General features: G+C 42.3%; 7 protein-coding genes and 1 long non-coding RNA gene across 13 annotated transcripts in view; 4 read left to right on the top strand and 4 right to left on the bottom strand.

The window, feature by feature from the left end:
- Nucleotides 1-1,671, bottom strand: part of LOC8075464 (jmjC domain-containing protein 4) — a 6,158-nt gene extending 4,487 nt beyond the window's left edge. The window contains exons 1-3 of one of the 2 annotated variants that reach the window (XM_021455384.1): nt 1,266-1,671; nt 1,037-1,183; nt 1-161 (exon numbers count right to left, since the gene is read on the bottom strand). The exon at nt 1-161 is cut by the window's left edge and continues 2 nt beyond it. In XM_021455384.1, coding sequence (XP_021311059.1) covers nt 1-161; nt 1,037-1,183; nt 1,266-1,493 — 536 coding nt within the window. In that variant the 5' untranslated portion in view covers nt 1,494-1,671. The remainder of the gene's footprint in view (nt 162-1,036; nt 1,184-1,265) is intronic. The other variant, XM_021455383.1, reaches the window with a different exon arrangement.
- Nucleotides 16,686-19,839, bottom strand: LOC8074994 (pentatricopeptide repeat-containing protein At5g40400). Of its 3 annotated transcripts, none has more exons than XM_021457385.1 (2): nt 17,045-19,839; nt 16,686-16,899 (listed from the first exon to the last, which is right to left on the bottom strand). In XM_021457385.1, the coding sequence occupies exon 1, from the start codon at nt 19,806-19,808 to the stop codon at nt 18,087-18,089; it is 1,722 nt and encodes a 573-aa protein (XP_021313060.1). In that variant the 5' UTR covers nt 19,809-19,839; the 3' UTR covers nt 16,686-16,899; nt 17,045-18,086. The 3 variants fall into 3 exon arrangements, with proteins under 3 accessions (XP_021313060.1, XP_021313061.1, XP_021313059.1); XM_021457386.1 differs by having other exon boundaries at nt 17,819-19,839; XM_021457384.1 differs by having other exon boundaries at nt 16,688-17,312; nt 17,819-19,839.
- Nucleotides 19,886-21,177, top strand: LOC8074993 (pentatricopeptide repeat-containing protein At4g38150). The gene has a single exon (XM_002457939.2). It carries the CDS (start codon nt 20,032-20,034, stop codon nt 20,998-21,000), a length of 969 nt encoding a protein of 322 aa, XP_002457984.1. The 5' UTR covers nt 19,886-20,031; the 3' UTR covers nt 21,001-21,177.
- Nucleotides 30,358-34,396, top strand: LOC8075463 (WAT1-related protein At5g64700). The gene is made up of 7 exons (XM_002457937.2): nt 30,358-30,773; nt 30,890-30,952; nt 31,663-31,779; nt 32,465-32,717; nt 32,824-32,982; nt 33,790-33,938; nt 34,053-34,396. The coding sequence occupies exons 1-7, from the start codon at nt 30,601-30,603 to the stop codon at nt 34,180-34,182; spliced, it is 1,044 nt and encodes a 347-aa protein (XP_002457982.1). The 5' UTR covers nt 30,358-30,600; the 3' UTR covers nt 34,183-34,396.
- Nucleotides 38,776-42,023, bottom strand: LOC8075462 (lysM domain receptor-like kinase 3). Its single transcript, XM_021456221.1, has 10 exons — nt 41,606-42,023; nt 40,890-41,093; nt 40,661-40,800; nt 40,504-40,593; nt 40,298-40,403; nt 39,846-39,997; nt 39,675-39,772; nt 39,433-39,587; nt 39,231-39,319; nt 38,776-39,157 (listed from the first exon to the last, which is right to left on the bottom strand). Exons 1-10 carry the CDS (start codon nt 42,021-42,023, stop codon nt 38,993-38,995), a joined length of 1,617 nt encoding a protein of 538 aa, XP_021311896.1. The 3' UTR covers nt 38,776-38,992.
- On the bottom strand, nt 45,462-47,345 carry LOC8075461 (putative pentatricopeptide repeat-containing protein At1g64310). The gene has a single exon (XM_002455720.2). It carries the CDS (start codon nt 47,277-47,279, stop codon nt 45,582-45,584), a length of 1,698 nt encoding a protein of 565 aa, XP_002455765.2. The 5' UTR covers nt 47,280-47,345; the 3' UTR covers nt 45,462-45,581.
- LOC8074990 (ATP-dependent DNA helicase PIF1) lies at nt 63,303-67,889 on the top strand. 2 transcript variants are annotated; one of them, XM_002457936.2, is made up of 4 exons: nt 63,303-63,635; nt 65,581-65,705; nt 66,693-67,653; nt 67,741-67,889. In XM_002457936.2, the coding sequence occupies exon 3, from the start codon at nt 66,738-66,740 to the stop codon at nt 67,647-67,649; it is 912 nt and encodes a 303-aa protein (XP_002457981.2). In that variant the 5' UTR covers nt 63,303-63,635; nt 65,581-65,705; nt 66,693-66,737; the 3' UTR covers nt 67,650-67,653; nt 67,741-67,889. The 2 variants fall into 2 exon arrangements, with proteins under 2 accessions (XP_002457981.2, XP_021310957.1); XM_021455282.1 differs by having other exon boundaries at nt 65,581-67,653.
- LOC110434086 lies at nt 68,059-69,397 on the top strand. 2 transcript variants are annotated; one of them, XR_002451565.1, is made up of 3 exons: nt 68,059-68,753; nt 68,839-69,033; nt 69,121-69,397. It is a non-coding gene; the product is annotated as an uncharacterized LOC110434086 (long non-coding RNA). The 2 variants fall into 2 exon arrangements; XR_002451566.1 differs by having other exon boundaries at nt 68,818-69,033.

The following is a 70,859-nucleotide window of genomic DNA, read 5'->3' as shown; positions in this document are numbered from 1 at the left end:
TTTCCCCCCATGTAAACAAATCGATAATCAGAACAGTTTATTTCATTTTTATGATTGGCGATGTCAGAATCTCTATGTATAGGGTGACTGTCAAGATACATATTGAGCCAATCGTCAACAAAGAAGGTTGGTGTGGTATATGCAATATAATCAGGGTACTCCTGAAAAGTTAAGTTAAAAAAGCAATTACAACCATGTTGCTGTTACAGCAGGAATTGGAATATCAATTGCAAAAAGAAAGAGGCGCCATCTGCATAATAATATTGTGCTCCAAGGATTACTCAATCTTGTAGTTGTAAACATAGGCACAAACATTGTTGTTTTCAAAGTGAGGATCAACTGCATAACACAGAAGTTATGGCGAAATCCATATAATCCAGAACTCCAGTATTAAAAAAATTAAATAAGAAAACAACTTGGCCCTTAGTACTCATATAGTCATATGTGGATTAAGACAATGTTGACAATGTAGGAACAAAACCTTGTAGCTAGCCAATTATACTTATACCAATTAATACGTTTGAGCTATGCCAAAAAAAAAAGAAGAAATAAAATCAGTGGGCATACAACTTGCGAGAAGACCATGCTGCACACCACAATTTTCCTCCAACTTAAAATAATATTGAACATATGTTAGTTTATAAAGTAACACGTTATACCATCTCTGTCAGATATTCCAGCTTCACCTAAGCACGTTGTATAGAAACAAATATAACAGTGATCATGGTAAAATACTACATTATTACCATTTTTGTTTTAGCAAAAATTAGGAGATACAGTAAAGTGACTCGCTGTTTGTTTTGATTTACCATAAACCTAAGAATGTAGTGCATCTACATGTTTATCAAGTGTCGCACCCACTAAGTTTTTTTGATGAAGACTGGAGGGGTCGCACCCACTAAGTCAAACACGTCAACACTAAATCACTGCATCATTTGATCTGCATAACTGATGAACCAGACTGCAGGAGCACCAAAAAATACTAGGCAATGTTATTGCTCAGCGAAATTAAGTGAGCAGGGCACTGGGAACATACCTTAACGAAGTGCCAATCTTTCAGGTACAACAGAGAACCATCGCTTGAGCCACGGTGAGCACCCCTAACCCAGTGGTCTATGAACTCCTGCATGGACATCTCAAGCCGCTTCTGGTCCGTGAAATCCCTCGAGGAGCAGTCGGCGACCTGCGCAATTGATACCGCTGGGTACGGGTCCTCCATTCGCGTAGAAAGTACCACGGGCCGTCAGCACGGATGAGGAGGATACCTGAACGAGAGGGGAAGGGAAGTTTTCGGTGAAGAAGCCGAGGTTAGGGCGGCGGCGGTCGCCGGGCCCGGAGAGCGTCCAGTCCTTGCAGGCCCGCCAGGACGAGGTGAGCCCCGTGAGAACGACAGGGCGGTTGGACGCCATGAAGCGGCGGACGAACTCCGCGTAGGATAGCGACGCTCCGTCCACCCGCTCCACCTGTCCTACCACCTTCACGCGGCAGGCCATCTGGTCGACCGGAGGGAAGAGAAGGGAGGGAGGGGGGCCGGTGAAGGGACGCTTGCTGGTCCTCCACAGCTTCGCTGGGGCGACGGCTGTGTAGTTGGAACTTGGAAGTGCGCAGCCGCGGAGTCGCCGGAGATCGAGGCGACAAGCCGAGCAGGCTGCAAGTCTGGTTCAGTTGCGCTTCCGCACGAGCCGTGAGTTGGGCCGCTGGCGTCCCCCGCGCCTGTGGGCTGCCTGAGTTTGCACGGCCCAGCAATCTCAACGGGCGAGTTTTCTGTTTTTCCTTTTTTTTTTTATAAAAACTAGGTAGCGTGTCCGTGCGTTGCTATGGGATAACTAACATTTTTTATTTAAAATTTACGGATCACACAATAAGATAATAATATTATAATAAAACTTAAATACCAACTATAAAGTTACATTTGACTTAAAGAAACAAAGTTCGTGAAATCAAACATAGTTACGAAGAGCACGATGTTATAGGCTCACAAACTCTACTTTATAGATCTTTCCGTGATACGGCTAAGATAATGTTTAATATCGACAGGAAGATATCTCCGATATCTATTTCTTTCGTGTGCCAGTAAATCCACAAATAAATTTCGCCGCATCTCCGAACAATCCTATCACACATTCAAGTATATATGTAAAAATTAGTGTGTTGCATGGGTAATACTACATTTTGTTAAAAAACTTTTACAAAAACTTAGACAAAGTGTTATACTCACGGTATAAATATGTGTGGCTTTTGGTCTATTCCATGTAGACATATATTGTAGGATGAGAAATCCACTTAAGTACCTGTAGCAAGATTCATGATCAGCAATATATAGAAATAGTTAAATCATAGGTATTTCTTATTGCAAATGACGGTGATTTTGAGTTAGTTACCCATCTACGTCATCTGCAATGTTTTCTGCTCGTTTAAATTTCCATTTGAAAACATCCTCATCCCATCCAGGAATATGCAATCCTGATTTACGGAGAGATTGCACATAACAGGTTGTTAACTTGTTATATAAAGGAATACACTATTGATTAGAAACGTTAATAAGAACCTAGGAAAATTCAAACCTGAAGTAAGATTTTCAATCGTTCGAGTGGACCAACAGCAGTACGTGACCTGTGCAAAACACAAATGAAGTAATTTAGAGCATGCAGTGACACTAATAGTTATCCAGATTCCAGGCCAATAGTTTGTTTAATTTACAAGCCAAAATGAAGCACATCAATAAGCAAAGACCATTTCATCAACATATCATTAAGATATTCCTAGTTCCCATCTGTGTTTTCAGTGTGCATCATTTGAAAATGACCAAAACGAATTAAGTAGAAAAATAGTTTAGGCTCTGACTTCAGATGACTATTAAAGCATAATTTGGCTAGTCCTAACAAAGTAACAACGGAAGACAAGATCAAGTCGCCATAGTCTTCTACCAACCAAGGACATTAGATAAAGTAAACACTGGTAGGCCTGCATTGTTGCTGATGTAGATGATATGCAGTGATGACAGATGACAATAGGAAGAACAATATACTACTCAAAAATGCTAAATACATCTAAACAATTCCAAATAACGAAAAGTGGCGAGAGGCTGGGCAGAGACATCAATAGTAAAATTATGATACATGAACTCAGTGACGAATCGTTCCTTTTTAGGTAGATTTGTCAGTTATTACTAAACAGTGAACACTAACCAAACCAGAAAGACAGCTCGCTATGTCTATCTAGAACACAGTTTTACTATTTCCTTAAAAAACAAATCCATCCCCGGACGAGCAAACTCTGTAGAGCACTGGACGCATCCCTAGCAACAAACTACTGGGATTTAAGGTCCAAAAGAGGACCATTATGGCAACTGGGTCATGAATAACGACCATGAAGGAAACCGAGGATGATTGGGATTGGGAGGTTTGTGTTTGACATTTTCAAAGTCATCTGTCAGCTACCGAATTCGATGCTGGTATGCTAAATTTGTTGGAAACTGTGAAAAGTTGAACAGAATCAGCATGGTATTTGTCATTTCGAGGTGTTTCTTTCTTTTCGTGCTTATCATGAAACAATCATCTCTACAGTCTTATAATAAAAACTGGGATGACAGTGACTTAACTACCATTAGATGAGAGTTCTATAATGGCAAAGTAATACTTGTTCCTGCAAAAAATTGTATTCTACATTTCTGCATAAGCCATAGTAAGTTGCAGGCACATGGATTACATAATAGCGCCATACTTTAGGACCTTGTAGGCCGCCAATGCTATCTTCTTCCATCTCACACATTGTAGGTAAAAATAGCTAGTGCATCAGCATGAAAATTGTGAGTGAAGTGTTAATCTAAATGTCAATGGACTTGGGTTGGACTTTACTTTTTTGGGATGGTAAGATTTTAGTAGTGTTACATTTAATCACTCAATTTACAAATATTGAAGTAGGAAAAACCATAGTAGTGTTACATTTAATCACTCAATTTACAAATACTGAAGTAGGAAAAACCATAGGCATAAGTACAATATTCCTGACATTCTGGGGAATCAATTTTGTAACTTGTAAGTGATAAATTCTGTAGACTTTTCTTTCTGTAAATATCACAATCATAACAGGAATCATCATAACTAATTCTCAAATCCCAGACTGAAGTGGTCCCAGATTATGGTGCAGAACCTAAGCACCACCTAACTTTAGTTATGATTTGATGCTTGGGGTGACATTATTATTATGTATGCACCAGTGACTTAAGTAGTTGCGTGCCACTCAAGTCGATCTGTATCTCTGGGTAGCCTATACAACAACAAAATCTTAGAAAGCCGAACCCAATCGGTAGCCTATACAACAACAAAATCCCAGAGCCAAACCCAATCAGGGAAACCCACACCTAGAACAACCGAACCGGAGCAGGGGAGAAGGCGAGTGAAGGGAAGGGGACTCACACTCCTCCCGCGACGCCACCGGCGACGAGCGACTTGCGCAGGCCCAAATGAGATACTTGCGCAGGCCACCGGCGACGAGTGACTTGCGCAGGCCATCGGCGACGAGCGACTTCTCCGAGTCCTAGCCAGGCGAGTCGATGCGGATCACGAAGCCAGGCGAGGCGGTGCCGATGCGGATCACGAAGCCAGGGGCGAGTCGATGCGGATCACGGAGCCAGGCGAGGCGGTGCCGATGCGGATCACGGAGCCAGGCGAGGCGGTGCGGATCACGGAGCCAGGCGAGGCGATGATGCGGGAAGGGGATCGGGGGTATTCGGTCTCTGCTCACAGTGGAAAGGGGAAGGGGAAGGGGATCGGGGGTCTCTGGTCAGTGCTCACGGTGAAGATAGGAAAGGGGGAGGGGATCACGGAGGGGATGGAGGTTTCCAAGTTTAGCCGCGCGCAGCGGACGCACGATGGGCTACGGCAGACGGACAAAACCAAAACCACACCAAAAAAATGTCCTTGTTTTAGTCTTTTTAGTTGTAGGAGAATAGTGTAGTTCTGGTACCCATGTAATATGTATGATGTGTAGTGCTTCATCTGACAGTATGATAATAGAACCTGTAAAGAAACACCCAGTTTATAAGTGAAAATGGTAAAATAAGTTTTAAAATGAGTATACAGAACAAGTCTTTAAAGTTCTACAATCTGAAATATTGTACTCCATGTCAGGCTAGCATTCAAGCAATTTTGCCAGTTTTTTCTGTCTAGCTTGCCACATCGTCGCGAATCTCGTCCAAACTAAGATATGGACTGTTCATTTTGCAAAATTTAGAATTATTTTTTATATACATATACAACAAGAGAACAATTATATCAACTTACGTAGAACTTGAGATTCATATAGTGGAATTTGTCTTGTAACCATAACAACGCTTTGTTGCAGCAACCATCCAAACCCTCGTGTTGAAGCAATCATAGTCAATGGGTTTATTTGCATCTAAATATCTAAGTGTTCTAGACTTAAAATAAATTGGATATGTTTGAAAGCATCTAGGCCTCTAAATAGGTTTCGATGATTAATGACAACCGTTGATTATTATGACTAACGTGTGTTTTGCAGAAACATCAGTGAGCTAGGTCATGGTAATGGGAATCTAAGGCAATATGGTTTTCATGCCCCCATGTTGATGGAAATCGTTTCGGTTTTCAAAGGATGGATGACAAGGTTAAGCACGGTTAGTTTCGAACGTCAAAAAACGTTGAGTGACGTTCGGATTAGTAGTGAGGCCTTTGTTTTTCCTTTGGTTGTACTATAAAGGCGGGGTGCAAACAGGTAGCTTGACCTAGGTGAGTCTAATGTTTTGGTGTGGTGCACACTTATCAAACTTAGCACTAGGAAGCTCTACTTTGTCCCTAAGATTATTTGGAGAAGTCTCTATTCACAAAGTTTCTGAATTGGAAGTGAAATGAGGACTTTCAGCTGCGTCGGACGCTGGTTCACTAAGCATTGAACGCTGACATCAGCGTCCGACTAGTGTACTGTGTGTGCAGCCCAGGAGAAAAGGCGCGTTGGACACGCTGACGATGAGGTGTTGGACGCTCCGGCGTGCACACTATAGCGGAGCTCAGAAGTCTACAACGTGTCGAACGTTGTAGGGTTTGGCATAAGACGCCTAGCCTAGCACCGGACGTGACCTAGAGAGTTCTGAGAACACTCCTAGGGGTGTCGGACACGTCTGATGAGTGATCATCTGATGCTGGCCAGAGTTCGACGCGCCCTAATGGTCAACTGTATGAGCACTAAGTTTGAACGTGTCGGACACGTCCGACGACCCCAGGTGCTGTTTTGGAGGGTAACGGTTGGATTTGAAGGCTTGGCCTATAAATACAACTCCTGCTCATTCAAAGCACCTCTCTTGCCTATTTGATCAGCTGAAGCATCCATTTGAGTGCAAGGGAGTGCAAGAGCCTAGTGAGGTGATTGAGATATGATAATCCAAGATTAAGGACCTCATTAGTGTATAGAGAGTAGCAAGTGTGCATCCACCCTTCTCATTAAGCTTGTTGTGGTTAAATGAGAGTTTGTACTTGTTACTCTTGGTGATCGTCATCACCTAGACGACTTGGTGGTGATTAGGAGTTCGGTGATCATCCGACGGAGCTTGTGAGCGACCCAACTCATCTTGTGAGCCGTTTAGATTCACCGCATTAGAGTGACGAATAATCAACCCATAGAGAGCACTTGGTCCTTGCACAGATCAAGGAGGAGCTACACCCTTGTATGGATGCTCCAACAAGGACTAGTAGGGAGTGGTGACTCTCTGATACCTTGGCAAGACATCACCACGTTCCTCTCCTATTTACTTTGAGCATTTACTTTCAAGCATTTCAATTCTTGTATCTACTTTCCTAGAATTGCCATGCTAGAAGAGGACTGAAAACTAGGGTGCAAAACTTTTATCCTAGTAAATTACTAGGAAACACACTTTATGCACCTAGGGGTAAAGATGGGTTAATAGGTTTTAATTACCATATTAAATTTTAGAATTAGCCCAATTCACCCCCCTCTTCGGCATCTTGATCCTTTCAATTGGTATTGGAGCCAAGTTGCTCCTTAATTAGGCTTTACCACCTAGAGCAAGATGTCTAACAGGATGGATAGCCTCCCATGTTTGAGAGTGATGATTTTCCTAATAGGAAAATTCGTATGGAGGCGTACTTAGAAGCTATGTTGGCATGTACAAGGCTGTGGTTCAAGGGTTCCTAAAACCTAAGGATACCGCTAACCATGTTGGTGATGAGGAGAACTACAAGAAATGGAATGCAAAGGCTAGGAATGCCATCTTTAGAGGCCTTTGTAAGGACGTTTTTAACTGGGTGTGGAACCACAAGGACGCCCATGCACTATGGTCGGACATTTGTGTGCTCCATGAGGGGACTAAGAGTGAGCATGAGAAATGCTACCACCTTGTGATCAACAAGCTTAATTCCTTTGAAATGAAATCTAATGAGAGCGCAAATGAAATGTACTCACGCTTGAATGTTCTTATAGAGGCACTCAACGAGCTTGGACTCACTCAAATGTCACCAATCAATTGTTGAACATCGGTTGCCTATTAAGTCTGGATTTCGGCCGCATCAGCAGCCAACACGCCGATGCAATCCTAATATTCTTTTTGATATTAAGGCCAAAATAACCAAACTTATTGAAGCTAAGTTTATTCAGCAATGTCGGTATGCCGAATGGATTTCCAATGTTGTCCCTGTTTATAAAAAGAATGGAAAGCTTCGTGTTTGCATTGACTTTAGGAATCTCAATAAAGCTACAACGATGGATGGTTATCCAATGCTAGTTGCCGATTTGTTGGTTGATGCTACGGCTGGACATCGGATTATTAGTTTTATGGATGGCAATGTAGGGTACAATCAAATATTCATGACTGAAGAGGATATTCCCAAGACTACATTTAGATGTCCTGGTCATGTTGGATTGTTTGAATGGATAGTCATGACTTTTGGCTTGAAAAATGCTGGTGCTACTCATCAGAGGGCCATGAATTTTATTTTCCACGAGTTCATCGGCAAGTTGGTAGAAATCTATATTAATGATATGGTAGTTAAGTCTAGGGATTTTATAAAGCATCTGGCCGATTTGCAAAAGGTGTTGGAATGCACAAGGAAGCATGGTTTAAAGATGAACCCTAATAAATGTGCATTTGGTGTATCGGCAGGACAGTTTCTTGGTTTTATGGTGCATCAAAGAGGAATTGAAATTAGTAGAAGATCTATTGATGCCATCAATAAAATAGTTGCTCCCACCAATAAAACTGAGCTTCAATCATTGATCGGCAAAACTAGTTTTATCAGACGATTTATATCTAATTTGTCGGGTAAGATTCGTGCTTTCAGTCCTTTGCTTAAATTAAAAGCTGATCAGGAGTTTGTGTGGGGAAAAGAGCAGCAATTGGCCTTGGATGAAATCAAGAATTATTTGGCAAATCCTTCGGTTTTGGTTCCACCTCAGCATGGAAAGCCCTTCAGATTATATCTGTCTACCGAAGATGCGGTCATCGGTTCAGGTCTCATTCAAGAATTTGAAGGAAAGGAGCGTGTAATTTATTATCTAAGTAGAAGATTGGTGGACGTTGAGACAAGGTATTCGGTGATTGAAAAATTATGCTTATGCTTATACTTTTCTTGTGTCAAATTGAGACATTACTTGCTATCGGCCGAATGCACTGTTGTGTGCAAAGATGATGTAGTCTGGTACATGTTATCAATGCCGATTATGGGTGGTAGAATTGGAAGTGGATATTAGCATTGTCGAAATTTGACTTACGTTATGAATCGGCTAAAGCAGTCAAAGGGCAAATCATGGCCGATTTTGTAACTCAACATTGTGGTGCAGTGGATGCTCTGGAAATTGTTCCTTGGACACTCTTCTTTGATGGATCTAATTGTGATCGTGGGGCAGGTATCGGTATAGTGCTGATTTCTCCTCGAGGAAAGAAGTATGAGTTTTCTTTGCTGATTGTTGCCACGTCGATAAATAATCAAGCTGAGTACCAAGCTTTAATCAGAAGATTAGAGTTATTAAAGGAAGTGCATGCCGATGCTGTTGAAATTTTCGGTGATTCTATGCTTGTTATAAACCAGTTGGCTGGGAGTTATGAATGCCGAAGTGAAGTTTTGATAGCATATTATGAAAGGTGTGTACAATTGTTGAAGGAATTCAGAGATTTCTGATTAGAGCATATTCCTCGGTTGCATAATGAAGAAGCTAACCGATTAGCTCAACATGCCTCAGGATATCAGCCCATCTTGGAGATATTATCGGGAGTCAGTGCCAATGATTGGAGGAGAGAAATTATTGATTATTTAAAAGATCCATCCAAGAAAGTTGAGAGGCGTGTTAGGTTTCAAGCTACAAAGTATGTACTCCTCGAGGAAGAATTGTATTATCGTACGATAGATGGAGTCTTGCTTAAATATTTAAGTGATGATGAATCTAAAACCTTGATGGGTGAAATTCATGAGGGAGTGTGTGGAGCACATCAATCGGCTTTTAAGATGAAGTGGATGATTCGGAGGAATGGATATTATTGGCCGACTATACTTGAGGATTGTTTCAAGTATTTCAAAGGGTGTCAAAGATGTCAAAAGTTTGGCAATATTCAGAGGGCACCCGCATCGGCTATGAATCCTATCATTAAACCTTGGCCGTTCTGGGATGGGCTATTGATCTTATCGGTCAGATTTATCCACCATCAAGCAAAGGACATAAGTTTATCCTGGTTGCCACCGATTATTTCACCAAGTGGGTTGAGGCTATTCCTTTGAAGAAAGTGAAATCAGCTAATATGATTGATTTTGTGAAGGAGCATATTATTTACCGATTTGGCATTCCCCAAATAATCACTACCGATCAGAGTACCATGTTTACCTTAGGAGAGTTTGATGAGTTTGCAATCGGTATGAAGATTAAAGTGTTGAATTCTTCTCCTTACTATGCTCAAGCTAATGGGCAGACCGAAGCTTCTAACAAAGGGATCATTAAGCTCATTAAGCGGAAGATTGAAGAAAATCCTAGGAAATGACACACACTGTTAAATGAAGCCTTGTGGTCATATCGGATGGCAGTGTCATGGTGCAACTAAAGTATCACCTTATCAACTGGTGTATGGACATGAGGTAGTGTTGCCTTGGGAAGTCAAAACTGGTTCTAGGTGAATGTTTTCTCAGGATCAGCTAACTGCCGATGATTATACTACTTTGATAAGAGATGAGTTGGATGATTTAGCAGAGCATCGGTTGAGAGCTTTAGTTAGCATAGAGGAAAATAAAAAGAGAGTTGCTAAATGGTATGACAAGAAAGTAAAGACCAAAGAATTTGCCGATGGAGATCTGGTGTGGAAACTGATTCTACCGATTGGGACTAAAAACTCAAAATTTGGAAAATGGTCTCCTAATTGGGAGGGTCCTTATCGGATAAATCGATCTGCTCCTGGCAATGCTTATATTTTAGAAACTCTCGAATGAGTTGAATTTTCCAGAGCATTAAATGGAAAATATTTAAAGAGATACTATCCTAGTATGTGGATTGACGCATAAAAGTTTAAATGCCGATAACAATTCTATCGGCTGGGCAAAATATCAAAGTGTTCTTGGGGCCATGTATAAAGAGTTTAAGTGCCGATAACAGTCCTATCGGCTGGACCAAATGATCAAAGTTTTTAAGAAGGGGATTAAACAAGCTGTCGATGAAGAGTTCATAGGTTCAACAAGGTTTGGATAGCCGATATTGCGCGCAGACGGATATGGTTGGCCTCCTCTATCTCTCGGGTATCTTCATCGGCGGAACCTTCCACCTCAGCTTCTTCTTCATGTGCAATTCTTTTCGGGCTTGGACATCTCTTTCTTGCTGAGGAGTCTTAAGCGCATCGGGCAGTTGGTTTTCCTCTTGTTGGGCTTGAGTCAGAGCTTCCTCCACCTACTTGAGTTCGGCTAGCAAAGCCTCTCTTTTGGCCGATAGATCAGAAATTCTTCGTTTCAGCTCAGTGCCTGAGGATTGCAAAACGTCGATGCTCTTATGCTTCTCATCGGCGACATGCTTCACTTGCAGCATCTCCTCTTCAAGCTGGGCGTAGGCAGCTCTATCGGCAAGGCACTGAGTGGCTTTCTGGTACTAGAGCTGGCGACTTTCTAGGTGGGCAGCTTGAAAGAGGATCTCTTCAGCATCGGCTGGAATCTGGCCATGGAGAATTTTGAATATGGCTTTGGCCGGGTCGAAATCATCCACTAGCTGAGCTGTGTCTTGATGCAATAGAGCTAGTAAGTCTTCCAACTTAGTCTTGATCTCTGCCGATGTAATACCGACTGCCGTTGAGGAGCTTGCTTCTTCACCGTCGTCATCGAAAATGTCGATAGCAAAGGAGAATAGGCTATCGGGAGAGTCTTCCTCCTGGAAAAGGAAGAAGATGAGTTACCCAAAATTAAGTATTAACGATGCAAAATCTGATAAATCGGGTGACTTACTTGCTTCAAGGTGATTTCCTGTCTCTGGCGTGGAGATGTGGCTGGCACTATAGTTTGATCGGCTGGAGCTGCCGATGGAATATCTTCAGCTGGAAATTACCAGGGGTCACAATGGTATTTATAAAATCATCGGTAATGATTCTGTAATCGGTACTTTACCTTGAGGAGGAATAGTGATTGTCTGCTCAGGAGGGACAACCGATGAGGTGCCCAGATCTACTGGGTTGGTCGTCTGTCCAGATACATCGGTTGGATCTGCTTGTGGAGGAGAAGGAACTTCTTGCGGCTGGAGCACCGATCGAGGAGGAGAAGGAACTTCTTGCGGCTGGAGCACCGATCGAGGAGGAGAAGGAACTTCTTGCGGCTGGGGCACCGATCGAGGAGGAGAAGGTTCTACTTGGATCGGAGATACTGGACGAGGTGGAGAGGATGGTGTTGTCTTCTGTCGTTTTGCCTGGGTCTTGGTGCTCTTTGGACCTTTTCTTTTGGGTGGAGCCTGACTGGGCTGGGGGGCATCGGCTCCCGATGTTTGAGTCCTCTTGGTCTTTGCCGATGCACCAGTCTACTGTTACAAAAAACAAAATTTCACAAGTTAGATATGAGAAAAGGAATTTTGGTTAAAGTTTGGTGCAAAACAGAGTTACCAATGACGTTCCCGTTGCGGCCGATGTGTCGTGAAAATATAATGTAAGTATGGAATGAAATCGGTATGATGAGGGAAATTGAGAATTTACCTTAAAAGCTTGTGCCAGAGTGGCAGCAGCTACCGATGGAGAAACTTTCAACCGCTTGGTGCTCGTCTTTTTGAAGCATACGTTTCGGTGCATCAGAGCTGCTAGACTTGGTGCATTATAGCCGATCAAAGAAATTCAGCCTGATTGGAGGAGCTCGATCGGTCTTCCGCTTCTACTCACCGTCGGCGCTGGGTCATCAACCTGTTGAGATGGAAAAGGATGAGTTTCCGATAAAGTTAAAATTAACAAAGGGACTTAAGTATCGGCAAGGAACTTACCACATCATCGGGAACTTCATAATCTGAGTCAATCATGTTACGGTACGTGCGGGCCGATACCCTGAACAGATGTTCCTTCCATTCTTCCCACCAATGTTTGTATAACTGAGTAGTAAAGAGAGCTGGAACCCAAGACAATAGATCGATGTCTGTCATATCGGCGTCTGGCTGGAGTTGAGCTATCCTGATCCACTCAAGTCCGCTGGTTATTGTCTCTCTTGGTTTTACAACATCGGCATAACAAAGTCTGATCGGCAGTTAACCAAAGGCTAGTTGGCGAGCTAGTGCCGATGGGTTGTAAAACTCGTAGGTGGTGTTGATGTTCTTCCTACTGCCAAAGTTGTTCACTAGAATTGCTCTTGGGGTGATGATTGCCATCATCAAATCATTGTCTTTGTTAAGAGCATTATCAAAAGGATGGAAGGTGAGCGGAAATCTGGTCTCTGGATCTTCATAAGGCATCCATGCTCGCTGATCTTTGGAAAGGTCGTCATACAAAGTTTGAAAGAATCGGCCGATCTGGTTTTCGTTGGAGCTGGTACCAGGGAGGACTATAACAGCTTCACCATAATTGAGGGGTGAGCGAGTTGCCGATTCATCATCTGTCAGTTCATAATCTTCGGCAATATCTCGAGGGAATTGCTGTGCAAAAAAGTCAAATCGAAGATGTTTGTGCATATGAACGTTGAGCCACATGTTGATGAACCACCAAGGGCCTCCTAGATTGCCGATGGGTTCACCTAGCAGGAGTTTCTCGGTTACTTGATGGAGGAGATGATAGACGGAGCCTAGCAGGTATCGGCCAAGAGGGAATCGGCCACCATCGGCTAACCTTTCTGTTGCCGATAAGTAGACGGAGGTTGGTCCTACCGATCGCCGCAGAAGATGAATTTGTCTAGCCACATATTCAGAAAAGTGGCATGCTCCCTCTAAACAACCGGTCCTGTTCATTGGTATTTCTGAATATACCCTGACCAGCCATTGATGTTACGGGTTTCTACTTTGTATTTGGCTTTGCGGCCGAATAGCTGGCCATCATCGGCAGTTGCAATATCTAGACTAGTAAGCATAACGACAAAGAGTAGGGGAAGCTGGGCCATGACCAAAGATGAAGGCATTGAAAGTGTCTAACCAAAAATATGAGGCGGCTATCAACATTGATTCATTCTTTTCCATATTGGCGATGGAAAGCTTGATACACTGATCTATCTTACGTTCACCCCAGTATACTTCATTCATGTTACTGACCCTTAGGAACCAATCTTTCCATCCTTTGGTGGGGTTTGGCCAGGATCAGAAAGTGTCCTTCCATAGATCTAAAGAAAAATTCTCGACCCTAAAAGGATTGTTTCTGCATTGATCAAATCGGTAGGATCTGGATCACCCATTGGACCAAGGCACTGGAGGTGGGGCTGTTCGGTGGGAATGACAATTTTCTCGCTCAATTCCTAAAGTTTGAAGACTGGAAGAACAGAAGGAAAAGGGAAAGAAAATACGAAGTAAATAAACTTGCGAAAAGGTAAAGGATTACGATAAAAGAATGGGGACGAGTTAACCTCAGGCACAGTGAAGTTGACGGCCATTTCTTCCTGAGAAGAAGAAGAAGAAGAAGTCGAAGACTTGGAAAATCTAGGGGAGGTTCTTTACTGTCCGAGCTCTTGAGTTCTTCGCCAATGCCGCTGCCAGAAGATGAATTTGGGAATGAAGGGTGGCAAGGTGGGGAAAGAGTGCTGAGGAAGGAAGTATTTATAGATTGGAGTGAGCAGGGGTATTTTTGACTTATCTCTTTGCCGTATCCGTGAAATTTGAAGGTGTTCAGGTGGATATGGTAACTGTTCGTACGATAATCAAGGGATTATGCAGGTGATTTTACAGCAAGTAATCATGATTTTAGAAGATATTTCACTGTGCAAGATCTCTTGGTCGGCTTATCGGTAGTCGGTTCTAACAGAACGGTTGCCGATGAGCGTATGTTTAGGAGATTTGGTTCGGGAGGTTGAGAGATTCGAGGTACATGCTGGAGACCCGAATTAAGGTTGTTTGGATTTGGCAATTAATTGCTATAAGAGGAAAATAATTGTGAAAAGGGCATCATTATCAGGAGAGAATTTTGGAGCATTAATGATTTTATACTCCGAAATTGGGGGGCATGTGTTGACAACGTTTTTGGACACAAATCAGGAAAGTTAATGAAGCTTGGATCGGCAGCTAGAGAAGTAATGACTGGCTGATAAGAAAGTTGCCGATGGCCTATGATACCGATAACAAGGCAACAGGAGGAGGATATGGTTAAGTCCAGGAACGGTAGTTGACCGGCACCGATGGCAGAGGTTGACGAATTGTCAATGCCGATGAAGGATGGTATGCCGATGATGGTGGAGGAAGATGTAGAAGTCGTCGGGAGAACAATGGTGGTGTGCCGATCATCCAGGATAGATAAAATATTATTTTCTATAGTTGTTAGAGTTTATTTTATGTACGAGTTGTGTTTGGTTTGAAACTAGAATCCTAGTCGTATATGGTTGTAACTCTTCAGGACATAGTATAAATATAGGCCTAGTAGCGATGTAAAATAACAATCCAATCAATACTATACACAACTTTTACATCTACTTTTGCATCTACTTTTTCGACGACTTCGTCAACTCACATATTTTCTTTTACTTACGAGTTCTTAAAAATTTATCGAGTCATACTTGACGAGTTCTCGAGTTCCGCGTGAATACCTCTTGGCCGTGGCATCCGGGCGCATCGCTGTTGTTGGGACCAAAGTATTCGAGTTACCACCTTTGTCGGTTGTAATGTCAAAACGGCTGGCACGCCTTAACGTTGGATCGGGTATTAGCCCTTTGTGTTTGCAGATTCACTTTTGCATGAACAAAGGGTTTAGCCCATATATTTTAATAGCTATAAAGCAAATTTACCTATTAGATGCAAGGCATTTTGGAATGCTATGTGGTTCTCAAATGTCAATCTAGGGCTTTATATGTTACGGATACGATTCCCTACCTTCATAAAGAAAACTCAACTAGCAACGGCATGACCTTCCCAAAGCAATGCTATTAACGTAGAAGAATTCAACCTAGTTGCCTGAGAAAATCCTTGAAGCGGCTTTGCTAGCGAAGGAACATTTTTGACCAGCCTAAAATTTGCTACCACGGGGAAGTTAAATCCAGAGTTCCAGACCAATAGGTGCTATAAAGTACTTGCACCATTAGGCTACATGCACTTTCGGAGTTCCCCACCTTCATTATAGCCATCATTTAGTGGATACATGCCATCAACTAATTTGTGGAAAAATGTAAGAGATAAAACATGTTGGCATGTGCATTAGGCTAATCTCAATAAAGATTTCACTTTGATGTTTTCTAAAAGTGTCACATTATCTTGAATCATTTTGATATGTGCACCAGCAACTGATTTTATGGGTTACAAGTGGCAAACAACAAAAAGTAAAGCCAATTTATGGGTTTGTGGGAAACCCCCTTGCATCCGGCATCCCTAGCCCAAAACGCTTCTACGGGGTGTTCAAACAAACATGTCCTAGAAAAACAACTTCTTCAAAATTTGACAAGTTTTTGCTACAAGACAGTCATTCGTGGAATTGGCTGCAGGACACTGTAATTTTTTTTATTTGCTTTAGGTACACTTGAGGTGTCCTACAAAGAAAAATTTAGTGTCTTAGAGCAATAAAAATATATTTAAGTGTCCCATAACCAATTTCATAAATTATAATTGCCCCACAGCTAAATTTTCCAATTTTCACCAACATGTGCAAGAACAAATTGGCTTCTGTCATTCTGTATGTGCTATCTTGTTTTCTTGATTTTGGAATATCAAGACCGATGTCCTTGCTATTTGCATGAACCTAGCATGTGCATAAGTGTTTTATCCGTGTGTATATCTACTCGCTACAATGTTTGATTAAGCAGTTGTTAGAGGTTACAAGAGACTTGTTTTATTGTATAGGGGCAACCGTTTGTGCACAATGTTGTCAGGGGCAATAATGCTGATTAGTCACAGTTTTAAAATCACAATGCCGATTTGGTAACATAGACAGTTTTTAAATCTCACCGGAATGTGCATAAGCATAAGCAAAAGGTTTCGAACAGGAAGCAGGGTAATCATCTCAATGCAAAGCGCCTAATTTAGAAATGCAGCACAGTTGAATATCTCAAAACCACACATTCTAGATGGCTACAATACAAACAAGTGAACCACATGGAGCTTCAATGTGTTCACTTAACATATCAAAGTATAAGCCAATTCACCGTAATTGTTAACCACAATTTAGGAACAGAAATTTTTGTCAGTTTCAGGATATGCTGACACAAACAATCCACGGTTCTCAATTTTCAGTACATAAGCACATTTCAGATGTTGCCTATTCCCTTGAAGCAGATGGTCAAAGAAACTGTGAGTGCTGATGAAAGACCTCCATCTGAAGCACTGCCACATAGACATAGCAGATAGAAATTAGAAAGTAGCATCTATAAACCATTACTCCAGTACCAAATATTGCCTAGTATTCACACAATCACATCAGCTAAATCTGGTTACTTCAGTACAAATTTGCCCACCATGTGGTACGCACCTCTCCTCTACACCATTTTCCTCCACAAACAATATTTTTCAGGAAAAAAAGTTCCTCCACAAACCATAATGCATGCCGTGCTGTTCCACCTCTGAGACTGAGGCAGCCAAGGAATCTGTCAATGGCATCACCACTCTGCTTGATTGGATCTGAACTATGTAGCATTATTTTGTGGAAGAACTGTGGAAGAAAAACAAGATTGGGCTCCAAGAATTGAGCCTCAGGTCAACATCATCTCAGTGTTGATTATGCTTCATGAGAAACCAGGCTGCCAAGAGTTGTTGGGTTCAGTCCATGACCTTTATACAGTAGACTTGCTAATGCATTCCTGGTATATTCCTTTTTAGAATTTATTTAAAAATGAAATAAATGTGATCTCCACCACAAACCAGGTTTTTCTTCAAAAGGAAAGTTGAAACCGAAAACACAAAAAATTGTATGTTTCTGTTTGGCCTTGTTTAGTTCCCAAAAACTACCCAAAAATTTTCAAGATTCCCCGTCACATCGAAACTTGCATGCATAGAATATTAAATATAGATAAAAACAAAAACTAATTACACAGTTTGACTGTAAATCACGAGATGAATCTTTTGAGCTTAGGTAGTCCACAATTGGACAATGTTTGTCAAATAAAAACGAAAATGCTACAGTATCCAAAAACAAAAATTTTTGGGAACTGAACAAGGCCAATTTGTTTTAAAACTTTATTCTTTTGTGTTTTCCCTGCAACTCCCTATACTTCTGCAGTTATATTACTTAGATTGTCAAACTTACAATTGATTGCCTTGGGTCCTCAATGTTTTGTCCTCTGCGCCATTTGCTAACAGAATTTGATAATGGGGGTAACCACTCAGCTTTGACCAGTAGATTTGACCTCCATATCCTTTGTCAGACCAGAATGAAATGTTGCCTCCAGTCTAGCCTTGGAAAACCGTCACGATGGGAAATGGGTGCACCATACATGCATATTACTGTAAGCAATAATGTAGACCACTCAATAAGATGATTCAAGCTGGTGCCTTCTGTTACAGATGTCAGCAACTCAACCAGGGCTTCTTGAAAGTCCATATATAATAGATCGACAAGTCTCTCTGTTTGGAACAAAACCCAGCTCTAACATCCGGTCCTGCAGTGCTAGTGACTCTGCTGTGCTCCTAGTCTCGCAGTAAGTCCTCATCAATGCATTAAAGCTCTCATTACAGCGGATCTGAAAATCAAGCGCGAATGACTTCACAATTAGTTCTCCTCTATCAAGGTCGCCTTCCTTGCAGAAGCCACAAACCAAGGCAGCACAAATGGCCTCGTTCGGATGGAAATCGGACTCAATCATCTCCACCATTATTGACTGACCTGCCAAGCTCTTTCCCAATCTGCAAAGGCAGGTTATGAGTGCCTGGTAAGTGTCATAGTTGGGTTTCACTTCTCTAGTGGTCATCTCAACCTTCACATCCAAAGCTTCCTTTGGATTATCACATCGGCAGAAGCAATCCACAATCATATTGTACACCTGCAGACTAGGACTGTGCCCATCCTCTATCATCCACTGCAGCAAACCCCTCGCAGCATTAGGGCGCATATCCTCACACAATGCACTGATCAAGCAGCTATAACTCTGTGATGGGATGATAATACCATATTTCCTTAGTGGTGCCACCATGTTCAAGCAGGTAAGCAGCTTCCCAAATTTTACATGACCCTCAATGACAACTCTGAGAGCGAATGCTATGTCCAAGAGCCCACTCCCAGCCATCTCCATCAGCAGCGACCTCGCCTCCTTTAGTTGTCCCTCATTACAGTACCCTGTGATCAGAACACTATAAGCAACAGCGTCAGGGCACAACCCACCTTGCACCATCCTGTCAAACATCCGGCGAGCTTCGTTCAGCCTCCAGGCTTTGCACAGCCCGTCCATCAAGATGGTGTGCGAGACCAAATCAGGTGGCACGCGCCTGTACGGCATTACGCCGAACAGATGCAGCGCGTCCTGCAGCCTCCCCTTGCGGCAGTAGCCCGCGAGGAGGGTGTTGTACGTCACGACGTCCGGCTCGAAGCCTTGCTCCTCCAGCTCCTCGAGGAACCCCTGCGCGCGCTCGGCGTCCTCCCCGCGGCAGAGCGCGGCGACGAGGATGTTGAACGTACGGGCGTCGGGCCGCACCCCGGCGCGCACCATGGCGCCGCGCGCGGCCCAGAGCTCATCGAACCGGCCCGCGCGGGAGAGCGCGGCGAGGAGCGAGTTGAAGGCGGCGGCGTCGGGGGGCGCGCCCGCGGCGGCCGCGCGGAGGGCGGAGCGGAACGCGTCCCGAAGGCGGGCGTGGCGGAGGAGAGCCTTGACGAGGAGGCCCGGGAGGGAAGGGTGCGGCGCGGTGGCGGACGCGACGAGCAGCGTGGGCAGCGCGTCGTGCCGCGGGTGGAGGCGGATGAGGTGAGAGAGCGCGCCGAGCGCGTGGGAGAAGAGGCGGGAGGAGGCGAGCGAGTGCGCGAGGAATGCAAGGTGGGGAGGCGAGGGCTGGAGCGGCGGCGGGAGCGCGAGGAGGAAGCGGAGGGTTGGGAGCGGGTGGGAGTGTCCTGCGCGCAGAACGACAGCGGTGAGCTCGTCGTGGCCGAGGTAGGGGAGCAGACGGGTGAGATCTACGGGTTCGGCGTCGTCCGTGACGGCGGTGAGGTGGGTGGCGACGAGGTCGACGACGGCGACGTGGGGGTTGAGGGCGCGGGGGAGGAGAGAGGTTAAGGTGCTCGACGGAATGCGCGACACAGCCTTCGACATGGGTTCGTGCCAGTGTTAAGAGGCTGGCCATGGGCCGTGGGTGGCAGGCAGCTACTCGAACCCAAAAGAGTCGTACGAACTATCGCCAGGGCAAGTGGGACCCACTGGTCAGCCGCGGAGGATAAACCCCAAATCCCCAATCTGAGTGCTCGTCTCTTTTGCCTTTCGCGTGCTCCGCCGCCACGACCCAGATTAGAGAGGAGAGAGCCAGAGCAAGTGAGAGATGAGTCTGCAGATTCCGGTGAGATCAGGCGCCCTCCGCCGCCTCCTCCTTCTAGGTGGCGCTGGGGGTCTCCCGCGCCCCTACTCCACCGACGACCGGCGGAGGCGGGTGATCCGCGAGGCAAGGCAAGAGGAGGAGGACGAGGCGTTCCTCCGCACCCTCAACTTCGGCGCCGACCCCGAGAACAACCCCCTTCCCCCGCCGCCGAGGCGTGGCAGGGGATTATCTGACGCCTCCGCCGGGAAGCAGCAGCAGCAGCCCGAGCGAAGCGCGCAGAAGGTCGTCGGGGAGACGCTGCTGCAGAAGCTTAAGCTGGGCGATGGTCCCTCCGCCGCCGCTGCCGCCGCTACGGGAGGCGGCGATGAGCTGCGGCAGCCTGAGGACGAGCCTGCGCCCGCGCAGCCGGTGGACGTGGATGAGATCTTCCGAAAGATGAAGGAGACCGGGCTGATCCCCAACGCCGTGGCCATGCTTGACGGGCTGTGCAAGAACGGCCTGGTCCAGGACGCCATGAAGCTGTTCGGCCTGATGCGAGAGAAGGGAGCCATCCCGGAGGTGGTTATCTACACAGCTGTCGTCGAGGCATTCTGCAAGGCAGCCAAGCTCGACGACGCCGTGAGGATTTTCAGGAAGATGCAAGGGAATGGAGTCATCCCCAACGCATTCAGCTACTGGCTCCTGATACAGGGGCTGTACAAGGGGGGCAGGCTGGATGATGCTGTTGGGTTCTGTGTGGAGATGTTTGAGGCTGGGCTTGCGCCGAATGCTGAGACGTTTGTAGGCTTGCTTGATGCAGTGTGCAAGACAAAAGGGGTGGATGATGGTGAGAAGCTTGTGAGGAGCTTCCAGGACAGGAACTTTGCTATTGATGAGAAGTCAATCAGGGAGCACCTGGACAAGAAAGGCCCATTCTCACCAGTGGTGTGGGAGGTGATCTTTGGCAAAAGAAAATCAGGCCGACCTTTATAATCTCTACCAGAAAGTAGTATGTTATCACTCTCATCATTTTGTTAGCCTTGTAGTTATTATTTCTCAAGAATTTGCTTGCTTCCATGGTAAAACAAAATGTGTACCTTGTCTTCTTATATAGAATCTATCATTGGGGCGATCTGTATGCACTTTTGTTATATGCAATTCACCTCGATCTATCCAACTGTCCCAATTAGAACATCCTTACTACAATTCACCACGATCTATTCAACTGTCCCAATTAGGACATCCTTACTACAATTCACCTCGATCTATTCAACTGTCCCAATTAGGACATACTGCAATTCATCTCGATCTTTCCACCAGTGTTATCAGGACAGCTTTCCAGGGCAGTGAAAATTGCGTTGTTATGATGTTTCTATTATGAAGGCAATGGGTTGCTGTTTGCACTGTATTTTGACTTTGGCAGTGTAAGTGCATGATGATCAATTCACACATGAATACATAATTTATGCTCAGATACAACTCAGTTGTCATCTTACTGCTATTTCAATAAAATGACTTGACAATTTGAGAGTCAACTTGTTGATACTTCAAGCTAGTGACCTCATAAACCACAATTGGCTGACTGGTAACTTGAAAATCCATCCAAAAACATATCTAGAAGTTTTCAAAATTACTGAAACACTTGCTGTTTTCGGATAAGGTTATTATATGATACCATGCAAAATTTCAAGTCCAAACTCCACATCATTTGAGAGATACAAAAATGACAAATCAAGGGTTTAGAAGGGCGAAAGGACAAAATATGTGCATGTGTTTGACAGTTTGTCCCTTTTGTACCTCACAAAATGGATGAGGTTTGGTCTTGAAATTTTGTATGATGTGGTAATTTGACATCAATTAATGATAGTGAGTTTTAAGTATTTTTGAAAACTTATAGATTTGATTTTTTATGGGGTTTTCATACTTCCAGCACTCTGTTTTTTTATGGATATGCTCCCTTCAAAGTATATTAGTTGAAGACTCATGCTTTTAAAGTATAAAATAAAATACAGTTCACATTGCTAAGGGTGTGTTGTTAATTACCGCAACTCGCTGTGCCACAAGTTTGGCACACTGCACATGCTTAGGACACTGCGCATCTTTGGTGTGCTGCACTACTCCGTTGGGCATCTTAGGACTTTGCACGACCTTTGACCACTAAGTTCTTCTAGAATGTATTCTTAAAATATTTCAAATTTATGAGATTTTGTGAGTATATAAGAATACAAATCTACACAAATAACTTCCATTGTTTCTGAACTAAGTAACCTAAAAGTTATTGATATTTGTAGTTTTTAAGGTTTGGCCATCTTGTCCTAAACGATATGTTTTTGTGACTGGAGGGAGTAGTAGTTCACAGCTGCCGAATTCATAAAAGTGTTGCAAACGTTTTGCTCGCCAGAGATTTGGTGGTTGCACTTGCGGCATGGCGAGGTTCGGAAGCCGCCATCCAAACATACTCTTACTTATGCAAATAAATACACAATCTGGATATTCATGCTAATTTATGATATAAGTAAAAAGTAGTTTGCCACTAAAAAGACTATTGCTGCACTTGCCACTCAAAAAAAGCTGTGCGCTGATGTTGGTACAGCATTACTAATAGACAAGCGACACGCACTGCTGCAGCTGAAGCACAGTCGGAGGGATGAGCACAGGAAGATGACAGCGCAGATTTCAGTTCGCTCCACGGGAAGAAGAGGTTCCACTGGCGGAGCCACCGCCCGGCGACCCTGGGCAGCTGGCCGGGTTCGCCCATACAACGCAAAGGGAAATTTTCTTTGTATTACAGAAAAATATTATATATTTTTAGATAAATAAATATTTATGCACAATAAAGATCGTTCGGGCTCCTAAAACTTTCTGGCTCCGCCAATGAGAGGTTCGTAATACAGCACGCTGTTTGCAGCACAGATTCCATGAGAAAAGACTGAAACTTGATCGAATTAAATCCAAGCGGCCTTGTTTACTTCTATAAAAATTTGCAAAATAGGAATACTAGTACTTTCGTTTGTATTTGACAAATATTGTTCAATCATGGACTAATAGGCTCAAAAGATTCGTCTCACAAATTACAGGTAAACTGTATAATTAGTTATTATTTTTTATCTATATTTAATGCTTCATACATATACCGCAAGATTCGATGTGATAGAAAATCTGAAACATTTTGCAAAATTTTTTGGAAACTAAACGAGGCCAAGCTGAGATTTCGGACACAGCTTTACAAAAATCACGTAAGAGTCCATCTCAAATAAAAACCACATCCAAAGGCATTTGAGATGAAGTTCAGAAGATTAGAGAAACAGTAGGAAGGGATGATTTTGGGAACTAAATTCTTGTGAGGAAATTCAACAAAATAGAATATCCCCTCACACGTCTTAGCACCAAATTTTTCAAAATATCCACACCAGAATCACACAATAAAACGAAGAACAAATATTTCAAAAAAAAAGACAAAAAATAGCAGGAGAAAAGAAAAAACAGGAGGGAGATCCAAATGAACTCAAATTTCTTAACTAAACTTATTAACCAACCATGAATTCATCTATACAAGACTAGGCCCAGCCTCCTCTTTCGTTCTCCTCTAAAAGATGAAGAAATTAGAGCAAGAGGTGCTCAAATTCTCTGTTTCTCTCCATTTCTCCTTAAGCACTTGGCTAGCCTAGAGCAAAAATGAAATTAGGGTTGCAAAGATACTTGTCCCAACCAACCACATCCAGCATTATAGGTTTATGACGAAAGACTAAAATACCCCTAAAAGATACAACTAGATACATGCCCGTGAGGGGGAAAAACTATCTAGATTTTTTCTGCTGTATCTAACGGTCCCAAGGCCTTCACGACTTTGCTTCAAGTTTCGTGATGTCACCACTTGTTTGCCGATCTGATCCACCACTTCCTGATTTTGAGGCTTAAACCGACAAACTTGGCGCTCACGGTTTTAAGGCTGAAACTATCAAACCATTGAAGCCGCATAAAGCGTGTTTGGTTTGTTGGTTTCTTGGAGCCTAGCTAGCAAACTTAGCCTGGGCAGCCTAGGCCTAGCCTAGGTAGCCAACTAGCGTGTGTTTGGTTGTGTGCGAACATGAGGTTGGCTATAGCGGGTTCCTATTTGGTTGTTTGCTTTTCTCAAATAGAATCACCACATCTAGACCTAGGTAAGTTTACTCTCATAGAAGCAATTCATCAAACATGTTCTGAGCGCAGCAAGCAACTCCGCTTCACCTCCCCCATCACTGCCAGAAGCATCAGCTTGAGCTCCTCTGTCCTTGTCATCGGAGCCTCAAAGCGACCACGCCTGAGAGGAAAGCTCGTGGCCGCAACCATCGCGAGGGCGTAGAGGAGGAGTAGCGCAAGGGGCAAAGAGTAGGAGCACTGCAAGGGCCGGAGCAGCAGCACGACGCACGAAGAAGGACAACGGTCTTGCACTGCAGTACTAGGAGGTGGCAGCGCTCTACCTCGTTGATGATGTATATGAGCTCTGCCTCACCCACCTCACAGATGGATCCAGCCAACCGATGCCGCAAAGCTTGACTGCTTTGCTTCAATGCAAGGATTCCTCCATCCGCTTTGGGGCAAAGACACCACAAGTCAAGCTCCATCACCTTTTGTCGGAGCTCGACGAAGGCCAACAAGGAAGAGGAGGGCTTGGTGGTGGTAGTAGCATCTCAACAAACTCTGACCAGATGCAGCTCCTCGTCGGGGGCTAGCTGCGGTTGGTAGTTGGCGCCGGTAGTATCAAAGGCAGAGGATGTGGGGGATTAGGGTCCCGCTCAAGGACCCCTGGCCATGGCTCCTACTTGAGGACTCCTACTATGTGAAGAGGAAAGGGACAGAAGGAGGAAGGCTTGGCAGGAGGAAGAGGAAGAGGGCGGAAGGAGGAAGGCGAGATGGGAGGAAGAGGAGGGGACGGATGGAGAAAGGCGGGGCGGGAGCTGAGACAACGCTGGGGGAGGTGGAGCTTGCCGACTGGAGGTTAGGCGGCGTTAGGGTGGGAGGTGATGAACTCCTAGTGCTCGATGCGGTAGGTGAACCGAGTGAAACAAACGCTAATAAGGCAAGCCTAGCTCCACGGAAACAACCAATTCAGAGGTTTCTAGGAAGCCACCCAAGCCGTACAGATTGGGCTTGTGGAAGCCTGGCTAGTAGGCCTTACAAGAAACCAAATAGACCTAGGTTGTATTATGCAAGTCTAGCTAAGGGCCAAGCCAGGGAGAAAAACACACCATAGTCGCTACGCCTTCTCCATGATGTCGACGCTTGCCCCGCTTATCCAAGAATGGATGATCACCAAGCGCTCGTGCCCCTACCTTGACTTGGTCTGATCACTATTTTGACTTCAATCAACACCATATCCATCACCATCCTCTCATGTACGTTTTTATCAACATGTCCAAGTGCTAGACATCCACTGTCCATCCTCTGACTCTCGATCCAAGCCTTCATGTCGAACCTTCATTGCTCTCGGCCCATCGCACACGCACTCCTGCTCGATAGTCTCCATTATCGTCGACCGTCTCACACTGAACACCCATTACAAGATCGACAAGAGACATGCTACACTCACTCGTGCCTCAATTGGTCTCATGCGCACTTAACAAAAACTCCGACCACCTCATTGATAATCACTCATCACACTCAAACATGGGCACACATCAACCATGTGTTCGCATCTATATCTCTAATAAAGTTAATCTCCACTACATGTTATGTCCCAACAATCAAGCCATCCACATCATGTTTCACTAATTATCCATGTCATCTGTCACTAATAAATATGTCATCCCAGTGACATCCAATCTTTTAATACAACCAAATTTAATAAGAATGGATGTAAGAATATGCAGATGATTTTTTTGGAGAGTTCTACAGTTTTCCTTTTGGGAGAGTCCCACAATTTTACTTTTGAGAGAGTCCCGTATCAACATGTAGGGTATCCTTCAGTTTTGTAAATGCTTCGGCACATGATGACACTATATAATTTCCATGAAAAGCAGGAACAGTAAGCTTTTCAAAATTTTGTGAAGGCGATATATGACATCTGAAGACCAATTGAGTTGCAGCTATTTGAGTAAGTATAACTTTGGTACTCATGCGTTGCCAAAAGGATTATTTGAAATAAACTACAAGTCCTAATATCTATCTAGTAACCTTATAATTAGTTTCTAACTTCTGTTAATTAATATATAATGGTAGAACTCTACATCAACCATAAATTCCATATCATAAAGCAATGAATTTATATAAGATCCCCTTGCACATACAAATGCATACAGAGATCAGTTCACGTTGGTTCCTCTAAAGGAGGCAGAATAAGTGTGTAAGAGCATCTCCAACAGTTAGCTAAAAGTTGTTTGTCATATTTTGAGTTTTGGTAACTTGATAAAAGATTTAGCAAATGAAAAAATGATGATCTCCAATAGTTTGCCATTTGGGCTTGCCAAATTAAAAAAAACGTCCACACCCCAACTACCCCTACATCAAACTAACTCCGTGCATGAAGGCTTGGCGCCGCTTTTCCGTACGTCATTTTATTTTGGAATTTATTTGCTGTCATTTTATTTTGGAACCATCATCTATGAAACATATTTTGTGTTGATCATGAAGTGTATTTGCTTGAATTTATTTGCTTCAATACTATTGTCATTTACTGTTATTTTATTGAACAAACAAGCACTAAATCATTTGTTGTACCAAGCACGGCAGCAGCTCGGCAGCAGCTGTCGCTATCAGCAGCAGCACGGCAGCAGCTAGCTGTCGCTATCAGCAGCAGCTCTGTACCACACCGACAATAGCGTGGGGGAAATTTCGCACAGTGCGTGGGATGGAAGAGGGACGGTGCGGGAGGCCGATGCGCGAAGGAGTACGCGCGCGGCACCCGGCAATGGCAAGTGAAGATTTTTGGCAAACATGTTTAGCAAACTGTTGGAGAGGATTTTTTTTTCCATTGGTTTGCTAAAATTTATGGGATGACAAATGATTTAGCAAACTGTCGCAGATGCTCTGCAAGCAGCCACCACCACCAGCATCATGCATCATGAACTCACTTTTTCTAAGTTGCGGAAAGAAAGGTTGTTCCAGCACTCATAGATGTTAGTGGACTCGGAACCAGTGACCACGGCGAGTGTGAGTGCCAAGGCATCCATAAAAAACGTTATATAATAGAGAAGACGAAAAAATCAAATTATTTCAAATCTAATGGTAAGGTAATCATCCGCTTTACTCCTGCTATATGACTCAGAAGGAATAATGTTAAAGTATAGATACGTGTAGTTAGGGACAAAGAAATAATCCTAGAGATATAGGCCTTGTTTAGATGCAAAAAGTTTTGGGATTTTGACACTGTAGCATTTCGTTTTTATTTGACAAACATTATCTAATTATGGAGTAACTAGGCTTAAAAGATTCATCTCGTGATTTACAAGTAAACTGTGCAATTAGTTATTCTTTTTATCTATATTTAATACTTCATGCATGTGCCGTAAGATTCGATGTGACAGAAAATCTTGTAAAGTTTTGGGTTTTTGGATGTATCTAAACAAGGCCATAATAAGTCTAGACTTATAGTACAACTTGTATTGTACTCTATGGACTTATTAATTATAAAGTGTTTGGTTGGGAAATCAACCCATTCTAAGTGGGGTGCATCATGAGTTCATTCCCTAAATTTAGTAAAATAATGTCATTCCCCATCCAAGTATTATACTGGTATTAACTATTTTTTTGCAAACATACTGTTAACTATTAGCTTGTGAGAAACAGGATGGTAATGATGAATAAACTCATTTCAATTCACAATCATATCCAAAGGAAAAAAACGAATATAATGAAATGATGGGTCTATCTCATTCAACAAACCAAACATCCCTTTAAAGTCATCATGCTCGGTCATGTACTAAAGTCCTAAGACATATCTTAATTATGCCACCTACATGGTGAACATAAACGACATCCTAAGGACTTGTTAACCCGTTTCCATTTTTCCACAATGACAATGTCGAGAAAGCTAGCTGATTCCAGGATAGAACACTGACTTAAAGTTTCAAACCTAGACTATACTAATCCATTCATTTTCAGATACAAAGGTATCAGGCAAGGATGAAGCCGCGATTTTACGCCCTCTCTCAGCAGTGGGGCTGATGCTCTCCGATAGCGATGCTAGACGACTGTGTGTGTCGGCGAACGGAATCAGGATCGATGTCCCAAAGTGCTGCATCAAAGTAGCTGAGGTGGGGATAGTGTTACACGTACATATCTCACTACGGATGGTTACAATCGAAGCCGTACACATTATGAGTCTGAATAAACAGAAAATGCAGAGTGCTTTCTCATCCATTCTTTCTGAAGATGCCAATGAACTGTAGTGACTTATCTCAGCAGTTGGAAACTTATAATGGCACCCATAGAAAAGCCCTTCTTAAAATAACCCCCCGGAGATAGTGAGCCACGGCAGTACACCACTACACCCCGCTCCTCCTCTACTGTCCGTATCTACCATAATCATGCCCACATGCACTCGGACTTGTTTACAATATTTGTACTCCAGCTTGTTATATGTATTCCAGCTTGTAGATATATATGAGTCTTTTTCTTGTTTATTACCATATTGTATTGTACTTGGTGCTGCCTAATAAGGCAGCTCGACTTGGATGCCCGGCCATGAGCTCGTTTTCTCGCCTCTTATATTAATTTCCAACCATTGCAAAAGCATACCATGGTACTTTCCCAACCATTGTAGCGCGCCTCTCCTAACAGCGACATCGACATCCCCCGCCCACCGGAGTGCCGGCCAGTCAGCACTATGTGGCGCCCCGCTGAGCCCCGCGAGGTGGTTGTGGGGCCGGAAGTGCAGATGGACGATCCAGAGAGGCGACCTGAAAGCCTGATGGCTGACATCCCTGATCAGGTCGTCTTCGGGAAAGGTTCTGCCCTTGGCACCGTGGATGTCTCAGACGTGGATGATCATGCTATCCAGGAGACCACAGATCAGTACACTTTGGATGAGGAGACTGCCGAGGGGCCTGATGATGCTTGTGCTGCCTTCTGTGCGAGGATGTTCAAACCCGCCTCTGCTCCGATCCTACCGAGGCCAGACTCGCCTCCCCCGCCCCGAAGTAAAGCTCCTACTGCTGCCACCCGCTCCAGCAAGCGTCTGGCATCCCAACAATCCTCGGTCCCAGTTGCCAAGCGTGCCCAGCACAGGCTAAGGCGTGAACTATCCTTCATCGATGGCAAGTCGGCGGCACCAGATGTGGCAATCAAAGCCTATGTCCAGAGTCACGGAAACGACCTCCCAGAGCAGGCGATCAAGGCCATCACAGCAGCAACCTGTTTGGACGACAAGGCGCTTTCCAGGGCACTCGCAGCCATTGCAGCTGAGCTTGGAGCAGCAGAGATGGAGGTCCCTTAGATATGCAAATGCAGAGGAAGCAGCAGCAGCTCCTTGGATCAATGCATCTTATCATCAGAACGTGGCACCAGGAAGTTGAAGACTGGTGCCGTTTGTCGATGATGGAGGGGCATACTGTGATCAGAGATGGTTGCTCATGGTGGATTAGTGCTGGACGAAGGACCGTGAAATCCCTACTAGTTGCTAATAATTTAGGGAGTAATTAGTTTTTGTATTCCTAACCCCATGTAGCAGTCTGCTGCACGGGGGGCGCCACTCGCGCATTATGTTGTGAACTCTGTCTCCTCCTTATTTATATAATGCCGGGTAACCGGATCTTTTAAAAAAAAAAGATATATATGTGCTGAACAAAAGTCATGTACCACCACCTGGACAAAACAGCTCGTGTCCTAACTCCTATGCTCGCAAAAAAAAAAAAACCCCTCCTAACTCCTATGTTGTTGAGCCAACCAAAGTCACAGTAGCCACTTCTTCAACCTTTCTTACGTTCATTTCTCGTGGTCACTTTGGAAAGTGATGGCTAGTGGATGTTCTTGTGCAGATTGTACTTTTTCAAAAATTAAAGTAGACGCCTTAATAGTTATTTAATTAACTGGAACAAATTCTGAGCCTCACAATGTGCTCCTTTTACTGGAACACTGTCATTGCGTCAGAATCGACTGAATATCGAATTCCTTGTTTGCGTCAGTCATCAAACCGCGGGCAACCTGTATATATCAAGTTTGATGTTAATCTTGTTAGAGGGTCGCTTCTTACCTATCAAGTTTGATGTATGCTGACGCAAAAGGAGGCTGCACTATACTGCAAAAGAACCCACCAAGCAGCGTTGATTATATATATGGGGATAGCTGTTATACAGGTGCGCCCTTTTTTTTTATTATTATTACAAATGGCTAGGCGACGTTGCTGGCCACCAGTCATGCTTATCTGGGTGCTTACGTCAGCTCAACAGCAAAAGACAACAGACGGACCCCAAAAACCCATTGCCTGAGACCTCATGCGACTGAATTCTAGCATATGTGGATATATATAGACTCCTTGTGAAAGTAGCTGCCATAGGAAGTTAGGAGCTCACCCAAGTTCGTGCATTATATTCCCAGAATCTGCCCTGCTCGATTACATATAAAAAAAACCATGCATGTCCAGGAGTCCCAACAGATGACCGCTGTAGGCCTGTAGAAATGGGCAACAGAGCAGCTTTCGTTGTTGCATTTCTCCTGAGGGCTATATATGGAGGCATGCAGATAGTAACCAAGGCTGCTTTCGATGAAGGCATGAGCACGTCGGTCTTTGTTTTCTACAGGCATCTAACTGGTATTCTCTTCTTGGTGCCCATTGCTTTTGTGCTTGAAAGGTAATCAATCAATCAATCAATCAATCAATACGACTCTTGCTTGTTATTGTTACAATAGCTAGTTAGCTGCTTGCATGACATTGTCATTCAAAGTCTCTCTGAAATTATTTTTGCAGGAAAACTGCTCCGCCGCTGTCATTCAAAGTCTCTCTGAAATTGTTTTTTCATGCACTATACGGGTAGGTGAAAATGGAAGTCATTCTTATTTATTTGATTTCATTGGCTATGACCTGAGATTTATTTGGAACACCAACGGTTATCAACGTTTTTATAGGTAGATTCTTTGAATCAATTAACCACACAGGTTTCTTAATCTTAAGTTTTGGAAGCTTCTGTCAGGCACCTATGGTATGACTTCATTTGAGTGCACATCTTTGCTCCTCTGTGCGAAGCTGTGACGTTCCCAGCTCTGTCATGTGGCCATTTCTCTTCTTTTCTGGGTTGAAGTGCAGGATTTGATAATTCCTCCCATAATTTTCTTAGCCACCAATGCGTAGAATCTACTTAAATATTTATTAATTAACAACCAACAAAAAAATATCATTAGCGTGCCCTGATGAACAGATTTGGCTTATGCATGCTCTGTTTGATTTATGTTTCTGAACTTATAGTTATACATATGTTGATATGTGGAGAACTTATCAAAAGTTCGCTACTTGAGCTCAATGGATTGTTCTGTTAGTAAATGGTAGACTATTTAGCGAGTTTTCATCATTCAGTTTGTGTCCCTTGTTACACTTACATACACAGTCACTAATAATTGCATCCTTTTTTTTTTACAAAGGAAGGATATTCACGATTATTGCATCGAGTTGATACAATAAATTTATGTGAGTTCACTTCTGGCTCCTGCCTAACACAAAGCTGCATATTTGTTTTCTTATTTTAGGATTGCTGGAGCAATCAACATATATGGCCTTGGTCTCAGTTATTCTTCAGCAACATCATCATCTGCAATATTTAACCTCTTGCCAGCTGTGGCTTTCTTTCTGGCTGTTCTTTTGCGGTGAGCATCTTCATTTTCATATATATTTCCATTATTTCCTTGTAATAAGATTGGAATTCTGGATCCATAATATACGGTTTCGAGGATTCTAATTTTGGACTAAAGAAGGCAAGAGCGCAAGCTGTACCTTGCTTTCTATAGTTTGCCTTGTGCATAATGCCATAATCTCCTATAAGATCCAGCTTATATGACATCAAGTCAGAACAATTTTGAATCCAGAAAGATGAATCTTGATTCTTAGATTACCACTACCTAAGGACTCATGTTGTCATATGCCAAGATATTGTAGGAGTTTTACTTCAATTCCTTTTGACAGTAGCTGCCATAGGAAGTTAGGAAATCACCCACCCACACCAGCCCTGCAGTCCCAGCACGTACTGTTCCTACTAAAGTAACATGCAAAGCAGCAAGACAAAGGGACTTGAATCTCTCTAACAAAAAAAATTCTTAATGTCTGTTTAGATATAATTTTATTTTTCAGAAAAATGTGTAATATGCAAATTATATAAAGTGACGGTCACACAAATGCATGGATGATGATTAAGTCTTGAGAAGAGTGCTAAAACTGTCATATCTTGGGTCGATTTTTGGGATTGATCTGGAAAATTTACGAGTTCGTCATGATCTGTGTTTCCGATCAGACAAACTTTAAGAGTTGGAATATTCATAATTTTATATTTGGTAGGATGGAGACTTTGAACTTGAAGAGATTCCATGGGATTGCAAAAGCTTCAGGCGTATTGTTTAGCATTGCTGGTGTAATTGTACTTGCATTTTACCAAGGACCTGCATTCAGATCGTTCATCCACCATAACCCTTTTCATCACACAAGTAACTCCCATGCTGGGGTTACTGCTCATCCTAAAAGGGTTTGGATATTTGGAATTTTCTTGACGACTTTATCAACTACATCATGGGCTCTTTGGACAGTTCTTCAGGTAAGAATGTGTCCCGGAGCTTTCGTTCAGTGATCATAGCAGATGCAGATCAAATGTCAGTCTTTGCTTGCTCATGATATTTACCTGCACAGTAATTGCTTTTCAGGGGCCTATGCTGGAAGCATATCCATCTAAGCTGCTCAACACAACCCTCCAGATGATTTTTGCAACAATTCAGTGTTTCTTCATCGCCCTAGCGGCCGAGAGGGATTTTTCAAAATGGAAGCTAGCGCTGGACATACGTCTTTTTGCTGTATTGTACTCTGTAAGTTCAATATCTCTTCAGATTGTCTTACAAGTGTCTTTTTTCTTTTGGGTAGCAACAGACGAATACCTAGTTCTGAACTTGTCATATTTCCAAGGCGTCGCATGAAGATGTAAAAATTAATGATATATAACATATTGTACAATAAACTAAGAAAGTTTCAAGACAAAGTTTTATCCCTGTTGACCCAAATGGGACAAAGGTAATGGTAGGTAGTACTATGCTAAACTCAGCTCATTTCAAACCGAGCTTCACAGCTTCTCCTAAGCTAATGCACTGTTTGGACTTTGGACTGTGAGGATTTCACGTAATAAGCTTTTTTAGATGCACTCGTATTGACCACCTCAATCTATTACATGAATTGAGGTGGATAAGAGTGCATCCAACAAGTCCAAAACAGTTCTATCCACACAGATCTAAAAGGAATTGCTACCTCAGCCCGCAAATAGTTGTGATTCCTGACCAGAATTTTGTACTGTGTGCAGGGCAAACCACCGGTCAGGTCAAACCACAGGAAACCTGATAGGTCAAGATAAAATTAAAGCCATAGTATTATTAGCTTTATTCCTTTATAAGTCTTCATTCAAGCACATTCTATTCTAGTGATATTAGTATGTTTTCTTTTTTTTTAAGGAATAGTATGTTTTCTTCGTGTTGTTACATTCTAAACTTGTATTGCTGCGTTTCTCTAGCCATCAATGTCTTATTACCAAACACATCCCCAATGACCTGTGGTAAGTAGAGCACGACCAATGTGAATGTGATGCTGGCGTGTCTCAAACTTCTGAACAATGATTCTTGTCTCAGGGAATATTTGTTTCAGGAGTTGCGTATTATATGCAAGTATGGGTCATTGAAAAGAGCGGGCCTGTTTTCTTGGCCATGACAATGCCAATAACCTTGCTTGTCACAATTATTCTGTCTTTGTTTCTCGGAGAAGCAGTTACCCTGGGAAGGTGTGTGTTTGTCTTCTGCTTACTAGCAGCTCCTTGTTACCCTCAATTTTCTTTAAACGATGGTCATGATTTACAATTTACATTGTAACCCGGAATTCCTCATATCCCCTGCAGTATCTTAGGTGGAATAATCATGGTTGGTGGTCTGTATAGTGTCCTTTGGGCCAAGAGGTCTGAGCAAGTGCAAGTAGATGCCAACAAGCAACAAATGGCGCCTGCTCCAGCAGAGGCAACACAAGTTTAATTTGAGGCTGGTTTGTATTTTGTAGTTTCTGGAATTGAGAGAAACTGTAAAGTTATGTAGTCTTCTTCCAACATATGCCGTTTCTTCTATGTTTTTATTCACCTATCTTAAGGCAAGAGGCTTTTGTGATTTGTGGTGCAATTGGATCAAACAAGTAGTCTCAGGGGGCATTGTTAGTGTTAAATTAAACAACATAACAGGCCCTTAAATCAAAGGCTAAAAGGAGTGAGGCAGGAAGACCCCCTCTCTCCAATCTTTTTCAATTTTGTGGCAGATTGTTTGACTAGGATGATTCATAATGCCCAACAGAATAGTTTGTTTTCTGGTTTGATATCTCATATCATCCCTAATAGAGTGGCCATCCTCCAATATCCTGATGACACAATCATATGCTTGAAACATGATGTTGAAGGTGCTAGAAATATAGAACTCCTTTTATATCTGTATGAAATGATGGCTGGCCTCAAAATAAATTTTGACAAAAGTGAAGTTGTGGCGCTTAATGATGATGACAACTTGGCTCAAGTATATGCAGAAAAAAGTTTAATTGTCATGTTGGAATTTCCCTATAAAATACTTTGGGGTACCAGCCCCAGTAGACTTCACTTGGTTAACTGGCTTCCTCTCCTGGAGAAAAATGAAAAAAAGGCTCGATGTATGGTAGGATAGTAACATATCTATTGCTGGTAGATCAACCCTGATTACTTCCTGCTTAAACAACTCACCCATTGATCATATGTCAATATATCTACTCCCTAAAACTGTGATTAAGGAGTTAGATAAAGTCAGAAGGTCGTTCTTTTGTCAGGGGAGTAAAACTAAAAGAAAATATCTCCTTGTCAAATGGATTAAGGTGTGCAAAAGTAAAAAGAAACGGGATCTAGGCATTAAGGACATCAAGACCATAGGCGGACCCAGGGCCCGGCGACCCTAGGCGCCTGCCTGGGCTGCCACGCTGCGCTTGGGTGGATACGCTATCATGCTGAGCTTGTACGAATACTAGCCAAGCAAAGAAATACACAGGTTTGTGTAGCAACAGCAGATCATCAGGTACAGGAGGCAGCCCAACTCATAAATGGGCAGCCATTGCACTGAGGGGGCTGTGCTATTTTTTTTTTGTTTGTAGAAATATGTTTATATAACTTGTTATCACTTATCAATGGTCATATTTCGCCCGGGCTCTAGAAAGTCTCTAGGTCCGCCAATGATCAAGACGATGAGCATTAGTTTATTATGTAAGTGGTGGTGGAAACCTTAAACTGAATCTGGAATATGGCAAGAGGTTATTAATTTCAGATACCTCAAGGGGGCTCTGTATTGTGAAACATAGATAGTCAGGTTCTCCTATGTGGGCTGATTTGTTGAAAGTTAGGGATATTTACTTGCATGGTAGGTAGATGTATCTCAGTCAATGATGGTCAAAAAACACTTTTATGGTAGGATAGTTGGCTCTTTGTGTGCTGTTTCCTGACCTTTACAAACTCTGAGCAGAAAAACTTTTGTGTTCACCAATTGATAAAGGGTGAGGTTCAGATCACTTTCTATCACTGGTTAGTTGATGATTCAAAAGATAACTAGGACAAGATCATGCATGATGCTCTTTTGTGCCCTTTATGTGTGCTGGAATAAAGGCAAATTTTCAGTTAAAAGCACTTACAATGCCCTCACCACCAATGAGGGTGGCCCCACCTTCAGGTATATTTGGAAAGGGAAGACCCTTCCTATTAGGCTGTCACATTCTTTTTGGAAAAAATGCCTTGGTTCATGCGACTTTAATTTTCAAGTTATCTAAATCCATATATAGCAAGATATATAATGTTCAAAATATAGAAAAATTGTAGTATAGAGTTCATGGTCTTGATCATGTTCGTTAGGAAACTGGATTTACTTCGTGTTACTACAACAAAAATGCAAGCCTACAATCAATCCAGTGTATAAAACATTTTGCATACGAATTACTAACGATTGTCTCCAGGGTATATCATCAAAAGCCAAGTAAATATCTACTCTCTTCATTCTAAATTATAAGGTATTTTAGACTTTTCTAAATACATAGTTTTTCCTATGCAAAATGTTTTATATTTGGAACCGGAGTGAGTAGTTACTAACATATTTTTATAAGTTTGTACAAAAACTATTTGTCAACCACTTACTTTTTTTAGATAAAGGATATTTTATATCCGGCTTCATCTATCAAAGTTTAGTCCACCGGCTAATATGCCGCTAAAGAATGTCCAACTTAAAATAAAAAAACCAGAATAAAACTGACTAAGAAGAGGCAATAGATCTAGTTGACAGCCATCCATTGGAATTGAAGAACTTCAAAGCTGACGTTTCAAGATACTGCTCCGTTGAAATCAGCCCATTCCGTAGAGCCTCACACCGCTGCAACTGTGCCCACTGTCGAAGCCAATAAGTTTCCCTGAAAGAACCTGCAAAAAAGATTTTGGTCTACTTTTTATCAAAAATCACCTCGTTTCTTCTTAACCATAAAGTCCAGCTAAGCGCCGCTGCTGCTGTCAATAACAATGAGTTTAGGTTTTTATTACCTCTTTTGGACCATCTATTAAAAAGGTCAGATAAACTTAAGGGGGAGATATGCCAAACAACATATGTTCGCTCGCCACAGAAATTTAGCATAAAAACAATCCAAAAAAAGATATTGAATGGTTTCTGGAAGGTGACACAAGGCACATGTCGTGTCACCAATCTAGTGTCTTCTAACAAGGTTATCCTTAGTTAATTTCACACCTTTTTTAGATACCACAAAAAAAAATTATTTTTGTGGGAACTTTAATTTGCCAAATATCTTGTGAGACTCTAATCACATTGTTAATTAACGCAGCGTATATGGATTTTACAGAGAAGCTTCCAGATAAATGTAACACCCAGACAAAAATATCCCTTTCTTCATGTAAGTTCAATTTTTGTACAAAATTGACAATTCTATGCCAATCCCTTAGGTTTGCACCAAACAAATTTCAGCGAAAAGAAATATTTAATGGGGATGAACTAAGTACTTGTGCCACAGAGTCTTGTTTTCTTCTTACAACCACTTACTTATCCCTCCCAGATCTTTTGTATGAATAAGGTTCCTCTCAACTTGACTCAGTGTCCAAACTGAAATGTTGAATTGAAGTTGAATGCAATTCCCGGTTGTGAAATAATCAGTTTGGACTTTTGGATTCATGAACGATTCAAACATACACATTAGACTTGGTATTCATAAATGTAGATATGCCGGCAGCAGCCGGCCATGGTGCAGGACATTTTCTAGATGCATAAGTGCATAACAACTAGGCGGCAAAAGTTGAATAAGTCTGCATGGATTTAGAGCCAAATGGCGCAAGATAACAAGTTCAACATTACATGGTGGACCATTTTCGAATACAACAAGTGTCGACATTGTCCTGTTGCCCGTGCGTGGACAGGAAATTCATTCTGTGTAGCTTTGAAATAGAAACAGACAACTGGTGTGATCAGCCGGCCTGCATCCTTGATGATATTGCGCTTATACAAGTTTTAATACACACTGACAGGTGAAATTTATAGATGCACACAAAGCAAGAGAGTGGTCAAGATACAGAGGAACTGTAGCAGACTTCACATACGTATTGTTCAACCTCAAAGACTTCATGTTGCTAGTTGCTACACCAAAAGGACGATCAATCCAATTTGTACAGCATCCAAAAAAAATCACGTTCTTGTCTTGTTCGTTACAATAAAAGACTTCGTGTTGCTATTTGCTACACTAAGGAGACGATCAATCCATTAAATTCTCGTCTTGTTCGTTACATGAACCTAAAAGACTTCGTGTTGCTAGTTGCTACACCAAATGGACGATCAATCCAATATGTATAGCATCCCAATAAAAAATCACATTATCATCTTGTTCATTATAGAAAGACTTCGTGTTGCTAGTTGCTACACTAAATGAACGATCAATCCAATTTGTACAACATTCCCGTTGCTAGTTGCTACAGACGGTCAATCCAATCTATACAGCGTCTCAAAAAAATTCATATTCTCGTCTTGTTCGTTACAGGACCTAAAAGACTTTGTGTTGCTAGTTGCTATGCCAAACGGACGATCAATCCAATTTGTACAACGTCCCAAAAAATCCAATTTGTACAACATCCAAAAAAATACTAGGCATAACAGTTTTTTTTAAAGTATAGACTAACTAACCCTATCCCTATAACCACCTTCGAATAACTGAGCCAGTAGATCTTGAGATTCACGAAGCCTCGCTGTCCATGGAGACATCGCCTACCATTGAAAACGTAGCGCCGTTAGAAAAAATCCAGAAAAATGTGAGCACATGTGACAAATGAAGAATTTGAACCTAGGTGGGCTGGTTCCACCAAGAAACCTAACCAATTGATCTATGATCAGTTTGCAAACAATCTTCATTTCTACTGCTTCTAAATACAATCTCATCTTTCGTACTGACATGTGTGGTGGTCTGGTGGACATGACAAGTGAAGTTGGTAGTCTTACATTCAACAGTACAACTTTACAATAATTCATCATTCGGATCATTGATGATTTCCCTCTAGTTTTCATCTTGCCAACAGACTGTTGTAGCTAAATCTAGAAAGAACTACATATATGTATGTACGTGTAGTTGCGAGTACTATGGATGTGAATGTCCTTAAGAACAGACGGGGAGCCACATACAAAAGGGCAACCCTTCAAAAAATCATATTGAATCAATAAATACACAAACTGCAGTGCAAGAACCATTCTCCTTCAAATAAAAGTAAAAGGAGTGCGTTTTGCTTCTAAACGCCAAAGTATGCTGTTTGATTCATCTACCATAGGAAACACCACTAAATACTTCGCCATCACCTCCAAGTGATGCTTCCCATTCAATAGAGGTGAGATGGATTTGACACAGAGTTGGCATGATGTCCCTCATCTCAGGCCGGTTCAATGGATCCTCACTTAGGCACCATATTGAAACATTTGCCATCTATAGAACAGAGAAAGGCAAGATTCAGTTATCTGAGATCTTTAAGTGAACAATATTATGCATTTTCACTGACCTTGCACACTTCTTCTATGGGATAGCAGTCCTTCAAGTTAGGATCTATAATTGTTTCCAATGAGCTCTCTAGATTTTCTGATTTGAAGACTTTCCTCATCTGTTCACAGAATGATGTATTTCTTGATTTTGTTTTTAATACAACCTTGCTGAAAGTTAGCATGCAAACCACAAAAAATAACCACACCAGACATTGTAAGTGCTCGCAAGGACTCTTACAATTGAGATTATTGACTTCATCTTGTTGACTTCTTTGTTATCCCGGATAAGTGCACGGAGTCCTGTAATGAGCTCTGCAAGAACTACTCCAAATGCATACACATCAGACTTGGTAGTCATATGAAGTTCAAGAACTGACCTGCAGTATTAAATTCATATAGTCAGTACTACATATGAAGCTGTACCAGCTGGTTGGACTGAAAATCATATTCAAATGAAAACTAACTCAGGTGGAAGGTATCCTGGCGTTCCAACTAAACGAGTTGCCATGCATTCTTCTTCATCACTACGCTCAACAAGCTTCACTAGTCCGAAATCTGCAACCTGTTCAACAGAGAATAATCAGATGCTCATGTCTGAGCAGATACAGAAATTTGGTCGTTTAAAAGAGACTTACTTTAGCTCTTAATCCATTGTCGAGCAGAATATTGCTTGTTTTGATGTCACGATGCACGTAACAGGCCTTAGTATGATCATGAATGTACTCAATACCACGTGCTGCATCCAATGCTATCTGTGTTCTAGCAGTCCATGAAAGAGGTTGATGGCCTGAAAATTTTATCTTGGAAGCAAGTTAGTGTATATGAAAACTCAACACCATGTACAGCCTCATGTAATACTGGAAATTTCTGCTTTCAGAAACTTCTTATAAGAATGAATAATGTTATACCTGTTTCTTTTAAATGTATTTGTATAAAATAATAAATAAATAGTCTTAAAAAATTATGAAGACAACATACTTAGTATCATGAAGACATATTAATTTTTAAAATTATATTAGTTTACATATTTTTACTGGAGGGGGCACTGATTAAACTTAACCTACACAGTTGTTTCTCCATCGCATACCTTTCAGCAACGGATCATGTAGATGCTCACTAAGTGATCCATTCTGGACATATTCATACACAAGGTACAGGTGATCATCCCCAGCAGCATAACCAATCAACTCAACCTATTTGTAATTGAACACCTTAGGAAAGTCTGTGTTGACAAGCAAAGAACCAATACAAAGATATCCACTTCCTGTTGGATTTTAGGAATTAAGTGCATACCACGTTAATGTGATGTACTTTGCACAGAGCTTTCAACTCAGCAAAGAATTCCTTCGATTTGCTTGCTTTCATCTTCTTGATCGCAATTTCCTATGAGCAAAGTAACACATAAGGATATTTTCATGATTCTACATGAGACAATACAGAGATATCTTACATGTGCTCCTATGAAACCAAGGTAAACACTGCCATATCCTCCCTCGCCGATCTTTCTTTTCTCATCGAAATTAGCCGTAGCATCTCCAATTACTTTCAAACTAAAAATGACAGGCCTCTCTGTTTGGAATGGGTCAATATCTGCAACCACTCAATTCAGAGTAATAAGATAAGATACGTTATATTTAGCTAAAAATTTAGAAGCAGAAACATGTATCACATGAGAATACCATTAATTCTCATGGATGGAAAGTAACGGCTCTCCAGAGCAGCGATGCTGGTGTTGCTGGGAGCTCTCTCCATTTTTATTTCAGGTGCTTCAACAGTGTGCTGAGAAGACCTCCTTCTCAGGCGAAGAATGACAGTGAAGACGCAGAAGAACAATATTGCAGCAGATATGGATGCTGATATTATGATTGTCATACTACCAACACCTAAAAAGGATCAAACAAACAACAGAAAAAAAAAGATCAGCTTAATGGGAGCAGAAAATAGCATGTATGATTTAATTGAATACCACTGAAGAGCACAAGAAACAAAAAATCAATTTCAAACACATTTGGATCGCAAGAAGCATCTGCATCTTGTGTTACTAAACATTAAACATCAATCATAAAAATATATTGTAGCACAAACCTTATGCATAAATTTTGAGTAATTTAGAATAAAGAAAATACGAAAATATTTAGTTGTGACTCACTTTTCTTAGAAGGACCAGCAACTCCCATTGGAATAAATAAGATCCATCCTGGTTTAATGAAATCAGGATTTGTCACACTCGGATTCAAATTCAAGATATCTTGTGGACTTGAATGGAACAAGTTTGCAATAGTAAGCAGGGTATCTTCCTCCTGCACTGAATAAGACAATATTCCCTCTGATGCTGTTGAGGAACACCCGCATGGGAGGTGAACCGTAATTGTATTCCCAGGTGTCAATTCCGAACCATCACCAACATTCATTGCAAGCCCGCTGAAGGTATTACTCTTCACTTCGCCAGGTGTGTCATCCGGCTCCACTTTATATTGAGTGTCATGAAAAAAAGCAGTCGTGGTGTTGCTGATAGCCTGACACTTGCATGCCACGCCCATCAACAGGTCCTGTGAACCAGAGAGCCGATTGATAGTCTGGATGAGAGATGCATTACCGTTGAATACAGAGACAATCTCTGACAGGCTACGCCCTTGAGGAGTGACATAAAGGAATGAGCCGCATGAAGGGTTGATGGACACAGCATCGCAATGCAAGGGTTGCCATTCCGAAGTTGATGCTAGGCGGCTTTGTTGCTGATCAATTGAAGAGGCGCTTGTATAGTGGTGCTGCAGAAACAAGGTGAGGAAGAACAGGAAACCATGTTTAGCCATGGTGAGCAAGCAGAGAGGCAAATGAAGTTTGGTTACAGCGGAGGTTTATTTCATAGTACAAACATTGGATTCTAGTGCTTGTACAGTACCTTGGGTGCCTGAGATGTCAATTGCCTGGCATGGCCAGCTATTGCACGCCTGCCACTGTTGTTTCTTGTTAAATCCGCTTCTCTGAAGCTTTGCACTGGTTGGAGCATAGAAAATGACATCATAGAGTATTAAAGCATATTACATCGTCCACCAACTCATGTCCAAAACTAAACAAATTGGCCAGCTACGTGCAGGCCTCTTTGGCTTCCAACATTTGGCAGTTTTTGCAAGGTTCAGTGTTGGAGCGCAATGGCTCGGTCTCCGGTTCCCCATCTAACGTGAAGCAAAGTTTGTGCGATCAGCTTCATGATTTCAGGAAACAGGCAGAGGCAGGCTTTGCGCCAAGAAGATGGGGGTGGAATTAAGCATTCGGAGGGTCCGGAGGCCACTGGCGGAGCCTCTTGCAGGAGGCGTATGGAGCCAAGCCTTCGGGTGGGCAAGTATGAAAACTGTTGAAAAACTCCTAAATTATTTTATATTTTTACATTTAAAATATGAAAACAAAAACAAAAATGATAAAGTTGGACACGAACGCGAACTTATGAAATATTAAAAATTCCAAAAACGAACTAACTCGAGCGGTTATGTCGAACACGGTCGATATACGAAAACTCGATATGAAATACCGACCTGCAGTACCAAGTGCATAACTAAGTACATGCACAATCAATTTTAAGTGCATATAATAATTAAAAAGTACATAATCTTTGGTCTTAGGTATTTAATACAATAGTCTACACATAAATATAAGTCTAGAAAAAGCCATTAATAGCTAGCAGGATAATAGGAATTAAAATAAGATATAGCAATTAGTATACTATTTTAGAATCTAAACTAAAATTAAATGTTATTAAAATATGAAGTCGAACTGAGAGGACAACACCTCGTGAGGTCAAAGGAGACGATGAGACTGGGTGTCGTCTATAAAAGAGTGTGCAGCTGGCCACCAGTAGAAAGAACACAATCGCATGTTGAGTAGCCTATAATTGGGCTGTGTGACCGTTGCAGTTAGCTAAATTTGGTTTAAAAACCAAATTTTGAATTCAAAATATTTCAAATTAAAAATAGAAAAGTAGAAAACGGTCGAAAAATGTCTAAACCGTTTTCTACTTTTACATTTAAAATATGAAACATCTAAAATACAAAAATGAAAACGGTAAAGTCGGATAAGAAAATACGAATTCGATCAGATTAAATATAGGGAACGATGCGGTTTAATTCGGGATATTTCCGTTCTATTTTCATCTTGATAGGTGGCGACCTGAAGGGCGGCGGAGACTAGAAAAAGCTACCCCATGGGCCTCATGAGAAAGCTGCCGCATGGGCCTTAGCAAGGCTTACAAAAGCCCACGAAGGATGATTGCATCCCAAGTTGGCTCGTCTCCAACCCCCACCCCAAACCTCACTTCTCTAAGTCCCCCTGCATAATCCGGCTGATTTATCCCCTTGGAGCATCATCCACATCACTTCAAATAATTTTGTTTGTTGGATCTTTGATCGAGGGGCTTAGATTGTCTGAAGCGGATTATGTCCGCTGCTTTTCTGATTTTGTACAAAAAAAGTCCAAAATATATAATTAATATCACAATTAGACACAAACAATCAGGTAAGGTTAAATTAGGAGTTTTGAAATAGTTGTTTTTTAGAACGAAAATGTTTTATTTCCAAGAGACACTAACATAGTGGCAAACATAGGCCTGGTTTAGTTGGCAAAAAATTTAGTTTTTGGCTACTGTAGCACTTTCGTTTTTATTTGACAAACATTGTCCAATTACAGAGTAACTAAGCTCAAAAGATTCATCTCACAAATTACAAGTAAACTGTGTAATTAGTTTTTATTTTCGTCTATATTTAATGCTCCATGCATATGACTAAAGATTCATGTTACGAGGAATCTTGAAAATTTTTGCGAACTAAACAAGGCCGTAGTTTTACCAACATACCATTTTCTCCACACAGTTGGATAGGCTCGGCGTTTCCCTGCCTTGTATTTGGTGCGGGCGTGGTACGTTAGAGGATGTGTTTCTGGAGCGTGCCTCATGCCTCTCCCTTGTTTTTACCTTTTGTTTTCTCCTATGTTAATGAACCGACACGCAGCTACATCGTTCGAGGGGGAAAAAAAGACAAAATGGACATCTAAATGCACCTTTACATTTTCTAAGCCAAAAAAAAACCCTATCATCTGAACATATATGTGACAGCACTCTCGAAATGGTAGAGGATGTACATCTAAGGGTATCATTTGAAATTTATTATCCAGTTATCTTTCACTCTTTCCTTAAGGTCTTGTTTAGTTCACCCCGAAAACCAAAAACTTTTCAAGATTGTCCGTCACATCGAATCTTGCAGCACATATATGAAGCATTAAATATAGATGAAAACAAAAACTAATTGTACAGTGTGCCTGTAAATCGTGCCATGAATCTTTTAAGACTAGTTAGTCCATGATTGCCAAATAAAAAAAATTTCAGAACCCAAAACCAAAAATTGCCAAATAAAAATAAAAGTGCTACAGTATCCAAAACCAAAATTTTTTCAGAACTAAACAAGGCCTAAAGATTGTAAAAATGAGTGAACTCAGTGCAGGACACAAACAGAATTTAACGGTAGTCTACCTTAACTTTCACAGCTGTTTGGATGAGGGTCATTTGTTCAGGAAGTTTTAGGATTTTGTTCCAATTTAAATGAAGCCCTAGGATTTGAATATAAATGCCTCCCCTACTCCATCAGGCCCTAACCCTAAGCATGTTCAGTATTTTTTTAAAACCTGAAAAGAATATAGGCGGCATGAATAAAATACTAGGAAACTGCTAAATTCAACACTAACAGAAATGGTTGGTATTGTCAGAGAAGGAAGTGGTGGGTCAAACTGCAAAACAAACATGGGATTGGAATGTATTAAACATTACAATTACAAACTTATTGGCACTAGTGAATAGTGATCTTCATTTAAGACTACCATATCAGAAAATAGGCAGCAGATTTCTCAAGTAACTAGCATTTCGAGGTGCAAGGAAATGCAGCCACAGGAGTGTTTACGGTAATTAGTTCTATGAATTTTAGGTTATCCCACATAATTAAAATGTAACCAATTTCATGTATGCAAATGAACCTTCCATGATTATAAGGAAAAACAGAGTACAGAACTGATTAAGATAAAGCTGAATAAGTACATGTTTGACGGAGTTTCAGAAGATTTCGTCTCTACCAGAATATAACAATATAGAGGACTTGTTTAGTTCGCGAAAATTTTTGTATTTAGCTACTGTACCATTTTCATTTTGTTTAGTAATTAGTGTCCAATCATAGGCTCAAAAGATATGTCTTGCAAATTACATGTAAAGTGTGTAATTAATTATTTTTTATCTATATTTAATGCTCCAAGAAAATTTTTGGGAACTAAACGGGGCCAGAGTTCATAACATGTACTTGATATATGACATGCTTTACAATGACAGATGCCAATCATCATTTCTTTACTTTGCCAACCCAACTCATCCCTGTGTTCTTGTACATATTTTCTTTCGATAACTCATCCCTAACCTCCTCAGCATCCCACCACATCTCTTGTGAGGCATACAAGTTTGAGAGCATAACCCTGTAAGCAGCTTTCTCTGAATTGAGTTCAAAGAGCTTTTCAGCAACAATCCTGCCGAGGCTAGAATCACGATGGACACAACAACCCCAAAGCAATGCACCCCATACACCACAATCTGGTTGTATTTGCATTGTCTGTATAAGATCATATGCCTCCTTCAGCTGGCCAAATGTTGCAAGAAGCCTCACCATGTACACATAGTGCTCCACTTCAACAACTATCTTGAACTCATCCCTCATTCTCCTGAACAACTTCCATCCCTCCTCCAAGTGTCCCACATGACAACAAGCAGCAAGTAAAGCAGAGAAGGTAGCACTATCAGGCCTGAGCTTATCATTAACCATCTCATCTAGGACTTCAATAGCCTTAGTTGCAAACCCGTGAGATCCAAGGTTTGATATGACTGTGTTGTACATGACTGAGTTCTTATCAGGTAATTGGTGGAACACCAAGTATCCAAGCTCAGTGAAACCACATTTTGCATAAGCATCCATTAGTGAAGAAGAGACTCTTATGTCCATATCTGCTCCAAGCCTGAGTGCATAACAATGGACCTCCCTGGTACAACTAACAGAAGCTGTAGAAGCACATACAGAGAGAACACTAGCAATCAATATGCTGTCGGGCCTCCTACCAGTAAAACACAATTTCCGGAACAAATCAAATGACTCCTCATACTTGCCAGTTTGCATTAGCCCAGTAATCAACGACGACCAGGTAATCAAATCTGCATCAGGCAAGCTACCAAACAAGCTTTGGCCAGATTCCATACACCCACACCTCATGTACATCGACACAAGTGTGCTTCTCACATGGTGTCCGGAGTCATAGCCCCCCTTGACACACATTCCATGGACTGCTTGACCGAATGCAAGTATTTCCGGATTCCAGAAGCATGAGATTAAGCCAACCATTGAATACCCATCCGGCTGCTCCCCAGCTCTCCGCATCAAGGAAAACATCTGGAGACCATCATACCACATTCCTTGGTAACCGTATGCAGACATCATGGAGTTCCAAAGGACCAAGTCCGGCTCGCACAATCCATCGAACACGCTGCGAGCATTGTCCACGAGGCCAACCTTTGCGTACCCACTCACAAGCGCGCTGAGGACAATCGGTCGGGAGCACATACCACATGATGTGGCGATACCGTGGACGACCTTGACGGCGTCCGGGCGTGAGGATTCGGCGCAGGCACGGAGGACGCAGGCGAAGGTGTGAGCGTCGGGCGGTGTGGCGGAGCGGCGCATGCGAGCGAAGAGCGCGAGCGCGGCGGGGAGGTCGAGGCGGCGGGCGTGGGCGCGGATTAGGGCGTTGTAGAGGAGCGGCGAGACTGGGTGGGGAGCCTCGTCCAGCAAGCGGCGGGCGGAGGAGAAGTCTCCGCGGGCGGCATAAGAGCGGAGCACTAAGAGGCGGAGGTCGGCAGGGCCAGAAGCGGAGGAGGGGGAGGCGACCATGAGGCGCGCGTGGAGCTGCTTCGTGTGCGAGAGGGACAGAGGGAGGGCGGCGCCATTACTGGACCCACCGGCGGCCGCCGCGGCGAGGAACGGGAGGTTCCCGCGCATACCATGGACGCGAGGCTCACTGGCTCAAAGCATTCGTCTTTGACTAAAATCAAGGCGTCTGAGTTTTTTTTTGTTTTGTTTTTTTTGTCAACAGGTCTTTTTTTTTATAATTGCAATAAAATTTATTACCCGCAGCAAGAAGCTGCTAAGATGGATACAGAGTTGAGCTCTACTTGGAGTAAAGCCTGAAACAAAGTACAAATGGGGCCACATAGAGACCTGGTACAATCACAGTTTTGAAATGTAAGCATGGAGCTTCGGGCCTGTTTTGCTAAAGTATCAGCTGTTGTATTTTGATTTCTGTTGATCTTGAAGAGCTGAGTTTGTATTGTGGCCGCAGTATTGGTGAAAACCTGTGTAAACGGTTTGATTCTCCACTGGGGCGGGTTCTGTTGAGGAAATGCACCAGTTGCTGGGAATCTGAAAGAAAATTGCAATATGGAATTTGAAGAGCCTGGACAATAGATGCTCCAAGAGCTAGGGCTGCAGCTTCACCCATGAGAACGGAGTGGCAACTCTGAAGTTGTGCTTTGACATAGATGGCTTGAAGCGGCTGAACCTGAAAATTTAGGATAAAGATGCCTAGACCTACAATGTTAGTATTTATGTTCTGTTCATCAGGGGTTATTGCGGCATCAACATAACATCTTGAGCCTTGGAGGCTTGCTGGGTAGGGGCAGAAGTGCATTGTTGGTTGTTGGAGGTGAGCCTGCAAAATTGAAAGTTGATTACCTGGATTTTGAGTAAACTGAGATGATGTCTGGGGTGGGTTTTGTTCATTTTGGGTCATGTAGGCTCGGATGGCTTGATGAATTTGAGGGGCTGTCCAATCCTTCCTGTTGAAGTGGTAATCATTTCTGGCTTTCCAAATAAACCAAAGAGTATAAAGAATTTTGCATAATAAAGCTTCAGGAGTGGAATCTGTAACTATAAGGGTTAGCGTTGATTGGACACCATCAATTTCAGAGGGGAGATTAGCAGTATTGATGGAAGGGTTGGATGTGAGCCATACCTGACGAGGGAGGGTACATTGGAAGAACAGATGGTAGTCATTTTCAATCATGTTGCATCTGTCACATGTATTGTTAGCTGGGGATGAAAATCTGGTTGCCCTGTCAGCTGTGGCTAAGGCTCTTCTTATGAGTCTCCAGGTGAAGGTTTTAATGATAGGAGGGATACTTTTGCATTTCCAGACCCTGCATAGAATTGTATTAGCCTGTGGAGTGATGCTTCTTGTACCTGTAGCAGGAATCTGCACAATGTTGTTATTAGAGAGGTGTTTATAAATAGCTTTCACAGTTCCTAATCTATCTTTAGCAGGAGTCCATCTTAGGATGTCACTGTCTGTACTGTCAACCGTCGGGGTATTTATGATATGGCTGACAGCTTGATTGTCAAAAGTGGTATTAAGAAGAGGTATGTTCCAAGTACGAGTGCCTGGATACCAGAGTTGAGAGTTGATTTACAGTGCAGGGAAGAGGCAAAGTTGTGACTGGAATGAGCAGGTGGTCGTGGATGGATTTCCAGATGTCACACCAGGGGGCTGACCAAATAGAACTGTTGCCTTGATGTAGTTGAAGTTGCACGCTTTTCGAGAGCTCCTGTTTAACCTGCAGAATTGAAGACCAGAAAGCCGACCTGGGAACATTGTTAGTAGCATTCCACAAAGAGGAGTTGGGGTAATACTTTGCTTTGATGATCTGTTGTAAGAAAGGGTTTTTATTAGTTGCCAGGGTACAAGCTGTGTGCATAATCAGGCTTTTGTTAACAAGATGAAGATCTCTTATGCCTAAACCTCCATTGTGTCGAGATTGACAGATGTCTTCCCAGGATCTGAAATGAATGGGGTTAGTTGCATTTTCCTCCTGGATTCCTGCCCACAAAAATCTTTTAATGATGGTTGTTAGTTCAGCAATAAAAGTTTTCGAGAAGAGGATGGTGGACATATAATAAACAGGAATGGCAGAGAGAAGAGATTGAATATAGGTAAGTCTGCCAGCATGGTTTAATTTGTTTGCTTTAACAGTGGTAAATTTTGCGTGGAATTTGTTCTTGATAAAAGCATATGCTTTGTTTCTGTCTTTATGATTAAAAATCAGAGGGTGACCTAGGTGAATGGTGTTAGGGTTTAGATCACGAACTGGGAATGACAACTCTAATCTCCTAAAATTGGGCTCTCACGTGAAAATAAAGTGAGATAAAACTAAAAATAGTATTCTATCACAGTTTCACCTTCACATTTGTTGGCCCTGTTTAGGATTATGCGAGAGTATGTTTTAAGAGAATCTATACGTAAAGCTATTTTACCAAATGAATCTTTAAAATAAATTTAGTTTTATCAAGAAGCTCATGAAATTGAAACTTAAAAATATAATTTCTTTGGCAATGCTAAGCTATGCCAAACCGAGCCAAAATGGACGCCATGACAGCGGGAAGCTGTTGGTGGCTAGCAACCTGCAGCGGGATAGATAAAATTGTTAGGCCCCGTTAGATTGGCCCGGTTAAAGTTTAACTTTTTATATCGAATATTTAGACACATACATGAAGTACTAATTATAGACTATTTATAAAACTTTAGCTAGAGAGTAATTTGCGGGACAAATCTTTTAAGTCTAATTAGTCCATAATTAGACACTAATTATCAAATAAGACGAAAATGCTATGGTACTTGTTAAACTTTAACATCCCCAACCAAACTTTTTCTCGATAGGCATCACTCATAAGTTGTGACTGCCACGTACACGCCGGGGCCAACACTTGGGGCCTCGTGATCCGATGGTCTCTACGGTAGCCACGCATGGGGCAGCCATCGCTCATTGTTGGCCATTGGGTGGTGTTGCTAGTTGCCACTCTCCTGTACGCGTCGTTGTCGTGCTATTACACGAGCTGGATCGAATAAAATATATAAACCACAATTAAATATATTAGAGGTTCATTAACGGATTTGACCCATCTACTTTGAAAATTGATTTCTAAGTCCATATAAATATTTTAGGTGGACCCAGGTCTATGTTCTTTCATTTGGCCTTTGTATTGAACTTGTGGGTTGATAAACTTTTTAAGGCATTCATCCCAAGTTCATACTCCTTTATTTGACCCTTATTAGATCTGACGTAGCAAGTGGACTATAGAGTCAACAACCAGTATGACATGAAAAATGTTGAACTCGTGCTTACCCCGACCATGCTGCCTTCCTTTTCAATTCCTCAAGCCCGACATTTGTGCCTATGCTCCAGTGCTCACATCACCATTACCGGTCACCATACTCCTACTATCACCGCTATTGCTCACCTTGTGGTTCACCTCTATTCTAGAAATGAGCTCTACTGAGTCCATCTTTGTCTTCTTTATCCTTTGTGCTCGTTGGACACACAAATCTAATCTTATATGTTGATTAGGGTAAGAAAGAAGATGACTTATAGGACCCACACGCCACCATGGCTCCGTAGTGCGCCCCTTAGCCCGCCACCATCTCCTATGCTCATGCCGCTTGCTCTCATCACCTTGCATGCTCAGAGAACAGAGCAGAAACGATAAGTGAGGGAGGAGGGGTGACGGAAAATTTCATGTCACGCTGGCTGTTGACTCAACATGTCACATTAGATATAAGTGCCAAATGAAGAGGTATATATGTATAGTGAACCATTTAAAAAGTTTATGGATCTAGAAATTTAAACAAATTAAGAGCCAAACAAAGAGGTATAGACTTCTCGAAGCACTTAAAAAGTTTATATAACTGAAAATCAAGTTTTATAGTTGATGAATCTTCTGAAAACTCTGCATTCGCTTATGATTATCAGCCGAATCTACCAACCATTCAACAATATTTTTCTCTGATAACAAATCAGCCAATAGTAATTTCTACCCTGACTTATCTCCAAACGAACATACTTGCCTAATTCTCTCACACCTCCTTGAGCCACGTCATCATCAACTTCTCCTGCTGCTGCATGCAAGTGTTCACTCATAAATGATTTTAGTAGTGGACGATGCAGTTACCTACATATTACTAATCACGCATATTGCTAGCATTATTCTCACATGACTTCCTCTCTTTCTTTTCGAAAACTAATGTATAATCAAGTTATATATAGATGACTCGATAGACTACAGTGATGATATATTTATATTTCTTCTTCATACCCACAGTAACGCGCAGGGAATCCTCCTGATATTTAAAATTGCACAAAACAACTTAAGATGCAGTACACCAGTAAAAAACATAATTTAAAATTTGACAACACTGACTTCGATACCAAAAAAAGCTACTAGTTCTAACAAATTTTGTAGAATGCAAAACCATAACAGTATACCTGTTCTCATATTCTATGACTTGAGTTTTTATTCATTAATTTACTAGACACTAGAAATATGAAAACACTTAGTTGGCCGGTAACCAGTGGCTCATCACGAGGAATCATCAACTCCAATTGGGACAAACAAGATCCAGCCTGGTTTAACAAAGTCGGGATTCGTCAAGCTCGGGTTCAAGTTTAAGATATCTTGGGAAGTTGATCTGAACAAGCTTGCAATCTTAGGCAGGGTATCCTCCTCCTGCACTGCATAGGACACCACACCCTTGGATGCGGCGGAGGAACACCCACAAGGCAGGTGAACCGTTATTGTGTTACCTGAAATCAGGTCATCGCCAAAGTTAGTTGCGAGCCCACTGAAGATCCCACTACTGACAGCATCAGGTGTATCTCCCGGCTTCACCACATATGGAGCGTCGTGGAAGAGAGCACCCATGGTGGCGTTGATCACCTCACACGTGCAGGGCACAGCCACCAGCACGTCCACCGCACCGGAGGGCCGCTTGATCGGCCGGATCAGGAGAGTTGTCGTCGAGTTGAAGACGGCGGCTATTTCAGACAGGTTACGGCCTTCTGAAGTGGCGTAAAGGAACGCGCTGCTGCATGAAGGTGGGTTCATGGATACAGCGTCGCATTGCATGGGTTGCCATCCCGCTGCTGATGCTACGGCTACGCTGGCAGCAAGGCGTTGCGGAAACAAGGCGATGAGGAAGAAGATGAGGCCATGTTTACATGAACAACACTGGTTAGCCATAATGAGTAATTGAGTACACGCAAATGGAAATTTGGTTCAGAAAGATCGGAATTTATTTGATATGTACTCCATTGGCTTCTAGTGCTTGCAAGATGCTTTGGCGTTCCTCTCGGTTCTCGGCCGGCTATCATACACAGTTGGAACTAGCTGGTTTTCCTTGTTTAATCCGCTGCCCGGCCTGAAGCTTCACATGGTTTGGAACATAGGAAAATGACAGCAATGCAGACTAATTAATAAAGTATCGCGCTGGTGATCAACGGCAACGGCGAGCTGCACAAAGGCACACGATACTTTCTCATGCTCTTTTCTATAGAATTGATCAAACATAAAAAAAAATAACTAACACAAATTTTAGAAGTTGAAGGTTTGAAAAACGAGGGAGTCCCTCAGTCTCCCAAAGCTTCAACTTCAAAAATTTGTATCAGACAAACTTTTTTATATTTGACCAACGTTATAGAAAAGAACATCAATATTTATAACATAAAATGTGTATCTTACAAAAATATATTCTATGATAAATCTAATGGTATTAATTTGGTACTATAAATTTTAATGTTTTTCTTTTAAAATTCAATCAAAGTTTTAAAGTATGACTTAGGACAACTCTAGAAGTTAAAGTTTTCAGGTCGGAGAAAGTATATTATATGAGGTGTTTTACAATGGTTGGAAAAGTACTTAGTAACTACCAATTAGTTGAGTAAACTATACTTTAGTCACTTTAGTAACTAAACTTTCAAACACACTGCTTAAAATGAAGCTAAAATAATTTAGTCCCACTAATTACTCAAGAGTAGCTAAAATAGTTTAAGCTTATGGCCTTCCACTACCAGAGCCAGTGGCACCTGCCCACGTGCCCGTTGAAACGGCTCCTCTACACTTTTTTTTGACAAGGAACCTCATTCATTGATTAATAGTTTATGGTTACAGATTGGAGTGCCATATGAACTGGACACTACTGTTATGATTGGAATGGAAAACAGTTAGAGCATGTCTAACCAACAAGTCTGCCATTTGATTCTGAGATCGTCTAATCTTGCGAATGGAAGAGCTTGTGCCTGTCAAGAGAGAACTGATCATTTGCAGACAACAAGGTTGCATCCTGAAGTTCCAATTTTTGCAGCAGCACTGTTGCTACCGCCATAGAGGCTGATTCCGCCATCAGGACTGATGTGGAATCTTGCATTGCTGCCTTGATGAAAATACTTAATGGGGGTGACACTTGTGTATTGATGATGAAAACTCCAATCCCAGCTTCTCTGGGAAGAGAGAAAACTTGGTCTGGCTGTGTTGAGGCATCTGTGTAACATCGCGTCCCTTAAATTAAGTTAGGAAACGGTTCAGCCTGTCCAGCATGGTTGTCAAGTAGTTGTTTCCCTGAGTTGGGACTTCATTAGTCCCTACATATGCAACATTTGTACCTTGGGTGTAGTTTGTGGCACTAGGGACAACATTAGTTGGCAGAGTCGGTGAAGATGTGTGTGTTGCTGTCCTTCTTGGAGCAATCAGCTGTTGGGGAAGTTGAGCAGTACATGCAGAAAGGAGAATTGTACCTGACTGATTTTCTTCTTGCTCTCTTAGTGCAGCAAGGTGTGTGTTCATGTGAGCATTTGCAGCCTGTTGAATCTGGAGAGAAGTCCAGATTCTCTTCTAGAACCTATTATCGTTGTGAGCATTTCAAATGTACGAGAGAAGAAAAGAGTTTTACATAAAGTTTCATCTATTGGATTGGGGGTAATAAGAAGAGGTATGGACACTTGGACTCCATCTTCTTCTACAGGGATGTTACTAGTAATGAGGGGAGAGTTTGCCGCAGACCAGATGTCAGTAGGTAAATTGCATTTAAAAAACAGATGTTGGTCCGTCTCAACAGCCCCACAATAGGAGCAGTGCTTATTTATATGGACATAATACCTATTGTGAATCAAAGTCCAAAAGCAATGTGTACAAGGGACTTTGAGTGGTGGCCAATTAAATGAAGAGGAGGAAAAAGTCTTAGCTTTCACACTAGCAAAGTTCAGCTTCCTCTGCTATAAATAGGAGGCTCCTTTCACTATTGTAATATGAGCAACAAGAACTGAAAGAAAGTGAAATACAGAGCTCCCTCTTCCTCCATCTCTTTCTGTGTGTTTATTCCTATGTTGTGAGTATGATTGTGAGCAATCCAGTGACTCGATTTCTAATACGTTATTAGCACGAGTTCTATGAGCTAAAAGGTAAGAAGGTAGGAAATCGTTTTATCTCGTGCTCACTCTTGTTCATGGACAAACACATACATGAGCACAAAGATCGATTCGCCGCCATCCTGAAGATGAGCAGGCCGAACCACCTCCGTCCCGAAGACATGCGTGCGAACCCAGCAAACTGCCCCCTGCAGGGGCATGAATGCTGTAACCGCGGCGGAACGCGTCGCACGACAGGACGCGTGCGCGGTCGCGTGCCATGGCCAGGGACCACGCCCCCACAGGAACCACAGGCGGGCCGCGCCGATCCATGCCATGTGCGCGCAGGGCCGCGCATCCCCGGCCTACCCGGCCGTCTCCGTGCGCCTAGGCCGCCGGAGCCGCGTGCCACCCGCCAGAGCTCCTCGCTAGAGGGCCACCGTGCCGCTGGGGATCCGCGCCAAGCCTACCGCCGGCTAGCCGCGGGCCGCACCGAGCCACCGAGGGGAGAGAGGGAGCGCAGGAGCCAGAGCAGGGCGCGCCGGGCCATGGACACACCCCTGCCGTGAGCGCGCCTACCCGCGAGCCACGGTCGGCCGCAGGAAGGCCGCGAGGCTGCTACCGCCGCACGCCAAGGCCGGCCGCGGGCGGGCCACGCAGGCCGCGAGCACCGCCGCGTGCCAGGCTAGGCTGCTGGCCGGCTGCCATGCCCCTCCCATGTCCACCTACTCCTCCCTTTGAGTTCTTCCTGAAGAAGAAGATAAGGATGAAGAGAGAGAAGGGAGGGGTAGGGAAAAATTTTATCTCCTGAAGAGTAGGGGAGTTCAGTCTGGCTGCCGCTCCTTTTTCAGTATGCATGTGTCCTGCAGACCCTTCTGCTATTTTGACATTTCTAGCTCGCTATAGTTTTCCAAATGGGCTAGGCCCGCTGGGCCGAAACGGGCACGGCCCGGAAAAGCACGGCCCAGGCAGGGCCAGGCACGCATACCCCGTGCCCGTGCCTGGCACGGCCCGCCCCTGTGCCCGTGCCTGGGCCTGGCATTCGGCCCATGGGCCGGCACGCGGCACGACACGGAAAAAGGGTTGGCACGATGCGGCCCGCTAATCTCCACCGTTGGATGAGCAATGATGAACCACAACCGTTGGATATCAATATATAAGCATCTCCCCACAGAAAACCCTAACTTATCTTCCCTACTTCTCATTTTCTCACACCGCAAGCACCAGGCCGCCGCATGTGCCGCTCCTTCCTGGGCCACTGCATGCGCCGCCGCTCACCACTCCTTCCTTGGCCACTGCATGCGCCGCCGCTCACCACTCCTTCCTCTACCCCACTCCACTCTCTCCCACGGCCAAGTTGCGCTTGCAAAGCTAGGGGTGCGCGTGTCCCCATGACGGCGGCAGCGGCAAGGCCAACGGCACGGCGGTGTGGCGCGTCACCATGCGCAGGAGCTCGCAGCGGAGGCGGTAGGTGGCCACTGGCCAGGCCTTGTGTGACGTGCGCTCTGTGGAGGCAGTGCGGGTGCGCGCCTCAGTCTGCTGCGACAATGATGACGGCGACGACGACGGCACGACGAGCAGCTTAGCTCCTCAACGACGCGTGGTGCAACTTTGATGTGGCACAGGGTGGCACGGTGGACCGACGTGCCCTTGGGCCCAGCACGGCTGAGTCCCCATAGGGCCATGACTGGGCTGATGGTTGGGCACAGCGACACTACCTAGCACGGCATGGTGGGCCGCCGTGCCACATCGTGTCGTGCCTCGCCGTGCTCGTGCCCATGCCTTGCTGGGCGGCCCGTTTGGAAATCTATATAGCTCGCTGCTCCGGCTGGTGGCTGATGAATGCTTGCCTTCAGTTACGCAAGCCCCACTTAAACCAAGCCAGCACGTAGCTATGTGAACATGCGAGTGACCTGAAGTCATTTTGCATGATGGATGGCCCGAAGTCCGTGCAACACGTGTGGCCCGAAGTTCACCGTATTTCTTTTGTTATTAATGTTATTTACCACAATTACTTACTGCAAATTCTATGTATCTACTTACTTCATTTCAGTCTTAGTCAGAAAGTAATCCAGAAGATTACATGTGAAAAATGAAAGTGTAATCCTGAAGATTACACCAAATTGTAATCTTGACGATTACAATCAAGGGCATTTTTATTTATGTGCAGTAGACCACATATCTAGACGGCCTGAAGCCGCTAGACAAAGACCTGAAGCCTTATGCTCACAAAACATTCGGTCCATTAACACTGCCAAAAAGGCACACACATATGATCTGGAGACCAAAAACAATAAATAGTGAACCTGCAGTTCACCATGTCATACCACTACGTGGCCAGAAGCCCGTACAATTGTTAAGACCTGAAGTCCTTACATGGCATGACTTTTTATTTTTATTGTAAGTTTTTACATTACTGCAAGTTATATTTATTTACTGTAATTTACTTTTCTACAATTATTTAATTTCCGTATATTTATGCAAGCTTGTATTTATGAGAACCGCATATAATCCTGAAGATTATATGCATGAGATATTTAGGGAATATAGTCCTGAAGACTATATAAGAATGTGTGATCTTGGAGATTACACATGACTGTAATCCTAAAGATTACGCGTAGCCAACATTCACTGATTATTGGTCGGACATTGTGAAAATAGGGATTCGCTAAGCTAGCCGTGAATGGCAGTAGTTACCTCATTTGGGATATTGTCGTTGAGATTAAACTCGACGGTAGGTGCCTCGATCATACCATTGTTTAGCCTGAAGCTAACAATGATGAGCACAAAAACTTGATAAAGCAGAGACATTGCACTTTTTGCAATACCGTTTACACTCAGGCCTGAAGTCTGAATATATAAATAAGGACAATCCAATGGTTTCATAGCAGTCCCTGAAGGGCCGCTTCAACCAGCAAGAGTCGATTATAACTGGATCACATTACATTTGAAAGACTGTACATCTGTAGCAGCGTACGGCTCTACTTTATACAGGAATGTGCCTAGACTGCGTTTATGTGGCCAGAAGTTCACCAACGCGGATATGATCGAGAAAACTCTTTCTACCCTCCATCCCGGCAACGTAGTACTACATCAGCAATACACAAGTACCCGAAGTACTATGGGCTGATAATGACACTATTGGTTGCAAAAGGAATAGAATGAGGTTCTCACGAACGATCATTCTACATGGCAACTGTGCCCGAGGCACGTGTTAGAGCATCTCCAACAGTTTTGCATATTGCTTTTGCATTCTTGATTTTTGCCAAAATTCACAAAACACCTCACCAATAGTTTTGCATATTGGTTTTGTATTTTTGGAAACTTGACAAATTCCAGGGGAGGCTTTGCATTTATGCAAGTCCGTCCGTGACTTGGCAAACACCGATCTGCCGCCCGCACACGACCGTGACTCCCACGCGCGATCGGAAAACACCAATCATGATAGCAACAAGATGGATCAGCGATCGTGGACTATTTGCTGATCTCTAGGAGAACTTGCACTGCTTGCCGATCTCCAGCCACTTCTTCCAGCGACCGACCGTGGACTTGCCGATCTCTAGGGAGTAGCTACCAAGCCACGGGACGAAGCATCTGGCGGTGGACCTCCTCAACGTGAGTGGCGGCGGACTTCCTGAACGCGCAAAGAAAGTCCGCGAACGGACCGAGACTGCGCGCGTGCTGAAAACTTTCGGCAGTTGGGACCACATTTTGGTAAATGGCAAGTCAGATTTGTAAAACTCTTGGAGATGTCTTGTTTTTCTCCTTCCCATTTGCTTTTTAGAGTTGGCAAACTCCAAAAGAAAAAATGTCAAACTGTTGGAGATGCTCTTAGCTTTGCTGGGAATTCTAGCAACCACAAAGACGGCCGTGGAAAGGGAAAATGGAAGGAAAAGAGGTGTCATCCCAGGGGGAAAAGGGGGATCCGAGAAGGTCAGAGGTTAAATATCTAGGCAGCGGAAGCACTGTCCTAGATGTGGAGGCATGAGACATTGGTCCCACAATTGTCATGCCCAAAACACCTAGTTGACCTCTACCAAAGTTCTTCCAGAAGCAAGAATAAGGAGAGTAAAAATAAATCCTACCTCACCACTGAGCATGAAGCTCAGAATTGCGGAAGACACATTTGTCACCGTGTAAAGAGATGGTGAAGACATCCAAGTGGATGTGAGTGGGGATGACCTTCTCCTGATTTCTTTGATATATCTAGGGACCTGCTAATCCCTGAGATATCATGTTAGTCGTAATGCAATGTCCACGTACACCAATTGAGTTTGGCCATTCATGCTCCTGAAGAGCATTTATAGTGTGTTGAGTGGTGGCCATGCATGCTCCTGTAGAGCATTTTCAATAAGTTTTGAATGTTGGTTTCTGACTTTTGAACATATGTCAAATCCCTAAAGTCTCACACCTCGTGGGAGCCCATATGATTGAAGCGGAAACCTATCCTATAGACAGTGACACCACCAATATAATGTTAAGGGAAACTTGATATTTCCAAACATTAACTTGGAAAATGGAAATATTATGACCATTATCTGAAGCAATGCTCATATCAAGGGCACCAGAAGTGCCGCACTAGTTCTCCCATAAGTATTCAAAGTATGTGGTGGATGTATTCCCTTCATCGGGCTCATACTGCATGTACATAATCCCACTAAGAGATATGTTGCGATGAAAGCCATATTATTTTAGAAGAATAAAAATATGGCATGACCAATTGGATCATCCTGGGTTAGATATGATGAGAAAATCATCAATTCTGTTGACCATAAAGACTTCCCTAATCCTGAAGATTTTATTTGCATTGCATGTGGAAAGGGAAGGTTGATCACTAGGCCATCCCTCCTGAAGATTAGTGATGAGGCACAAAAATGGCCTAGTTGAATCCTTGATCAAAAGGATCAAGTGGATTATGTGAATTGCATGACCTTTGCTGCAAAATCGGAGGCTACCAACCAACAGTTGGAGCCATGCAGCATTGCATACTGCAAGATGTATCCAACTCAAGTCAACTGCACATCCCCCATATGGCTATTGTGTGAGAAAGAAAGTATTTCCCATCTGCCTATATTAAGTTGTGTGATATATGTGCTAGTATCGCCATATCAGCGTACACCAAAGAAATCCCACAAGAAGTTGGGATGTATGAGCCTATGACTGGGGATCTTCATGAGGCTCGGCACGCTGATTGCATTTCCCAGCATTAGGGGGAGTTAGGCATCCGGAAGAATGCCAGGAAATTGCATGAAAAGGAATGAAGGTATTCCTTCAACCCACACACTAGTCAATCTAGACTAGAAGTTCAGAGAATTGTGCATTTGCAAATTAGTGCAAATGAGCTGCCAAATGCCTTCACTGATTAGACAAATGACAAGGTCGCATTTACCTATAGTAAATGCACCAGAGAGAGTTTGGGTATCCCTGAAGGCTACTGACTCTATTGTCTCCACCTGATCCTAGGTTGAGGGGGAGACCTCTAGGTGCTCAGACAAGGTTCCACGAAGACGTCTGCGTAAACAAGGTCTTGAGCCACTCGCATCATTTAAGGAATCATTTGAAAAAGCTCGACTTGAAGTCGAGAATGCCCTTGAAGTGGCAAGTCAACCTAAAGTTGTGGAGGTCCTTGAAGGACACCATCCAGAAGATGAAATCTCAATGCATTACACGCATTACCGCATTGGAAGATCGGAACGCCCCAACTCAATCGTTATGGGAAATCACGATGAGTGGGAAGATGATCATGAGGAGATCACCACTAATTATGTGGAATCAGGAGAGTCATATTATAGAAAGACCACTATTGTAGACATATATTTTGCCTCAAAAAATGTTGGCTCAATGGATCTGGATCCAAACCAAAGTCCATGACAAAGTGCCAGAAGCACTCAAATTGGTGGGAAGCCACAATTAAGGCAGAGTTACACTCGCTTTATATAAGAGAGGTTTTTGGGCCTGCACTCCCAACACCTCCTAAGTGTTGACGGTCCTTAAGTACCAAACTTAATCATCAAATAAAAAAATAAAAGGATCCAAATGCAACCAACACCCAGACTTAGGGTTTTATCTGACAGAATTCCATGAGTTTTGGTGTTTGTCTATTTCTGTAGGGGGTTATCAGGAAATATGAAGGAAAGGCCCACACGTCGGCTTTACATAGAGATATTAACGTGCGCGGCAATTTTCTATCATCTAGGTGACTCCAGAAGCCACGGGAACGAACGAGAGGCCGAGCGGTCCCGGGGGCAGGGTGCCCGCCCTCCCCCCTAGGGCGCCCGCCCTGCCCTGGCGGCCAATCAGCGCCCGCCTCGCGGATTATGCTCCACCGACCTAAAGGATTAAGGAAAACCGTGCGATTAAGGTCGGTTTGATCCGACGACCCATGTTCATTTGGAAGGGCTATATAAGCAGGCCCCCTGGCCTCTGGAGGAGGCATTCTCATTCTCAAACCCTAATTCATTCATTCATCCAAGGAGGAGAGTCTCTGATCAAGCCCTAGAGCCACCACATCAACTAGATCTCTAGTTTAGCATAGCTACATAGGATTAGAACTAGAAGAAGTCAATCTTCGATTGGTTTCCGGATCTGTCAAGAGGATTCTTGGTAATTCCTCTAACTGTTCTTCATTTGTTCATCATTGTTCTTCAATATTATGAATATGACTTTGTTCTATTTCAATATATTGATTATGACTTTGCTCTACTTGTTTATATTTGCAATTATATCGTTCTTAGTTTATCATGGTTTTATACTTGGCTTAGTTAGATTGAAATTATATACATGTTTAGGATCATATAGCATTTATCCATCGGGTCCATGGGTAAATGATAAGTATTGTGTAGGAGTGGTGCCTATACCGTATTTATCTGCGATTGTACCCTATATGCCGGATCGCGGGGTAGTTTGCGGTGGTGACAGCTCCGTTGATTCTTATATAGTCCCCCTCCCATGTATAGGGTAGGCAGAGCAACATTATTTCAGAGGAGTGATTGCTATGTTTCTCATCTTTCTTGATAATATCACTATGCATGGGCGTAATCCTGTCTCGCAATGATTGCCAAGTATAATTGCACTAATTATGATATGCTAGACTTTATAGTTAAGAATAACTTAGGAAATATTTTTATAGTTCATCCTAATCCCATGCTAATGACTTGCTAGAATATCTGTTGAGGTGCTTATCATTATCATATGTGGCTAGTTATGCTAATCAGATTAGTTATCTTTGTCACCATTCATAATTTATCTATATTTTATGTGACATTTATCCCTGTATTGATGAGATAGATGAATGCTCTCTATTACACATGCGCTGATACTCAGTTCCAAATAGTATTATATTAAAACATGATAAGTTTGTTGCTAGCTTTATTTTTTTATTTAGATTAGGATTTCTATGAAATATGACATATGAGTTAAATGTATTATGAACACATGGGCTTATGAAGTGTTCATATGACATAACAACACATCGTGCAAAGGTAGTAGAAGCATCCTCAAGCATAAATTTTGGTATATTAGTAAATCAGTGATATATAGAAATGGTGCTAAAACTTTTACCATAAATCAAACATCATATTAAATAGGCTACCATAAAATTTTCATAATAATTGGAGCAAGATAACTACAATTTCAATTTTACACTAATTAAAAAGCATATGAAAGCATCTTCAGCAAAAAAAATATACTAAAATTTGTGATATTTTTTGTTTACTGCATGGATCTACATATGTGGAGCTGAACAAAATTTATTTTGTAATTTTTTGATTTTTCTATGAATTATTATGCATTTATCAATTTTTAGCCGACCAATTTTACACTAAAAAGCATAGGCACACATCTCCAGCAAAAAAATGTACTAAAATTTGTTATATTTTTTGTTTACTGCATGAATCTATATATGTGGAGCTGAACAAAATTTATTTTGTAATTTTAAGATTTTTCTATGAATTACTTTGCATTTATCAATTTTTAGCCCGTTTAAAGAATAAAAGAAAAATGAACTAATAGGACAAACACTTTACACCTACGTTCCTGTACTTTATGTATTGGGAATCCTATAAAAGTTTCTATTTTTTTTTCTCTCCACCAGCGTACGCTGAAGACATGAAGCCCCGGGTCGATTACGATTCTGGAAGGACGCACATTGGCGGACATAAAGAATGTTTTGGCAGACTAAAATTTTCATAATTATATATTAAAAATAGATAAACATAAAATGAAGATGTATAAACTCTTTATGCATAGCTAATTAAGGTTTTGAAATAAAAAATACACTTTCAAAGCTGATGGACTAAATGGACAATGGACTATTTATGCATTTTACTCTATAAATAATATATACTTGCTCGTGTAAAGATTATATACGCTGCTAACTCTGATTGACCCAAACTATGTCATGCAAATACAGTTAGCTACACACGGGCGCAAGGGCCTGCGCTTTGTACTGAACAATTAGGTCGTGATATCCGAATAGCAACGCTATTACAAAGCTGATCAACAATCCCTTGTAGCATATATAATTTCTTATATATAATAAAAAAAGGAAAACAAGAAATAAGTCACCTAGTTCACAAGAAAACTACTTGTCATATCACGAAGAATCACATACACAATCTGTCCTACTTCTTAATACTACCATTACTTGGATTAAAGATGAAAAACAAGGATTGGACACATCTCTACAACTAAAAAGGTTCAGATGTCATCGTCAGCGCCCCTTAATCGCCCCGCCCTCCGATAATTAACCGCAGTACTAATGCCTGCCCCTCCTCCGATAGGAAAATAAAAGGAACCGTATAGCCTCGCGACCCTCCGCCTCGGTCCAGAGAACCACGACACCTGCGGCACGACGCCCAGCTCCCAACTCGTTTTGCTCCAAGCAACCGCCGTCGGACGACCTCACCAAGACGTCGTCGCCGTGCCATTGCCGGAGACGACGCGACGCGACGCAAGACCCCTGCGCCTGCGACTGTGACCTCGCCAAAGTCGCTGCTGCCATCAGTTGGGCCCTCGACCGCGACCTTGCCAAGCCGTTGCCGCCGTCGGACGGGCGTCCCAGCAGCGAGGGCAGCACAGCATCCCAGCGGAGGAGGCGATCCGTGCGCTCACCCTCTTGTCCAACGAGAAGGTGCCCCTTGTTTCTTCATTTTTCTTCCTTTGATCCCTTTCAGTTTCGCAGATTAGTAGTCGTCTGAATGTTTAGCCGTGTGTGATTTGATCTGCTTTCCTCTGAATATACCTAGCCCTGTGTGATTTGATCTGCTTTCCTCTGAATGTCATTATCATACTGTGAATTCAGATTGCAATTACGCATTACCCAACAACATTCATGTAAAGTTCAGATATAAAATAAAAATTGGTCCTCTGGTCAGGAATGAACAAACCCCCATTAAATTTCTCATGCCTCATTTTACATGGATTGTAAAACTAATTCTGCTGAACAAAATGATACTTACAGATGTTAACAGCCAAATTACTAAATAAAGTAATGTCTAATATATTTCAGACTACTTGACTTTATTTGCTAAAGGAGAAAAAATGGAATTTGGTGTGTATCTTAGAACCTGCACGATGTAATAGACAAAATAAAACCTGCGATATGCAAAACCTTCAAGTTTTAACCTTTTGGAATAACTGGTGAGGGTCTTACATTTAGCTGTAGATTTATTTTAATGTCTTCATTGTCTATCCTCAGTAATTACAAAACATGTTTTATTCAATATCGGTATAGGTTAGTTATGTTCGGATGCTCTCAGGAGAACTGTCCTTACTACATCCCATGATGGTACTGTGAAGATGTGGGCTAATGAAAATTTAGATCTTTGTCAACCACACTCAGAAATCTCAAAACTTTTATTAATAGACAACTATTCATTGTGGTAAACTTATGGTAACCCATGCTTCTTCTATAAGTAAATAATACTAAAAATTCAGAGGTTCTACTATATAAATATTTATAGCTCAGTATAGTTCAACTATGCTGTTCGGAATCCTTACCTTTATGTGTTCAATTTTGCTCAAAAATTAGATATTTTGGTGATGGCATGTAGCAAGGTTTTCAGCTCTCATGGTAAATTTTTATTGCTAACATATGGTTTGTTTTAATGGGATTTTAGTTGTTCACATATCTTGTAGATATCATCTTCTAATCTTCCTAAAGTAGCATTGATGGATCAAATAAAACTGAATTATTTCTATCATGCCTCTGTTCTTTTGTGGTTAATTTTTAGCTTTACATCAACTGAATTGTAAATGGGTTTGTGAGATTTTATGTATGATCTACCTGTGAACTACTCTGAAATCGACTATGACTTTGTTGTTCGCATACAATTACTTTAGAGAAAAAAAATATTTTGGACTGCAGTGTTGTGTTCTTACTATCATAGCTAACTATAGGGATTTCAGTTGTAGAGATTTGTGCAATTTAATTTGGTTTTTGTTGATGATTTGTGTTCAGAATTATGCACACAACAATAGTTATTGAACAAGTTCTCAGCTTGAAGGAGCAAAAAGGGATAGTCAATGCAATATGCACTCTACAAAAAGATAATGTTGTTTTTTAGTGAATAAACAAAGAACAATTTGTACTAAACCAGTGAATGGAAATTTGTGTGTGTTGCTTTCAGGCCTAGCAGCAAGTTATCTAACATTATTTTAATTTGTATATGTTAGTTATTTAATTTGTATATGTTAGTGCTGAATTAAGTCCATGCTATATAATAAGATCATCCTGCTGTGTCTTGTATGAGATGGTGAGTGCTTGTTTGTCTGTCTGAATCATGTCTACATACATGGTAAATTTGATTCATGTGCCTTTGTTTGGGAATTATGTCTACAACAAGATGGTTCCTGTGTTTATCTCAATGGATTCATTCATGTTCCTGAACAAATAGTTTAGGGAAATGCTGTGAAATTTGTACTATTGACCCTGAAGCTAAGCAGAGGTACTAAGCCAGCCGGTGTCATTCGAGACCTTTTTCAAATGAATTTGAATCTTGGAGAATGAATTAGATACATCTGTTGTACAGGTAATTAGGTATCCTGATATTATGTAAATGGTTTCAATTCTGTAGTTCTTGAATTAGTTACGCGTGGTCGTCGTGTCTGATCCCTGGAAGAAGGCATGGTGTGCGGATGCTAAGAAGAAGATAGCAAAATGTCCAAGAGAGCAGTGTGCTGATCTGCTAGCTAGGCCTATGTGAGCACTTTTCTGATTTCCTTGCTAATTCCTTTAATTGTTGTCTTATGGATCTTTTTTAAGCATCTCTCGGCTAGATTTATTTCTGAAATTCTTGATTTTGTGTATGTGCTAGCTCTGATCCGGTTATCCTGAATAGAAAGCTAAGTTATTTAGAAAGCTAAGTTAATTTTTTATTTCAGTTTCTAGCTAGGAACTTGCACTGCTCTCCAGCTCACTGAACTAATTTCAGTGGAGTTTTTACTTCACTGATGAACCCTGTTTCTTTTTTTACAAAAATGTTATCACTGTGTATTTCCTACTTCTTTTAGAACTATAAATTGGTTCTATCATCTAACTAACAAGACTTATGGTCAATATAGAACTTGGATATTCAGAGTTCACCTATTCTGAATTGCTGCTACCAAGTGATGGTGCCAGTTTTGCTCACAGGCACCTTAGGATTTGCTCACACATGTTTTAAAAAATAAAGTAATAATGACTTTATGGATAGGCTTTGGTTTTTGCTGATGCTTGATTGAGTATTTTAGATCCAGCTTTCTGGTGTAAGCCAAATATGTTGCAATAAATAAAAAGACAATAGTTAATATGAGCAGACTACGTGGGGGCTTAAGAGGCAACAACCATATAGCTCGCTCAACAATATACAACAAGAAGAAAATATGTAAATAATACAAAATGATGACATAGTACATAAATGATCATGCGGCCTCCATGCTAATGCTACAGTGGCCATGCTAAGTGAGGTTGAGTTGTGAACTGTAGGGATGAAGAAAGCCAAGATTCGATGCATGTGTTAGGGTTGGGCTGGTCAGTAGTACTTAATGCTTGACCTTTGGTTTATCTGTGTTACCAATCTAGATCTCATTGCCTTTATCATCATGAAAATGGTTGATCTAAGAATTCTAGAGGTTTTTGACAGCATGTTGATCTTTGGTTAAACTTCCATGTGCTTTCAAGTCGCTTGTTGTTGCCAAATTTTTATAGGACAATTCAAGAGGTGACCAGCTGTTAGTTGGTGCATCACTACGGATGTCGTACCTTTGGAATTCCATGCGACATCTCAAACTGGTGCACAACATGAGGGCAAAGAGTGACCCATGGTTTGCAGAATACTTGCTACGCATCGGGGGAGGCTTAGAGGAGGCTAATGGTGATGGTGAAATCCGTCTTCCTGATGAAATATGCATACCACATACCCGGGAAGACAGTGATCTTGATACGTTAATTGACTGCATATTCCCTGCCCTCAATGCCAATATGTCAAACAAGAGCTACATCACCTCACGAGCAATATTGTCTCCACGGAACGACTGGGTTGATATGATTAACATGAAGATGATAAGTCGTTTCCAAGGGAATGAGATGGTGTATCATAGCTTTGATAGTGCGGTGGATGATCCACATAACTACTGCCCATCTGAGTTTCTCAACACTTTGACCCCCAACGGTCTTCCTCCACATGTGTTAAAGCTCAAGATAGGGTGCCCTGTCATATTGCTAAGGAACATCGACCCTGCGGGTGGACTTTGCAATGGAACGAGGCTGGTGGTTCGAGGGTTCCAAAGAAATATTATCGATGCAGAAATTATGGTTGGAGACCATGCCGGAAAGCGAATCTTTCTACCACGAATTCCGTTATGCCCCTCGGATGACGAGATGTTCCCGTTCCAGTTCAAGAGGAAGCAGTTTCCTATTAGACTCAGTTTTGCCATGACAATTAATAAGGCACAGGGGCAGACTCTCCTCAATGTTGGTGTGTATTTGCCTGAACCAGTGTTCTCTCATGGTCAGCTGTATGTTGCGCTATCTAGAGCCACTGCCAGATCGAACAATAGAATCCTTGTTATCCCACCCAGTGATAAGAAGGATAAGAAAAAAACGACAAAAACAAATGGTGCATACACGAAAAATATTGTCTACAAAGAGGTTCTCACTCCATGAAAAGGTATTGTCTTCTGTTTTGCACAACTCTTATATTCTTACAGTTGTATCCTCTATTGCTAATACTTTTTTGTATCTATCTAAATTTCAGGTAATAGAGAAAGTCAAGAAGAAATGAGAGACAAGTACTATGTATGATGAAGTGTAACTGACTATATGTACTTATTATATTATAATATATTTTCAATAACTATATATGAATTTATGTTTAATTTGAAATATCATGGTTATTATTTCTAACATGTTTCTTTTCTTCTATGGTTAATATCTAGCTTTATGTCAAATAAATTGTTAATAAATGGATGATATTTTATATATTTGTCATGAGATTCTATGTATACCCGTAGCAACGTACGGGCACTTAACTAGTATATGGATAAAGACCCGTCTCGCTAAATCGGCTCCGAGCCCCACATCCTGCTGCTTCGCAAGCTCGGCGTTTGTCGCCCGCAGCTCGCCCAGTATCCTCTCCACGACTTCTTCCGAATCCGGATTCACACGGCGGCCGCGTAGGGCACGAGCGTTGACGACGGGCCTCCGTTTGATGTAGCGCTTCGCGGCGGCGCGGCCAGTGGAGAGAAACCTCTGCCCGCCGTAACCCTCCGCCGCCGCTGCGCCTGCGGCGCGTGCGCTCCGTGCAACTGCCCGCGCCAGGCACTGCATGGCCGACCTCAGCTCGAGCGCTCTCTGGTTCTTCTCAAGGATCGGTTTGTTTGTGACAGATTGATCTGTTTTGCAATTGGGCTGGTTCGGTTGTGAGTTTTGTACTCCAATATATAACGTGACGATCGGACACGGAATTGAATCCGCATAGGAATCTGATTGTCTTTTTTCCCCAGCTGGTTCTCCGTTAATGAATCAGACTATACAGATAGTTAAATGGTTGTATTGTGTAGTCTTTTAACTAGTTTTTTCGACATATTCAGTAAGGTCAACCTGTGAATTATGAGCCAGATAAGTAGGCTAGCTTAAATGATAATTTGGACAAATATTTGTTGCCAGACATACTACCAGAGCTGAGCCTGACGAGGTGATTACGTACGTCAGAAATTCCTTTGGTTTCTCCGGTTGGAGTCCGGGCAGAGTACTACTTAATTAATCGAGGTACTTCCTGGGCTACAAATACGTAGTTTTTCTCAGATTGTTTGTACTAATAATCAACCACCAGATTGTTTTTCCCATATCTCAGAAAAACGCGTCAGATCGTCGTCCTGTCGATGTGGAGATCAACACGCGAGTTGGCCGCCGTCACCAGATTATTCCTGATCAAGATGACTGTCGTCAGGAGAACATTTCCAAGGATGCAAAACGATATCAAGATGACTGTCAGGAGATCACGTTTCCAAGGATGCAAAACGAGATAGTCACGCGTGCACCTTCAGAGGTAAAAAAAGTTATATGCTTTTTTTTTTCTAACGCATGTGTATTCTTTGCAACACTTTTGACCAGGGCGCGAAGTGTGTTGATGCAGAATTGCAGATACTACAAAAAGTAGTCACCCCGGCAATGAGTTTGTTATGACCGGGCTGACATACAGTGGAAGGAAGAAGGCAAATGACAGGGCAAGCAACATGGGCACCCCCACGATCGAGGCACCAACTGCTCCAGCAACATGAGGCGAAGTTTAGAGGAGTCAGCTACGTGTGTGTGCATGTGCTGTAATCGAGTATTAGGAGGTGTTTGGTTGGATGTGTTAAAGTTTGAGAGGTACTGCAAAATTTTCAATTAATCTGACAATTAATGTTTAATTGTGAACTAATTAGGTTTAAAGATTCGTCTCGCAAATTATTCCCTAGCTATATTTCTAGTTTCGTAAATAGTCTATATTCAATACTTTATACATGTGTCGAAACATTAACGTGAGGATAAAGTTTACCGCCTGCCTTAGCGTGTGTCCACCCAAGACAAGTCCCGTTTCCATTAACCGAAACAGAGTTTAGAAGGTTTCAGACAGAATCAGAGGAAGATTCAGGGGCATCCCCCGGGCCTGAGGCTGACCATCTAAGATAGAACAAGAAGCTCTGTCTGAGCCTGAAGATCTACAGCAACAGAAACTACTGAAGAACTACTTACAGAAATGTTTCTTTGCCCGGTGCTTAGCAGAAACTACTGAAGATCTACCATGGATGGACGAAAATACTGTCCGCAGTGGTGTCCACCTCATAGTCCTGGATCTCAGACCTATCTTCACCCTTCAAGTAACATAAAAACTCCTCCACAAGGCCTCTTAGAAACTCGAAGCAAACTATAGCACAGCCATGGCTTCTACAATCCACTTCACAAAAGTCTTGTTGAATGGACCCTTCTTAATCATTGTTTGGATCTGCCTGAGTTCAGAATTATTGGTGTGGGAGGAAATAATGCTGAAACAAGGATCGCGGATACAATGGTTAACAGATCGAAGATAGGAAACAGCTTTCTTCCATGCTAGATGTTGTTATATATCGGGCTAGAGAAAACAAGATCACAAGTTTGAATTGTGGCTCTGTATGCTATAAGCAAAAGGATTTAGAAAATATGACCAGTGACTTTTACATAAAGCTTTTCTCTGCACAAGAGGACTAACATTATGTGAAAAGTGATTTGTATGTGCAAGGGACTTGGGACAGTAGAGGTGGCTTGTGCTGGCGCCCGAAAGCCAGGAGCGGCTCCATCACCAGCCGCCTCTACAAATGACGGCTATATAAGTAGCAGCTACCATCTTCTTTCTTCTCGGGTCACTCACTCTAACTCAAGAAAAAAGGATTGGGAGGACTTAAGCTCCTCCCAAAAATTGCTCTAGTAATGGAGGAGGTTTTGGTCTCAAATCATTGGGTGGAGAGCTTGTAGAAGGTAAGAAAATATTATTCCAAGCCTTTATTTGAAGTTTTAATGGTTGGTTAGTGTGTAATTTTAAGTTTTCCTTTTCTATCTCTTCCATGGTGCTTGAGCTTTGTATGGTGCAAATTAGATCCTAGTTTTCAAGCTATTAGTATAAATTAGTTACAGAAATGAGCTTACACCCATTATTAGTTGATCTTGTTTGATTTTAATGGAGATTACATCCTAGTTTGATGTATGTTTTATCTAGTTCTAGATCTAGGGTTTGTTTTTTTATTTTCTAATTTATGTTTCATTAAATTGGAATGGGGTTGGCATGGAAGGTAGTGGGTAAAATAATAATTGTTGGTAATTTTTGTCTATCAAATTTTATATTTTAACCATTTAATA

The sequence above is a fragment of the Sorghum bicolor genome, chromosome 3, assembly GCF_000003195.3.
Source record: "Sorghum bicolor cultivar BTx623 chromosome 3, Sorghum_bicolor_NCBIv3, whole genome shotgun sequence".
Classification (NCBI taxonomy): Eukaryota; Viridiplantae; Streptophyta; class Magnoliopsida; order Poales; family Poaceae; genus Sorghum; species Sorghum bicolor.
This window is presented reverse-complemented; position numbering and strand designations above follow the sequence as displayed.

Coding starts and splice junctions, on each gene's coding strand:
- LOC8075462 (XM_021456221.1), bottom strand. CDS start 42,023: ATGGCTAAACATGGTTTCCTGTTCTTCCTCACCTTGTTTCTGCAGCAC. Junction 41,094..41,605: donor TGCAATGAATGTTGGTGATG/GTTCGGAATTGA, acceptor GATCCTTTTTAG/GTGTTGGTAGTATGACAATC. Junction 39,773..39,845: donor ACAATGGATTAAGAGCTAAA/GTAAGTCTCTTT, acceptor TCTGTTGAACAG/GTTGCAGATTTCGGACTAGT.
- LOC8074994 (XM_021457385.1), bottom strand. CDS start 19,808: ATGTCGAAGGCTGTGTCGCGCATTCCGTCGAGCACCTTAACCTCTCTC.
- LOC8074990 (XM_002457936.2), top strand. CDS start 66,738: ATGTCGTACCTTTGGAATTCCATGCGACATCTCAAACTGGTGCACAAC.
- LOC8075461 (XM_002455720.2), bottom strand. CDS start 47,279: ATGCGCGGGAACCTCCCGTTCCTCGCCGCGGCGGCCGCCGGTGGGTCC.
- LOC8074993 (XM_002457939.2), top strand. CDS start 20,032: ATGAGTCTGCAGATTCCGGTGAGATCAGGCGCCCTCCGCCGCCTCCTC.
- LOC8075463 (XM_002457937.2), top strand. CDS start 30,601: ATGGGCAACAGAGCAGCTTTCGTTGTTGCATTTCTCCTGAGGGCTATA. Junction 32,718..32,823: donor CTCTTTGGACAGTTCTTCAG/GTAAGAATGTGT, acceptor ATTGCTTTTCAG/GGGCCTATGCTGGAAGCATA. Junction 32,983..33,789: donor TTTTTGCTGTATTGTACTCT/GTAAGTTCAATA, acceptor TTCTTGTCTCAG/GGAATATTTGTTTCAGGAGT.